This window comes from Lithobates pipiens, unplaced genomic scaffold, assembly GCF_037356315.1.
Source record: "Lithobates pipiens isolate NorthernLeopardFrog02 unplaced genomic scaffold, aLitPip1_a1.2 Scaffold_8, whole genome shotgun sequence".
NCBI classification, from domain to species: Eukaryota; Metazoa; Chordata; class Amphibia; order Anura; family Ranidae; genus Lithobates; species Lithobates pipiens.
In genome coordinates, this window is record NW_027507903.1 from 475,070,778 (window position 1) to 475,142,866 (window position 72,089).

Here is a 72,089-nt window from a genome sequence, read left to right on the forward strand (position 1 = left end):
AGGCCTGGATTATATATTATGGTATATGTGGTACCCCAGTGACAGGCCTGGGTGATATATTATGGTATATATGGTACCTCAGTGACAGGCCTGGATTATATATTATGGTATATGTGGTACCCCGTGACAGGCCTGGGTGATATATTATGGTATAAATGGTACCTCAGTGACAGGCCTGGATTATATATTATGGTATATATGGTACCCCAGTGACAGGCCTGGGTGATATATTATGGTATATATGGTACCTCAGTGACAGGCCTGGATTATATATTATGGTATATGTGGTACCCCAGTGACAGGCCTGGGTGATATATTATGATATATATGGTACCCCAGTGACAGACTTGGGTGATATATTACGGTATATGTGGTACCCCAGTGACAGGCCTGGGTGATACCTTTATGTATTGTGGTATCTACGGTAACCAAGACACAGGTCTCTTAGATATTCCATTGTATTACGGTATATATGGTAGCCAAGTGACAAGTCTGGGTGTTATTCCAGTGTATTATGGTATGTAGGGTTTCCCAGTGACAAGCCTGAGTGATACTGTAGTCGTGTACTATGGTGTTGACGGTACTCAGTGACAAGCCTAATCTCTAGTTCAATATATTTTATTGTATACGGTACACCGGTGACAAGCTGCACAGGGTGACGGCATAGTCACGTGTTCCGGCGTTCCTATTACACTTAACGCTTCCTCTTGGGGCGCGCCTTCGGTAGGCGGGGCGCTGACGTCAGGGATCAGGCGACAGTAGAGTGTCAGTGGGGGAGTGGCGGTGGAATTTTCCATCCTGACAGGAGAGGCGCCGACTCAGACCGGCGAAAGAACGTTAGATAGACAGTCACGGAGCTGTACAGAGCTGCGAGAGAAGTACCGAGCGAGGAGAGAATCGGAACCCCAACACACTCCACCAGCCCGCTCTGCCCTCACCTAGGCCTCCCCGGTTTCCCTCAGACAGTCCCCCCAGGACGGGCGGTGCGGTGTGCGGGCGGTTCGGACGGGCTCTCCTGGCCGGCTGTTTCCCTCGTCCTCCGCTCATGGCCAATTACATCCATCTTCCCCCGGGCTCCCCCGAGGTGCCCCGCCTGGATGTCACCGTGCTGGAGGTGACCGGCTACCGAGAGGGGGCCATGGTACTGCTCAAGGATCTGCGACCGCACTGGAGGCCCGAGGACGTCACCACACAGGTAAGCATCTACCCACCTACATACTGGGGTACTTGTCTGGAAGAGACTCCACACAGGAAACCACTCGACTGCATAGTGGAGTACCTACCTATAGGGGCACAACCCACCTACATATTGAGATGCCTACCTACAGGGGGGTGTTACATAGGCGATAACTCACCTACATAGTGGGATACCTACCTACAGGGGCACCACACAGGGCAGAACCCAACTACATACTGGGGTACTTGTGGGGGCTTCACACAGAGGCGAATGTATTTACATAGTGGGCTACCTACATTGGGTACTACACAGGAGCAAACCCGCCTAAATAGTTCACCTCCCTATAGGTGGGCACCTTACAGGAGAGCCCACCAACTTTAACTGAGTACATTCCTGCAGGGGTACTACACATGAGAACACCTGCATAGCGGGATACCTACCTATAGGGGGCACTACACAGGACACAAACCACCTACATACTGGGGTACCTACTGATAGGGGGTGCCACACAGGAGAGAACCCACCTACATATTGATGTATCTATCTATAGGGGGCACTGCACAGTGCAGAACCCATCTACATACCGGGGGTGCTTACCTACAGAAGCACCACACAACCCTACCTACATAGTGGGGTACCTGCCTACTGGGGGCACTACAAAGAGGGGAACCCACCAACTGGGACACCACACATGAGAGAAGATACCTACCTACTGTGGAGACCACACAGGAGAGAACACACCTACATACTGGGTGCCTCCCTGCAGGGGGCACCACACAGGAGAGAACCCGGCTGCATTGCATGGTACCTACCTATAGGGGACACTACACAGGGCACAACCCATCTACTTACTGGGGTACCTACTGATAGGGGGGCAACACACAGGAGAGAGCCACCTACAAAGTGGTGTACCTACCTGTAGGTGGCACTGCAGAGGGCAGAACCCACCTACATAGCGGGGTACCTACCTACAGAAGAGACCCCACCTATGTACTTGACTACTTACCTAAACGGGGCTCCACACTGGAGAGAACCCACCTACATAGCAGGGTACCTGTCTACAGGGGCCATCAGACAGGGCACAGCCTAACTACATACTGGGATACCTACCTACAGGGGGCAATACATAGAGGACAACTCAACAACTTAGTGGCGTACCTACCTACAGGGGGACACCACACATCGGAGAACCCACCAACTTCGTAGATTTCCTACCTACAGGGGGCACTACAGAGCCATAGTGGGATACTTACCTACAGGGGCGCTACACAGGAGGGATCCCACCGAAAAAAAAAAGGGGGGGGGGCACCACACAGGAGACAATCCACTTACCTAGCCGGCTAACTACCTCTGGGGCCCCCCCCCACACAGGGCCCCCCCCCCACACATAGATATAGATATATAGAGATACTTACCCACAGGAGAGAACCAACCTACATAGCGATGTACTTGTCTACAGGGGGCACTATGCAGATGAATACCTACTGGGCTACCTATCCACAGAAGGCACTACACAGATGAGAACCTACTGGGGTACCCACCTACAGTAGCACTACCACAGGTGAGCCCCTCCTAGAGTTTGGTGGGCATTTAACATTATTTCCTGAGACAACTAAGGTGGTTGCCAACTACATTGAGTACTTACCTGCTGGGGGATGGGAAGCACCGCACAGGTGAGTATCTACTGTAGGAAATTCATAGGTGTGCCCCCACCTTTTCCAAATACCTCATTACCTACTGAATGGCTGCTACACAACAATAAGGCTCCTATCTGGTCAAGGTGGAAGCAATCCACAGGTCACTACTGTACTGATATGATGCCTACTGGGGGAAGGGGCAGTGTACCTCACAGGTACCTACCCACACCTCGCCATTAATTAGTAATGGCACCACAAATGCAGGAAGCAAACGTGCCAAAATGTTTGCAGGAAAATATGCAAACCAGAATGTGGCAAAACTCTCCATGAGTGACTTTGTGTGCAGGGTAACCCATTAAAATCAATGGTCTGCACTGTGTGTGTCCATGCAACCATGCAAAAGAAAAAAAACAAAACACGTTACAGATCGCTGAATGTAAATGCATCCCGATTTATATGGGGTGTTGCCACACAGGAGGCTCAGAAAATGTATGGCAGGGTCTTGGAAACACAAGTGTGATAAGGTAAAGTGCAGATGGGTGCAGTGCATGATGGGGTAGGGTTATATTGGGGACATGGGTATGTTGCATGACAGGAGATGGTAGGAGTACAGTACATTAAGGGGATCAGGGGGTGGTGGTCTGTCCCAAGGTGATTTTGGAGGTGCAAAAGGGGGGTGTTTTCTGGGGGTACAAGAAATGGGGGGGGGGGGGGTTCTAGGGGGTGCACTAGATGGGATTCTGGGTTGATGCTGCTATAACCCTGGGGCTTTTGGACCCGTTTTCACATATTTTGCAGCGATTGTGGGGATGCACCAAACTGCATAGCTGAGGTTCTCAGAATGGGAGGTGCTGCCACAGGCTAGTAGTGGGGATGGGCTGTGTATTACCTGCTGTACATGAGCTGTCCCTGGCAGTGATACAAGAGAGCTCCACACACTCACACACAATTGCAGCTCCGCACACACCTGCTGCCTGCTCTGTGCATGTATCCGGCTCATGACATTGTGTAGATGAGTCTTGCAGGCACGGTTTTCTCCCTGGGAGGCAATTGTCAGAACTGACACATGTTCAACCTACATAATGGCCTTGTAAGAGCAGCTCTGTGCTGTGGAATGCAGACAAGACTTTTTAGTCAGCAGGGGGGTCCCCAGGTCGGGAGTTGCAGTGCAGTCATGTATACGGTGCTGGAGATCCTGGGCCCTGTCCCCTCTCTGCTTATCTATTTCCTTTCCCTTTTCTTCTCTCCCAGGACTTACTCATCACTCTGCAAACACTGGTGTCTGCCCTCACACATAATCTTCTCTCTCTTTGATGATCATTTTCTCCATGCAGCCTTTCCATTCTATCTGTGTGTTTTTACTTTATTTATTTTTTATTTTTTATGCGGCATGAGAAAACGAACTGGCTGCAGCATTGTAAGGAGTTTAGTGTGTAATGAACACGCATTTAGGTAGCAGTGCCTCTATAGCAGTCTGTTAGTGGTTTTGTTTTATTTTCCTCCAGGCCTGGAAATAACAGTTTGAAACTAGTGATGTTCTCGTTGCTATGGTCAGCACCATGTACCTTTTTTAGGGCATATTCCAATACTAATGCATGGCAAAACGCCTATCATGTGGCTCGCTGCACTGTGTTGAAAAGAATTGATGCATGTGCATTTTTTTGGCTAGATCATTGTGGCACGTTTGCAGTGTATTCAAAATGAATAGACTGCTTTAACACAACACAGGTTAACGCATGACAAAATGTGCATTGATGGGTTTTTGCTAACACGCGTTAATGCTCAGCGCTAATCATTAGGGCATCCTGTTCGGTGAGCATAATGCACTTCCTTTTAGTCAATACAGTAACCCAGGAAGTGAGTTTGTGCACATCCTTTTTAGCATTTAGGAGGAATCCTAGCAGGCTGTAGCAGATAATGGTTCAATCCAGTGTGCACTGGACATAGTCCTTCATCGTGAATGAGGTGGCATTGCTAGGACTTTTTCCCAGTGAATTGGTAGTCTTGCACAAAATGTTTGCTAGACCCACAAAATTGATCAGAGTTTGAAGCTCAAAACCTCAGCCTCATCGTTCTAAACCTAATCCCTAAAATCTCATATAGGCTTTAACATGTTAATGGCTTTTTAAGTTATTTTTGATATTTAAAGCATATGTCAAGGCAAAGAAAAAAAAATTCGTACAACTCTAGAAAACACGCATAATTCCCTTTCAACACACAAGTACAGATTGTTGTGCCAGAAATACAGTATACCCCTAACTTCCTCTTTGTCATGCAACATAACTTTGATTTCTTTTAAAGCTATATTTTTATTTTATCTATCTTAAAAGAACAAACATTGGATGGTGTTCCACAGAGCAACCCTGATCCTAGTCTTCCAGCCCCCCAACGACCGCCCCCCCCCCCAGCACTCTAGGTTCTCTTCAGCAAGTGCCCCATGGAAACCTGCTTTCAATGGGGGCACCTTTGCATGCTCGCTCCTGAGCCACCCTTTCTGTGACTATTGACACAGAGCAGGTGTCTTGGCCCTGCTCAGCACAGCATTTGATTGACATTTCAATCATTGCTCTCATGGATATTTCTGGATAAGGAGGGGGGCTGAGGGGATTTTGTAGCACAGGTTTTTCACCTGAAGTTGCACAATTTCAAAGCCGCAGGTCAGTGTGGTTTCAGGTGGAACTTGGCTGACATCTGTGCCTGAAATTGCATAGATGTCTATGAAAGTCACACCTGAAATTGCAAAAAATAGTGCAGATACCATTTCCTCAAACTGGTGCGGCACTGCAAATTCGGAGTCTCACCAATTTGAACAGTTCCATTGCTGACAAAAGGGTGCAACTTGTCGTCCGATTTGGAACTGTCAAATCACATGACAATTAGCATCAGTGTAAACAGGTTTAAGGTGAAAAACTGCATGGCTTTAGAACCACTTTAACCACTTGCCAGGCGCCTACCACAGATGTCCTGTGGCAGGTTGGCTCTATTGCGCTAAACGTAGCTGTACCTCATTTCGTACAATAGACACTGGGGGCGTGTGCTGATTGAACAGAGGGGGAGCCAGTCAGTGGGTCTGGTGGACCTGATGTCCGCTTGCCACCTGCGATCGCTCCAGAGCGAGGCAGAATGTTGATCTGCCTATGTAAACAAGGCAGATCGCTGTTCTGACAGTGGAGAAGATAGAGATCTTGTGTTCCTGCTAAGCAACCTTATTCATCCAGTCAGAGAATTCCCCACAGTTGGCAAGCACCCACTAGGGGTACACTTAACCCTTTGATCACCCCAATGGTAATCCTTTCCCTGCCAGTGTCAGTACAGTAACAGTGCATAGTTTTGGCACTGATCACTATAATAATGTCACTGGTTCCCAAAAAAGTCTCAGGTGTCCGATTTTGTCCACCACAATGTTGCATTCCCGCTAAAAATCTCTGATCGCCCCCATCGGTAGTACAAAAATAAATAAATAGGCAAAAAATGCCAAAAATATATCCCATAGTTTGTAGATGCGATAACTTTTGCACAAACCAATCTATACGCTTTATTGGGATATTTTTTTTTAACAAAAATGTGTAGCAGAATGCATATTAGCCTAAATTGAAGAAGAAATTAGATTTTTTTTTTTTTGTTTGTTTTGTTTTTTATTGGGTTTGTATTTTAGCAAAAAGTAAAACCTTTATTTTTATTTTTTCAAAATAGACGCTTTTTTATTTGTAGCTCAAAACACAAAAACCGTAGAGGTGATCAAATGCCACCAAAATGAAGCTCTATTTGTAGGGGAAAAAAAGACATACATTTTATTTGGGTACAGTGTGACTGCAAAATTGTCAGTTAAAGTAATGCAGTGCCATATTGCAAAAAATGGACTGGTCATTAAATGGGTTTTTTAAAGGCAGTAGGCCTTTTTTTTTTTTTTTTTTTTTAATATCTTGATGCATTAAGATAAAAAGCCTTCTATGTGTCGTTGCCACCCCAGCACCCCCTAATACTTACCTGAGGTTCCTCTGTCCAGTGATATCCAGGAGTGTCTTGGCCATCCCAGATTCTCCTTCCCGATTGGCTGAGACACGTAAGCAGTGACATTGGATTCCACTGCTGTCGGTCAGCTAGCCAATAAGGGGAGAGAGAGAGGAGGCAAAACCGGGTCAAGGCTCAGTGTCTGAATGAACACATGGAGCTGTGACTGAGCTCGGGTGCCCCCAAAGCAAGTTGCTTGCTATGGAGGTACTGAACAGGAGGGAGGGACCCGATAAGTGGCAGATCCAGGCTGCGCTGGGCAAAATCACTGCAGCAGAGCAGTTGGGTATAACATGTTTGTTATTTTTATAGTGGAAAAACAAGGGCCTTTACAATTCCTTAAGGTGGTAAAACCTTTCTGGGCTGAAGTGGTTAAGGTGATTAACCACATGCCGACCGGGCCATAGATTGCTACAGTGCGGTCGTGTTTTGGCCTGGGCAGAAAGGGGGTCAAAGTGCCCTGTAGGAAAGTGGTTAAAGGTGTTTTTGATTTTAAAAATAAATATGACATACTTACCTTTTCTGTGTAATGGTGTTTCAGAGTGGCCTTGAACCTCCTCTTCGCTTGTCCCCTGTGGTACTCATCTCCTTTTTTTTGGATACACTACCATAGAAAGCCAATAAACTAAAACTACTGAAAATAACTTTAAATGTAGCACAGCTGCTGCAAACACCCAGTGTGAGTTTACCACCAAATATACTAAAAAAAAAAATAAAAAAAAAATATCAAACCTAATTGTGTATTGCGCTGCTGTGTCCAATCATTCTGTCCTAATGTCCTCTTTGCTTTATAACATAGAAAAAAAAGAACTCTGCATTTGTTGATCTTGGGCTGATACTGCAAAATTACATACAAAATGTCCCAAACACAGCCAACAGTCCTAAATAAATGTATGCCACTGCAAATTCCAACTACCCGGAGTGCAGAGACCAAAATCCCAGTGCTGCTGCAACTCTTCACACCACTGTGCTCCACCTCAGATGTGGGATCTGGATGTGCCCTCACCTTGGTATAATGACCAATAATTAAAATAGGTCCAACATTGTTTCCTCCACCTTTTAGGGATAATTTGTTCAGAAGCTTCTGTGATCCAGGCCCCTCAGCTCGTCCACCTTTCCATCACCGCCTCTAACTTAAAACTCCGCTGCACCACTGCCAGTAATCTGTGGGACAAGCTCCCTAATCAGAACCAGGCCCCACTGCCTCTCAGTCCCGCTGTAGCGGAAGGGATAGCGGAAAGGTGGCTGTTCACGTGAGCATCAATCGGCGCTCTGAAATGGGGTGTAAACTGCATTTCCTTTTGTTTTATATAAAAAAAAAATACCAGAGAACCTAGCATAACAAGACACAGGGTTATATAAAGTTAGCAGAGTGGGTTAACAACCACTTTAATGTAGTGCTCTGCATTAATGTAAAGAAAAAAAATGTCCCAGTGTTTTTATCATCCCCTCATCTCCCTTTATACCTGCCTATCCTATCTTGTCCTATCTTGATCCAGCGCTGTACCCGTCTGCTGCAGCTCTCTCCTCTCTGCTCACAGAGGCAGGAGTGGGAGCCATTGGCTCCTGCTGCTGTCAATCCAAATCCTGTGGGGGGCTGACCCGTGCTGTGTATGTCATTAGATGCATGCAGCCTGGCTCGAGATTGAGCCTGCATATCTGCCCCCCTAGCAAGCTCTTTGCTTTGGGGCAGATGGAGAAGAGTGGACTGCACCAGTGGGGCACCCTGAAAGAGGGGGTTTGGGACCACTCTGAGCACAGGGCAGGTAAGTAGAACAAGTTTGTTTAAACAACAAAAAAAACACACCTATATAAACTTTCACACTGAGGTGATGCGCTGGTAGGATGCTAAAAAAACTCCTGCAAGCAGCATCTTTGGAGCAGTGCATACACCGCTCCTAAATCGACCCTGCCCATTAAAATGAATAGGTAGTGCCGCTGCTGCGCAATTGTCAGTTAAAGCGACGCAGTGCCATATCGCAAAAAATGGCCTGGTCAGGAAGGGGGTAAATTCCTCTGGGGCTGAAGTGGTTAAGGTTGTGTAGCCTACCAATTATTGAACTGTATAAAAATACTGAGTTTTCTTGGCAGGGTTTCTCTTCTCGTATCTACCACTGTCTGACCACTTTATTTGATTGTGTTTATTTTTATTTTTTTCTCTGATTTGCATGTCCCAAAAGTCTTCCTGAAAAATGAAAGGAAATTTGTGCACTGAGGAGAATGTAGGCTGCCGGTGCTGACTTCTCTTTAAAGTAGTCTTCCACACAAAAAAAAAAGATTAAAATTCCTAAAATTAAAAAAACTTGGAATTTTTTTTTTGCCTGTTGCTAGGGGGTCCCTAGTAGTCGGCCTCCTTCAGTGCCTGGGCTCACTTTCCCTCAGCACAGGAAGGGCTCCGCTCTGCCCTCTCCCTCCTGTCAGTCATCTGGGAAATGTGGCAGGTTCCAGATGGCTGCGCGGCAAATGGCGGACACAGCCAGTCACAGATCGCTGTAAACGGCCAATCACAGCAGCTGTTTACAGTGCGATCGGCGTGTCCAATGAGAGATGATCTCCTATGTAAACGTATGAGATCATCTCTCAGTGCCGCTCTCCCTCCTCACACAGACAGCGGGTGAGAAGGGAGAGATGAACGGCTGCAGCAGACGTAAGTTTAAAAAAAGTGCCATCTGTCCCCAGTGCCACCTAGTGCCATCTGTCCCCAGTGCCACCTATCAGTGTCACGCGTCATCGGTGCCATCTGTCATTGTCCTGGTGCTCCAGGGCCTTCAAAAGTGTAATAGGTAGTTAACAAGTTAGATGTGTAATTTATGCTCCTTTTTTGGGGGTGTCATTTGTGGTATACACATGCCATGTGAGAGAAATAACCTATTACAATGACAATTGTGTGGGGAAAATTTTTTTTTTTTAATTTTGCAAAGAATTGTGGGAAAAAATGACAACATCAAAAAGCTCACCATTCCTCTTACTAAATACCTTGGAATGTGTACTTTCCAAAAAGGGGTAATTTGGGGGGTATTTGTACTTTCCTGGCTTGTTCGGGTCGCAAGAAATGAGATCGGCCACCAGTACATCAGATGTGATCAATTTTGTATGATTCGCACCACAGCTTGTAGACTCTCTAACTTTCACAAAGACCAAATTATATCCACTAATTTGGGTTATTTTTACCAAAGATATGTAGCAGTATAAATTGTGGCCAAAATTTATGAAAAAAATTAATAATTAGCATAATTTTGTCACAGAAACAAATATGCGTTTTTTTTTTTTTTTTTTTTCAAAATTTTCGGTCTTTTTTCATTTATATCGCAAAAAATAAAAACCCCAGAGGTGATCAAATACCACCAAAAGAAAGCTTTATTTGTGGGGAAAAAAAAAGGACAAAAAATTCATTTGGGTATAGTGTTGCATGACTGAGTAATTGTCATTCAAAGTATGAGAGCACTGAAAGCTGAAAATTGATCTGGGCAGAAGGGTGTTTAACTGCCCAGTAGGCAAGTGGTTAAAGACAGACTTGCTATTTAACTTTTGCTGCCACTGCAAACATAGCAATAAGAATAAAATGGTAGTTGCATTTTTTTTTTTTCCTGTCACCTGATATTGGTGTAACAGATTATCAAGTACAAATATACAATAACAAACATTAAAGAGGAAGTAAACCCTGATGAGTTTACTTCCTCTTTCATTCCCTGCAAAGGCAAAGCATAATGGACTACTATGCACGGGAGCCGACACGCGCGGCATCTTCGGCGTTGACGATGTAGCGCTCAGTGTAGGAGATATTTCTTGGACCTACAGGTAATCTAATTGCCTTAATCTAGGCTTACCTGTAGGTCAAAGTGTGTTGTAAGGGTTTACAACCATTTTAAGGCTCCATTCATACCTCGGCGTTCTGGCTTCACAGGCGATTCTACCCATGATTCCAGAATCGCTGCAAAACATGGATTTGCTGTTGTTGCATGATAAATCGCAAGGTGTAAACCTTGTCGCTCATAAAGGAGCAGGAGCTGCTTCTGGGCAACAGCAGCGCGCGCTGCGACTTGCCACAATTGTAGCACGATTTATTGTGTCATGATTGGGGTGCCTTTAGGAGTAACGGTTTCACAAATGCATCCCACGTTTTTCCACGATTCTGGGATCACAGGCAGAATCTACCACCATTCTGGAATGCCCAGGTGCGACTGGAGCCTAAGACACCTTTCACACTGAGGTGTTTTTCAGGCGCTAAAGGGCTAAAAATAGCACCTGTAAAGCGCATGAAACACGCCTCCCCAATGTGAAAGCCTGAGTGCTTTCACACTGGGGCACATTAGTCCTGCAAGCAGCATCTTTGGGGCAGTGGAGTAGCGGTGTATACACCCCTCCTAAATCATCCCTGCCAATTGAAATAAATCTGTGGCAAAGCGATTCAGCAGTGGCGCGACACAGGCGCCTTTTTCGGCCGCCAACAGGGGTGAAAAGTGCCTCGCTAGTGGCTGAATAGCACCTCTAAAACGGTGGTAAACACTTTCCATGGCTCATTGTAAAGGGCTCTAAAGCAAAGCTCCAGCTTTTCGTATACTTTACACTTTACCAAGCTGGCCCAAACTAACTATAGCCCTTACGAACATGTGAAGCTGCTGGATGTGCTGTATAAACTGTATGTAGCTGAGGCCACATATAACATAACATACCGCAGTGTTCTGGGTTTGAGCTGAGACTTCCTATCTCATACCCAGAACACAGTGTTCTATCACAGTGGCGCTCAGCCATTCAGAGAAAGCAATGAATTCTAGCGATGTCACAACCTCTGCCAATCAGAGGAAGCTTTGTATACATCATCAGCCCGCCTTTGACTCATTCATTGCTGAAATACATTGCTTTCTCTGGCTGAGTGCCAATGTGGTAGATTCTGTGTTCCAGGTATGAGACTGGAAGTCTCAAATTGAACCTGGAACAAAGTGCAGTATGCAGCTACATACAGATTATACTGCACATCCAGAGGCCTTACATGTTGGTGAGGGACATAGTTTGTTTGGGCCAGCTTGGCCCAAGCAAACTATGTAAAGTGTAAGAAAAGATAGAGTTCAACTTTTGACCCCTTTCACATGGAGCGGATCAGTAATGATCCGCCCCGTGATGATCCGCTCGCTCAGCGGGGATCGCTCCATTGTCCCCGCTGAGCCGGCGGATAACAGGGTGGTCCCAGCACACTGTGCAGGGACTGCCCTGTCAGCTCTCCGCTCTCCTCTATGGGGATCGGATGAGCACGGCCCGTCTGTCCGTGTTCATCCGATCCGCTCTGCAGACGGATAGAAAAATAGGATTTTCCTCTGTCTGCAGAATCGGACAGTAGCGGAGGCGGACAATAGCGGGTGTCTGCGGATGTTCATCCGCAGACACCCGCTATCCCATAGGGATGCATGTATGTCCGTATTTCATCCGCAAACGGATGGCTGAAATACGCACATACTGTCCGCATGTGTGAAAGGGGCCTTTAACATTCATTTAATGCACACAAAACACAACATACTACCCAGTTTGGTAACATAAAAGGAGAGCTTGTGCCGAGTAAATAGAAACCCAACATGTTGGGCTTTAAAGCGGGAGTCCACCGGGACTCCGTTTTTTTTTTTTTTAAAAGCCAGCAGCTACAAATACTGTAGCTGCTGACTTTTAAAATAGTGACACTTACCTGTCCAGCGCGCCCGCGATGTCGGCACCCAAAGCCAATCTCTAGATTGTCTCTCGAGTGCTGCCGCCGCCATCTTGGGTATGGGAATCAGGAAATGGAGCCTTTCGGCTTCATTTCCCGGTTCCCTACTGCGCATGCGCGAGTCGCGCTGTGCAATAAGGACGGTCCCCGCTGCCTCTGGGATCTGTGTGTTTCCCAGCAGGCAGCGGGGCACTTGCGGAAAGGGGCGTTATCTACACCCCTTTCCGCAGAGAGCTATCCCGGAAGTGGGTGCAGATACCTGTACTGTACAGGTATCTGCACCCCCCTCCCCCCTGAAAGGTGCCAATTGTGGCGCCGGAGGGGGGGAGGGTTCCGATGAGCGGAAGGTCCACTTTAGGGTGGACCTCCACTTTAAAATTGTGTCTGCCCTTGAAACAAAGACAAATTTTGGTGTCCAAAATTTTCCTTAAAGGTCATTAGTTTACAGTTAATTAAAAGTTTTGTATGTAGGTGCCCCTTGCTGTTGCCAGCTTCTGACATACGTCAGTGATAGTAAAAAGGTTAAAGCAGAATTGCGTTTAGTTTTTCTTTTCCTGCCATAATGTGCAAGTATGCTTTATGGAAGACTCCTATAAAAACATGCGTGTTTGCTCTTAATGGGTAAATGGTAACTTTGAATTCTGGGGCTGATATTCCTGAAAAATCCTTGTCCATCTCCATGAATCTGTTCTGCAGGACTGGATTGTAAATTTGCTAAAGTGAATGTTCGTGTCTAATCTGGCATTTCTGCATCTGGTGTTTTCAATTAGTAGAGTGGTCATTCACACCCCAAAGCTCTCCATTTACATTCATGCTGCCAGCATGTGTGAAAGCTCGAGTAATACTTGGCTAAACATTAAGCAGATCAGAGCGGAGGAGAAAACGAGTTCCCTGCTGCTAAACTAACACAAACTAACTTTCATTCTTGGAGGGTTTCTTCTTTGGTAGCTTTATTGGTTTCAGTTTCTCAGATAAAGTGAACCTGTCACTTCTACAAAAAGGGACAGCCATTGTGGGGGTTGAGCAAACCTAAAAGTAATCTGCTCCCTGGAAACTAGTAACTTCATGGTAACATATCCAAATAGTCCTTGTTTTTTAATAACTGCACAAAAGGTACATTTTATATTTCATTTTTGCACACATGGAAAAATCTTCATTTAAAATTACCCCCTCCCACCCCCGATCATGCAATAAACAAATCTCCACAGGTGATACTTTTAACGTCTTTACGGCTCATGAGTTTAGCATTAACAAGGTGCACTTGTGTTGGAATTATTACTTTCACTCTGACGTTTACAGCAACAGATCACACGTGTGGTGCAACCACAGTTTACATACATGCGACAACCCTGGGCATGCATTTGCGCTGTCTGAATATCCCAATAGTGACTATATCTGAGGCACTGTTTGTTTGACAATTTTTCACCGGGCTCAAATTTTTCATTTTTTTTTTGTCAGGTTTTGTTGTGTAGGGCCACCCACAGCTCCATTTTCAACAGATTCAGCAGTAATTTGCTCAAATTTGAGCTGCGTACGGCTTTCTTTCGTTTAGCGTAGTTCTGACCGTTTCCACTCCCATCGCTGCTCGGCACTAAAATCTTTGTCATTTTTGACCAGTTGCTTGCTGAAAGCTAACTCCACCTTTCTGAGCATGTTTCATGTTCTATCCATATTTAGAAGGTGACATGAAACATGGTCAATGTGCACAGACATTCAAATTGCCCCCTCTTACAGAATCGGGAGATTCTTCTCCCTGCTACTCTGTCTGATTTGAAATCGGAATAGCTGTATCACCTGCCATTGCACAGCCGTGTAATACAATCACAGTTTTGATAAAAATGAAAAAACTACAAGAATCATACCACAGCGGCAAAGGGACTGTAGTTCCCAATAGTGCACACATGGAGTGATATCGCCACACTTGTAGTCCATTGATATTCCCTCCCAGCTCCATCCATATCTGAAAGTCTGTACCTGGATATAGAAGCCCAGTCTGTAGGACCAAGAGCATTGCACCAATGCTTTGCCAACTCCAATGCAAATTTTAGCTTTTTGCAAAATTATTATTTTTTCAAAAGTTGGAATTCTTGTTTAATGACCGTAGTGGTATATAAAAACCTTTTGGCCATGTTGGAGGCTCACGTGTGTGTGTGTTTTAGGACTGGAATGTTGGCTGTGTACTTTTCTGCTATAGAACATAGAGTGTAAACATTCCACATACTGTCATTCTTCAAATTATGTATTTATAATCTTAATCTGTGTGAGGAATGCTCTTCACTATATTGGGTGTGTCTGTTCATGAAAGAAACTGAGGCCCCCTGTTTCTAATAGTTATAGCAGTTGGAAAACAATATATGTAGTGCTATAGTGGCTTTCCTTTTTATTTCCATCTTTTAATAGTACATATCTTCAATTGCACAGTGGAACATTAGTCAAACGAAAATACCGAGCCATCTGGCTCCCTTGTTGGCAGCACCACTGCTCTTCTTACCAGTCCCTCTGACTGTGTTGTCCAGCTTAAAGCGGTAGTAAACCCGCACATTTTTTTTTATTTTTTTTTTTTAAACCTGCAAAGCAAAAGGCATAATGAGCTAGTATGCACCGCATACTAGCTCATTATGAAATACTTACCTTAGAACGAGGCCCCGACATCTGGCCCGATCCACGCCGAGGGAGCTGACATGCTCCCTCGGCGTCACTTCCGGGTATCGTGGCTCCGGCGCTGTGAGTGGCCGGAGCCGCGATATCGTCACTCCCGCGCATGCGCGCGGGATATTTCAGTCCGGCCGGACGAGCGCTGCCGGATTTTCACGGTGAGAACCCCCTTGTGCACATGCGCCGCTGCAGTCAGCGGCGCATACCGAGGGGGATATCTCCTAAACCGTACAGGTTTAGGAGATATTTTTTTTTTACCTACAGGTAAGCCTTATTATAGGCTTTCCTGTAGGTAAAAGTTAAAAAATTGACCATACAACCACTTTAATTGGTTCCTATGGCTCTCTTGGCCTTTAGTCGCATGCCGGCAGTTCGGCGATTGATTTGCATTTTAATTAGTGAGTCTATCGGCAAGCTTTCTGATTGCCAGGTGCCTTCTATACAGTTAATGAGCTGAGATTTGGAGGACTCTCTTAAGGGCCGGTTCACACAGCGAGGCGAGGCGACACGGCTCGCCTCGCTCCCGCAAGTCGCCCCCATTCAGTACTATGGAACCGTTCTGAGAGGAGCGACTCGAGTCGCTCCGACTCAGAAAAAAGGTTCCTGTACTACTTCGGGGCGACTTCGGGGGCGACTTGCATTGACTTCTATACAGAAGTCCTCTGCAAGTCGCCGCTGAGCTCCCCGCAGGTCGCGGCGAGGTAAGTCGGAGACGCCTCGCCGCGCCTCGCTGTGTGAACCGGCCCTAAAGGGAGTCCGCATGTGCTCGGCGGTTATTGAGCACGCACATCGGCTCCAGGGACACTTCAGGTGGGTCCTGCTGTAGCATCTTAAAGAGCTGACGTACAGCTACGACAGCTCGCAGTGCCATCCTGCCACAGTATAACTGGCGGCTGATGGGGAAGCGGTTAAAGTTAAACTTTTTACCAGTATTGTGCATTATTTTTAAAATGATTAAATCCATGGAAAAAAAAAGTCTCAGCTTTTAGTACTACTTTATTATAAAAGATTTAAATCTCCCGTTGATTTGACCCCACTAATGATTAGGAAATCGAACGTTCTTAAAGCGGAGGTCCACCCTAAAATGGACCTCCGCTCATCGGAATCCCCCCCCCCCCCTCCGGCGCCACAATCGGCACCTTTCAGGGGGGAGGGGGGTGCAGTTACCTGGATAATCCAGGTAACTGCACCCATTTCCGGGCTAGCTCTCTGCGGAAAGGGGCGTACGTTACGCCCCTTTCCGCAAGCGCCCTCCCCCTTTAGCAAGTGCCCCGCTGCCTGCTGGGAAACACACAGCTCCCAGAGGCAGCGGGGACCGTCCGGATTGCGCCGCGCGGCTCGCGCATGCGCAGTAGGGAACCGGGAAATGAAGCCGAAAGGCTCCATTTCCTGATTCCCATACCCAAGATGGCGGCGGCACGAGGGAGCGATCGGCTTCGGGTGCCGACATCGCGGGCGCGCTGGACAGGTAAGTGTCACTATTTAAAAGTCAGCAGCTGCAGTATTTGTAGCTGCTGGCTTTAAAAAAAAAAAAAAAACGCGGAGTCCCGGTGGACTCCCGCTTTAAAATCAATTTTCCTCCTTAACCATATAGTTGGTTATTTATATTTACCACTGCATGGAAATATTTAAAGATAAAAATAACTTTTTTATTAACTAAATTATACACCACACTTTTTTAAAGGTTGTTATCCGATTAATTGAAACAATCGGCCAACTAATCGACTATGAAAATAATCATTGCAGCCCTGGATCTTTGACTCATCCAGTTTTGGTCTTGTGCTTCTTTCTGTATTTCTTTTTGGCTTGTGGACAGACTATTGATTTCATCAAGTTTAAAGTGGGCGTAAACTCCCTTGTTTGATTTTTACCTGTAGATATTTACTTTAAATGCAACCAGTGATGTCACCAGGCGCATGTGCTTTGAAGGACCACATACATATGATCCTTCAGAGCCATAAACAGTGACTCTCGCTCGCATGCGTGGGAGTGATGCAATCGCCGGCTCTGCCATTCATTTTGCCAAAGACTGGGTGGAGATGGAAGAACCTTCAGTGGTTCAAATCTCGACAGGTTCAACAGGAATCGAACTGTGTATGGCCTGCCTTAAATCCTGAATGCAACTTTTTTTTTTTTTTTTCGGGCCTGACCAAAGTTGTTCTTTAGGGTATATGCACACATTATACTTTCTAAAATCCTTCAGTACAGTAATATGGAAACTAGAACTTCCACATAAACAACCATGGTTTGAACTCTTGAACTTTCTTTGTATACGTGCATACTTTACTTGAGCTGGATATTTTGTTCGCAGTGCAAACAAAACGGCGAGAGCAGCTTGGAGTTAACACAACCTAGCATGCGCTAGTGCATTTATATGCTTGCCCACAAACGGTCCATTCTGCATCTTGCACAATGTGTTCTTTATCACCAATTCCCTCTGGTTTGCCAGCCAACTCATCGGGGAAGTGTCATACATTCTTCGTTGTCATTTAATGAGGGTGTAGGTCTCCTCAGATTACCTCTGTACAGGCTGACCATAGATCAGCTTTTATCTTCTAAAAGATCTACTCAACCCAGATTTTGTTGAATGGATCCTATTATACGAACGATGGCAGCTCATTGTGCCAAGCTAGTTGTCTTGTTAAAGTTTCTCTAAGTTGGTTGTATGGAGAACAGGTTGGGAAATCATTTTGACTGGTCCAATGTTATCAGTCATTCTGTTCTAGAATCTGGCAATCATTCTTTAATTAGTTTGACCTTTCATTTAAATGTCGCTGAATCTTCTAAAATTTGGCAATGCATGTCTGAACCCCGACAGGGCATACTTGGCCAAGTGTCCCAGTTTGCATATAGGAATAGATTTAGTTGTAAAATGGGTGATCATTTGATGGTAGTCAAATCAGAGCTACTTACCTCACGTATTTTGCATACCACTCTGAAACCGGCTTTAACCTATTCAAAAGATTACTGTAATTTTACTTTTGGACCTTGATTGTATAATTGGACCCGTCAGTAACATAAGTCTGCATGACTACCTTCCTGATACAAAATCTTGCAACAGTACTGATTTACCATTTCAAACCAGGTACGAGCTCCTTTAAGTTGAACTAAGTTGACTTGTCATTAATCAGCTGTAGGTTCGAGGAAGTGTACTCTCACTAGTATGTTTCCAGGCCTTCAGGTCAGTTTGTATAGTATGAGTGCTTCAAAATGTGCCCGGTCCACTTGTGAAAGTGCAAGCCAGAATCTAACTCTGGCACAGCTCAGTTAAACTGGTGAGTACTCCCTCAGTTTCCTCTCCTCCAGTGATCAGACTGCAAAATGTATACTTTATAGCAAGTCAAAGGTAAGAGGCTGCAGCATCTGTGTCAGACATGAGCCAAAAACTGCACAGGCACCAGGGTTGACATGATTGTGTCATCTCTGAGCCGGCATCTAGGTCCAGGAATTAGATGGTGACCCTTTTCCTTAAATCGGCATTTTATAGAGATTTACTGGCTGTGCATTAGTTATACTAGTTAAAGTGATATTAAAGGCTTTCTTTTGTTTAAAAAAAAAATAAAAAATTGTACTTGCCTGCCCTGTGCAGTAGTTTTGCACAGAGCGGCCCACATCCTGCTAACTCTTGGGTCCTTGGCTGGTGCTCTTGGCCCTTCCCTCCTGCCCCCAGAGCAAGCTTGCAATGAGCTGTGGCTCTGCATGTCCATTCACACACAGTCATGGTTCAGCCCCTGCACTTTCTCTCTCCTCATTGGCTCACTGGCTGTGATTGATGGCTCCCGCTGCTGTCTCAGCCAATGAGGAGGGAGAATTCCCAGAGAGCCGGGGCTCTCGTGTACATTGCTGGACCGAGATTGGGCTCAGGTAAGTATTTGAGGTGGGAGGATTGCTGCACAGAGAAGGGTTTTTTACCTCCATACATAGACTGCATTAAAATAAAAAAGACCTTGACCCTTTTGCAGCACTTTAAGGACACGATGGTGATAAAGGAAGTCTGCATTTTACTATTCTAACTTTGCAATTAAAAGCGGTGGGCACATTTAAAAACAAACTCATTGCAGTCCATTCTACATGGTTTTACAGTAAAAAGCTCCATACACATGATCCGTTTTTTCTCCTGAGTTTTTTCTTCAGATTTACCAAAACCATATAATATGAGGTTAAACCTTAGGAGTTTCAATTTGTATGCAGTCAGGCAGGCCCTTGCACTGCATGGTTTTGGTAAACCTGAAGGAAAAATCAGAAAATCGTGTGTGTGTGTGTGTGTGTGTGTGTGTGTGTGTGTGTGTGTGTGTGTGTGTGTGTGTCTGGCATAAGTCTATCCTCTATCGATGTCCTGGCTTTGCTAACATAGAATGACTATTCGTCCTCCTTCCCCCTTTTTTTTTTTTTTTTTTTTTTTTCCTCCTCTTTAGCCGGTACTGGTTCTGCATTCCAGATATATTTTCCACATACGCAGAAAATACAGAGAAATAGAGTTCATGTTTTCTGCAGAATGTATACATTGTGCAATATACACAAAAAGCACTTGTACTTCATTCCGTTATGCCTCTTGGTAAAGTTATATAACAGTCTCATTGTTTGCTGGTGCCTGGCTTGGTAAGCTGGCATTGTGTCTGCATACACTTTGCGCATTCCCCTGGGGTCCCATGTGTTGTGTACTCAGAGGACTCTGCATCTATGTGTTTTATCACATGTGAGACGCTTGTATTTTTAGTCCTGTGGATCTGTGTAGAATCCCAGTAGTATAGATAGAGGACGTTTGTTTTTTTTTTTGTTTTTTTTTTTTATGGGACGTTCAGATCAAATCGCTGGAAGCGGCTTTGTGCTGTGGAATGGTCCTAGTGGGTGTTAACACATTCCAGGTCCTTGGGGGTGAACAGAGTTCCACTCTTGTCATAAACCTGCATGCCAACATTTATACACAACCTGGTAACTGCAGGTCACCTGAGAACAAATAATTTTAATGTTGCCATAAGTAACAAAAGAGCTTATGAAGTGTATGTATTTAAGGAACAGGAAACTCTAGCTTTTTTTTTTCCTCTCTATAGAATGAGAACTCTGTATTGGCATGCAATCATGTGATTGTGATTTTTAACAATGTCGTAATGTGAGCAAAAATAAGTCTGTAGATTTTAAAGAAATGTTCCTATAATGAGGCTTACCTGTAGGTAAAATGAGTATCTCCTAAACGCTCACAGCTTAGGAGCTTCACCCTGGGTGCAGCCGGTGATGTCAACGGTACATGCGCTCTGGAGGTTCGGCATACCCTGCTGGACCTTCAGAGCTTTGTTCCAAGTAGATGGAAGCCCCGTTAGCGCGCTGCTAGAAGGCTTTGTTCTAAGGTAAGTGTGTCATACTAGTACATTATGCAATTTCCTTACAGGTTTTTTTTATTTTTATTTTTTTGCCGCTTGCTGACCAATCGCCGCAGTTATACTGCGGCAGGTTGGTTCGGCTGCGTGAATGGCCTTAGTTGTGCGTCTGCCCCTTTAACAGCTAAAGCAGGCTCCAGCCACTGGAGCGGATGTATGTGGCCGGTGGCTGCAATAACCACTGCCCCCCTCCCTGGTTTTCGCTCCACAAAAATCCAGAACGGGGATCTGTCAATGTAAACAGATCCCCGTTCTGACAGGGCAGTAGAGAGAGAGAGATCGTCTGTTCCTAGTGATTAGGAACAACACTCTCTCTGTACTCCTTGTCAGTACACTCCCTGCACAGTTAGAAATACTTCTCTGGGGAACACTTAAAGTGATTGTAAAGGCTTGTTGTGTGTTTTTTTTTTTATTTTTTTTTTTGTTTTAATGGCAAACATGTCATACTTTCTCTGTGCAGTTGGTTTTGCACAGAGCAGCATGGTTTCTCCTCTTCTTTGGTCCCTCTTTGCTGCTCCTAGCCCATCCCTCCTTTGAGTGCCCCTCAGTCAGCAGCTTGCTACAGGGGGCACCCAAGCCGTGTCAGAGCTCCGTGTATCCATTCGCCCCCTCGCTCTCCTAATTGACTGAGTTTACCAGCCACAGGTGCCAATGGCGCCACTGCTCTCTGCCAATCAGGAGTGTCCTAGATGGCTGAGGAGATTGTGGGCATCAAAGGAGAGAGAAGGGGCTCAGGTAGGTAATTAGGGGGGTGCTGGGGGGCTGCTACACACAGGTTTTTTTATCTTGATGCATTAAGATAAAAAACACCTGCCTTTACAACTGCTTTAACCCCTTCCCTGCCAGTGCCATTTTTACAGTGATCAGTGGCTATTTTTGGCTCTGATCACTGTAATGTCACTGGTCCCAAAAAAGTGTCCGCTATGTCTGCCACAATGTCACAGTCCCGCTAAACATCACTGATCATATCCATTACTAGTTAATAAAAATGCCATAAACGCAGTTGTGCTCATAAGTTTACATACCCATAGAATTTGATTTCTTGGTCATTTTTCAGCGAATATGAATGATAAAACTTTTCTTTCACTTGTGGTTAGTGTTTGGCTGAAGCCATTTATAATCAGTCATCTGTGTTTACTCTTTAAATCCTCTTGGCAACAAAACCTATTCAAATGACCCCGATCAAAAGTTTAAATAACCTAGTGATTTTGGCCTGATAACATACATACAAGTTGACACAAAGGGGTTTTAATGGCTATTAAAGATAACCACCCTCACCTGTGATCTGTTTGCTTGTAATTAGTGTGTGTGTATATAAAAGGCCAATGAGTTTCTGGACTCCTGACTGACCCTTGCATCTTTCATCCAGTGCTGCACTGATGTTTCTGGATTCTGAGTCATGGGGAAAGCAAAATAATTGTCAAAGAATCTGCGGGAAAAGATAGTTGAACTGTATAAAACAGGAAAGGGATGTAAAAAGATATCTAAGGAATTGAGTGCCAGTCAGCAGTATTCTAACTCTATGACACGCCATATTTCAGATTGTGGTAAAAAGCCTAGGACATAGGCTCTTTACCACGTGATCAGCTGTGACCAATCACAGCGGTAATCAGGAAGTGCAGGTAATCTGCTTTCCTCGGTTCGTGCTGACAGGGAGAGCCGATCAGCGCATTGATTATCAGCACAGCCCACAATAGAGGTGCCCACTGCAATGACCATCGGTAACACCTGTCAGTGCCCTTCACAGGTGCCCATCAGTAATGACTGTCAGTACCTCCTCATCAGTGCCATCTATTAGTGCCCATCAATTCTACATATAAGTGCCACCTCATCAACATCCGTTAGTGCAGCTTCATCAGTGCTTGTTGGTAGAGAAAACAAAATTTTATAACAACCTTTTTTTTTTTTTTTTTTTTTTTTCTTCAAAAAATGTTGTTTTTTTTAGTTAAAGGGGTTGTAAAGGTAAATGTTTTTTCACCTTAATGCATTCTATGCATTAAGGTGAAAAAACATCTGACACTGCCGGCGCCCCCAGTCCCCCCGTTTTTACTTACCTGACCCCTCGAAAATCCCGCGCTCGCCCCCGCCGTCCTCTCCGCCGCTCAGCCTAGCCGCTGATTGTCTGGAGTGGATGGATTGAAAGCAGCGCAGCCATTGGCTCGCGCTGCTGTCAATCACATCCAATGACGCAGCGCGCTGGGGGGCGGGGCCTTGTTATACAGCGAGCGGCTATAGCTCTTAGTGGGAAAAAATGATAAAAGAAATTTGGGTACAGTGTTGCATGGCATTGCAATTCAAACAAGTGTGACAGCACTGAAAGCTGAAAATTTGTCCTGGGCAGGAAAAGGGGGGGTAGTGCCCAGTATTGAAGTGGTTAATATACTTTTGATTATTGGTAACTTGATCCAACTCCAAAAAGGAAATCCCAGCACTGTGTCAGAAAAGGATCCACACCGCACCACAATGATACAGCCAAACAGCAATGACACTCAAATTACAGAGCAGGACCTGTGACGTTGTGCCGGATGCTGTGGCAGTTTTTTATCCAATGTGCACTTCCATGTAGGGCTGAAGCAACAAATCTATTACTATTTTCATAATCGATTAATCGGCCAGTAACCTAATGGGGTTAAAAAAAAACAAAAATGAGCCCTTTATAGTAAAAATAGCAAATGGCTACTGTAAATACCACTTTCACAGTTCTACAGTTAAAAAGAAAAACCTCCTTACAGTAGTGATTATCTGCTTTTTGTTGTAGTATAAAGGGCTACTTTTAGGTTTTTTTTTTTTTTTTTTTTTTAACTCCCCTAAACGTCTTAGAACTGGTTCACATCTGTGCTTTTTGGTGCTTTTTGCAGAAACGCACTACAGTTCATTTACATGGTTTCCTATGGGACACGTTCACATCTATGCTTTTTTTCAGCCTCTGCTGTGTATTTGGAAACGGTCAGGGACTATTTTTTAACGCAAAACAATTCTTTTTTGGTTCAATGTACTTCAGTTGAGAAGCTGCATAAATGCATATAATGGGTTTTGCAGCTATTTGTGTTATATAATCTGTCCAACAACAAATTGGCCAAAAAAATGCAAAAAAACTCAAATGACCGCAAAATCACATGCGCAAAAATCAAAACTAACAGCAAAAAGCACCACAGAAACAGAACAAAAGCAAACTGCATACCAAGCCGTATGCTGGCCACACAGATCAATTTTCAGAGGAAAAATTCTTTGTACATTCGCTGAAAGAATGTTTTGAAATTTTCACTTGTTTTTAACATTCTGTTTTTAAAATGAATATAATTTCGTTTAATAACGAAAACCAAATACTGTCTGAAAATTCCTTTCACCAAGCAGTTTTCTATTTCCAATTTTTCCCATCACTGTGGTTGAAAATGAACATCAATTTGACCCCACTAACAATTAGAAAATTGAAAAAACGTTCTTAAAATTTTTTAAAAAATGTTTGTGGGAAGATCTCTAATAGTATATACAGTATATCTCTTCTGACTGTTGTTCTCAGAGTGGATTAGAGATTTTGCTCTCTAACCATATAGTTGGTTATTTATATTTACCACTGCATAGAGATATTTAAGAATACTTTGCTTTTTTTTTTTTTTTTTTTAACGTTGCATATTAAAGGGGTTGTAAAGGTAAATGTTTTTTCACCTTAATGCATTTTATGCATTAAGGTGAAAAAACATCTGGCAGAACCGCCCCCCCCCCCCATATTTACTTGCCTCACCCCTTGAAAATCCCACGCTCGCCCCCGCCGGTCCTCTTCACCACTGAGCCTGCCCGCTGATTGGCTGGAGTGGATGGGGGAAAGCTGTCAATCACATCCACTGACGCGGAGGGGCGGGGCCGTGTGATACAGCCGGCGGCTATAGCCGCTCGTGTGTATCATGGGAGGGCGCCCGCAGGTGCTTCTCACCATGCAAGGGAGCTCGAATGAACGTGATAAGTACCTGCGGGAGGAAGCAGAGACAGCTGCCGAGGGACCCCAGAAGACCAGATTCGGGGCCACTCTGTGCAAAACGAGCTGCACAGTGGAGGTAAGTATAAAAAAAATTTTTTTATTTTTTTTAAACAAACCTATCTTTACAATCCCTTTAACTAAATTATACACCAAGCTTTTTTTTTTTTTTTTTTTTTTAAAGGTTATTAACCGATTAATTGATTAATCTAAACAATAATCGAGCAACTAATTATGAAAATAATCGTTAGTTGCAGCCCTACTTCCATGTGTCTGTATAAGTGTGATAAACTTTATCATAAACCGTTTTAAATTGTGTTACACTATGGAGGCTTCTTTTATACTCCTACGAGGTATACATCCATGGTGAGACAAGTGATCCGGAGACTTGGTGTTTTATATATTTGGTCCACGTGCCAGTGTTGTATTTGAATTTTAGTTATTGCAATAAGGTATTACTGGAACTGGGGATGTGGTACTGTGGCTGTCGGGCTAGTCTGTATGTGTCTTCCTGTGGTATCGCCCACTCAAGAGCATTTTAATGAACATACTTTAAGAAGCATTTCCTGAATCCATCATAATTCCTCCTGATGCACATGTATTACTAATAATCGTGCCCACTTTCATGTAATCGCTCATGCAGTGAACACATGCGAGTGATGGGCTCGGGTCACAGGCAGTCTGAGTGGGCAGCCTCACATTGCTTTCAGTTGGGCTACCTCTTCCAGATTATCGCAAGACCTCCTCTGATACCCTCGCATCTAATTGCGGGCAGGGTCCTTTTGCAGGTGTGAATGCACCCTAAAGTGGCCATAATAATTTAAAAATATGTAATAAAGACCCCCCTATGAAGCTACCTGTCCTGCTGCCTGCACCACCAAACTCTTCTTGAATGAAAAGAAAATCTTCCTAAAAAAGCTTCAGCACCTAGCAAACATTTACCTGTGTCAGATGCTTGACTGTTGGTCTGCATTGTGGTACCTACCACTTTTCTTTGTATACTGTAGTTTCAAAAGGCTATGTGGTTCAGGCTAGCAAGCAGTAGATGCTGTTAATCAGGGGAAGTGTGACTACTACAGACACTTTTAAGCACAGGCACCAGACCTGAAGGTTACAGGGACCTGTAGTGAAAGTTTGTGCAAGTCTGCGGCCCCTCAGATGTGCAGTTTTGTTACTTTAGAAGTGCACATAGAGTGGAGTTTGAACCGCTTTATAGGAAGCAGAGGCTAGATGTGGTCAGATTTATTACAAGCTGTTGCATAACATCCTGACTGCTTTATCATCTGATGTAGATTTTCCTCTGAATTTTTTTTGCTCCTGATCTTTCTGTGCTCAGAACACTGTCAGGACATTCTGAAAATAAGATTTCAGATACATTGATTATGTTGGAGATTGCTGGTGGCAATTGCTCCATATATACAAACCTGTAGAGTAGCGTGATTGCACCCTTTCTGCAAATTGATACCTTTTGCTTAGCATTTACAGTGCTTACATTCCTCTAAGTTTCCCATACATGTGCAGATTATCTGCAGAGATTCTTATTAGTTGATGATCGGCGTGTTAACTGATATTCCTTTCGCCATCATTCCAGCAGTTGTTCTAGTGTCACTCTGGTTTTCCCCGCTCCATATGGTATGTGAGGCTGCCTCATGGCTGTGCCTCTCATCTCCATGGCCATTGAGAAGTCTTCTTCAGTATCCTGATCTGCACATGCGTGGACATATTTGCACTCTTCAGACGCATGACTTTGGGGCTTTTGTGCATAGACACTATTATGAGCCAGATGATTTAGAAGTTAGAAAGAAAAGACTAAAGCTGGCCTCGTACGTAGATTTTTATTTTTTTTCATACTCCGCCTTCTGGCCTAATAATAATAATAATTATTTATTATTATTATTAATAATAATAATAATAATAATAAATAAATAAATTAATAATAATAATAATAATAATAAATTAATAATAATAATAAAAAATCTGATTCCTCCATCCAAGCTAAGCAGCACAGATAGACGAATCTCCTGCAGCTATTGTATTTTGTGACCCACTATAGGTTAGTGTGCTGCTCGGGCTCAATCAATATGGGGAGTAGCATGGATGGTTCTGCATTGGCTGCGGGAGTGCCAGCTCCTGTGATCACTAAGGGAAACGGAGAGTGACAACATTATGCGAGCCCACGCTCACCTTGTCGCTCTCCGTTTGCCTTTAAATTATCACAGACTGCACTCCTGTAGCCTATGTGGAATCATCCATTGATTAGCTGCGAGATTGTTTGGGGCGAATTCCTCCAACAGCTCTCACTGCTGATTGGACAGTCTACCTCGCCCGGAATGCAAAGTTGGGGGGGATTGTCAAGAGTATTGCCTGTGTACTTGTGTTTTTAATAAACAGTGGTCCTGCAACCAAACGACTATTGTCTTGTTTGTTGTTGGGAGTGGTTGGAATACCTAATATCTATATTCAGACTGGGAGGAAGCGGTATATGATGAAAACACTCAAGTGGAAGTGTGGGACGTTTTGTTGCACCTTTTTTATTCTTTCTCCCTGATCAGCGGTCACCTGACCGCCCGTCGCTCAGCCCCTCCCTCCCTAGTACATTGAAGGGAGAGAGTGACGGCACGGTCACGTGACCGCTGATCGGGGAGAATAGTAAGTTATTTAAAAGATTAATAAAAAAAAAAGGCATACAGTATATACAACAGGTTATACTAGCAGTGGAGCTGGCAGCGATTGTGTGCGCTACCTTACAACCCCTTTAATGACAGCAGAGCAAAGTCTGATTTTCTGTCCTGTCAGACAGGGCTGGCTGCTCTGCGTGACATAACTGTACATCTCGAGATGGACAAAAATACAAATCCTTTGGCAGGAAAAAACACTATTATATACAGTACGTATTTCATCTGCATATTTAGCGGTTTGCCTGGAGTTCAGATAGTCATCTGATAAAATATTCTATTCTTTCTAAGTATATATTATGGATTTATGTGTAATGGAGAACATTTTTTGATATTGGTCTTGTATTGAACCTGCATTTAATTTTACAGGTGTTTACTGATGGCATAACCAACAAACTAATCGGTTGCTATGTTGGCGATACAATGGACGATGTAGTACTTGTGAGGATCTATGGGAATAAAACAGAGCTGCTTGTGGATCGTGATGAGGAGCTGAAGAGCTTTCGGGTCCTGCATTCTCACGGTTGTGCTCCCCGACTGTACTGCACCTTTAATAACGGACTCTGCTATGAGTTCATGGAGGGAGCTGCTTTGGACCCAGAACATGTCTGTAATCCTAGCATTTTCAGGTACACATTTTTTTTTAATTTTGAGTTGAACACAGGAATAAAAATTTTATATTGCAGCTTCCCAGTACTTAGATGTGATGGCTGCATTAGTATTCTTTTTTTTTTTCTCTTTTGACCTGGTGATTCTGCCAGTAATACACTTCCTGTCCCAAAGTTGCAACTCATTCACTGTACTGTATCTATGGAGGCGCATCATTGTCATCCTAGGACACAGCTGCAAAATACCTCCCTCTTCTCCGTCACAGAGGGCAGTGTTTTGTAGTCCATATAGATAGTTGGAAGCCATGTAACCGATATGCAGCACAGGCATAGAGCACTGGACGTTACAACATTTCTGGCAGGATCAACATGCATTTTTTGTTTGCACTTGTCAAATAGATATAGCAAAACTTTTTCAATACTATGTTTAACCCCTTTGTGCCAGCTGTATGCATATATGTGGCAGCATGAGGGAGTGCGTTATGTGCTGCCACATACAATTTGCTCCATATATATTTGGACACAGGCACAATTTATTTATTCTGTATTTACCAAAACATTTTCAAACTATAGTTATAAAATAGATATAGGCTGAAAGTGCACACTCTCAGGTTTACTTCGAGGGTATGTATATACAAATTGAAAGAAGGGTTTAGGAATTACAGCTCTTAAGAATAGCCATTACCTTTTTTTTTTTTTTTTCCCTTTTATTAAGGGACCAAAAGTAATTGGGCAGTTGAATCAAAAGCTGTTTCATGGCCAGTTGTGGGCTACTCCTTCTTCATTATTTCTTCATCCATTAAGCAGGTAAAAGGTCTGGAGTTGATTCTAAGTGTGATATTTGCATTTGGGATCTATCGCTGTGAACCTACATCATGTGTTCAAAGGAGTTGTCCATGCAAGTGAAACAGGCCATTGTAAGGCTCCAAAAATGAAAAATCCATCACTGAGATGGCAGCAATATTAGGAGTGGCCAAATCAACAGTTTGGTACATTCTGAGGAAAGAATGCACTGGTTAGCTCAGCAAAATAAAAAGGCCTGGACATCCACGCAAAAATAACCGTGGTAAAAGGCCCATTCACAGCGTCCAGATAAATGAAGGACACTCTCCAGGAGGTGGGGGTATCATTTGTCAAGTCTACAATCAAGAGAAGACTTCACAAGAGCAAATGCCACGTTCACCACAAGGTGCAAACCATTCATAAGCATAAGAATAGAGCCTGATTAGACCTTGCCAAAAAACATTTAAAAAAAATGCCAGACCAGTTCTGGAAAAGCATTCTTTGGATGGATGAAACTAAAATTAATCTGTACCAGAATGACGGGAAGAAAAAAGTGTAGAAGAGGCTTGGAACCGCTCATGATCCAAAAGCACACAACGTCATCTGTAAAACATGGTGGAGGCAGTGTGGTGGGAATGCGTGGCTTCCAGTGGCACTGGGGCATTTGGTGTGTGTTGATGTGACAGAAGCAGCCAGCTGAATTCTGCAGTATTTAGAGCTATACTGTCAGCCCAGATTCAGTCAAATGCAGCAAATTTGATTGGATGGCGCTTCACAGTACAGATGGACAATGGTCCAAAACACACCGCAAAAGCAACCCAGATGCTTTAGAAGGAAAAGTGGAATATTCTGCAATGGCAAAGTCAATCACCTGATCTTGACCCAATTGAGCATGCATTTCACTTAGTAAAGGCAAAATTAAAGCCAGAAATACCCACAAAGAACTGAAGACAGCTGCAGTTAGAGCCTGACATGAGAAGCATCAGAAAGGAGGAAACCCAGTCTTTGGTAATGTCCATGGGTTCCAAACTTCAGGCAGTCATTGCCAGTAAAGGATTCTCAACAAAATAATGAAAATTAACATTTTATTTATGATTGTATAATTCATTTGTCCAATTACATTTGAGCCCGTGAAAAGGGGGGGGGGGTGGGAGGGAAGAAGAGACACTGTATGTATAAACATGGTTGCAGTGCCTAAAATTTGTACTTTATATTTATGTTCAATCCCTTGAATTGGCTGAAAGCCTGCACCTAAAATTCATTTGGATTGTTTCATTTTAATTTTATTCTGGTTTCATAAGGAGCCAAAAGTATGAACATTTTGTGTCCGTGTCCAAATATATATGGACCCAACTGTATATGCAAACCTGTCTTGGGCTGGGAATACATTCAATTGCGTGTCCCCAGCACTGTGACTGCGCTGTCACCAACAGTTCAGTTGCATAGCAAAAATGCGATAGCCAATAGGATGGGCTCCTGATCTTGCGATGACTGCAACAGCCAGTCGCATTGATCACCTGATCGGGTAGCCCATACGCATCCTGACAGTGCTAGAACGTATTTATCGGTTCAACATCTTCCTGCCCTGCTGAGTCATGTTCATTTCTGATTGGTTGTCTTTTCTGCCCAGTGTACAATGATTTGTATATGGGCTAAAGCTTGGACTGTTTTGAATCTAGGCTGGTTCAGCAGGAACCTGCCGGGTTTCGAACCATCTATGGGTAGGCTGACTGTACATAAGTCATTCCATCCATCGATCGACTTGTGTACAACCAGCATGTCAAATTTTTGCATGTGATTGTCAGCGGCTGTAATGACTATATGGTTCCCCATGCCCTCCCCACCGGGAGAACACAATAGCTCCACAGATGGGATTTCCCCATCAATACTGATTGTGTTGATGGGGGAATCGTATCATCTATAGCCGGCATAAGCCTACTTTATGTGCCATGTTCAGTCCCCCTGCCAGCAGTGTGTGATAAGCATATCTCTGGCCTTGCACTTTATTTAAAGGGCAAGTTATAGGTTAACAGACCAAAAGCTACCAAATAAGAGGAGTTCTTTCTTGGGGTTTACTTTTAATTCCGATCACTCATTGCTGACAAACTTGATACAGTTTTATTTAAAAAAAAAAATTTTTTTTGTGTTTATAATCTGTTAGTAAATATCTATGGATACAGGGTGTGTACTTTCTGCCTAAGGGTTATTTGTCAATGTAAACATTGCGTGCAGATACAGTCGCATACTGGATTGGACCACTTGTCAACTGTGTGCACAGAAAAAAAAGCAAGCATGTGTGCAAATTCAGCTGAATGATTCTCATATCCTGCCCCATCTGCTCTGTTCAGCGGCTTGTTTACTCGCACAACTCTGTAGAACATAGTGAGGCCTGCATACCTAGGCCTCTGACATTAGAACGTTCAGCTATTCCTTCCTGTACATTTCCCTGCCTGCTGTGTGCATGGCTTCTTCCTGAAGGTGACAGAGTTAAACCTTTACACGTAATACATCCAATGCTTACGCGGGAAAATTAGCTCCTAAGAAGATTCTGGTGACTTGTAATGCCGCGGTTTAGAGCATTGGTGATCACTGCACAGCTATAAATTGCAGTAATTGGAATCGGACAGTGATCTGCGATTATCTCCCCGGTTTGTGGGGTGTCCTAATTTTTTTTATTTGTTTTTTTTTCTTTTAATGTGAAGATGCTTTGAATATGAACCAATGATGGCGGTTAGCCTTAAGTAAAATAAAGTGACTTGTTGGAGACCTAGCTGTTTAATTTTTTCTTTCAATTTTTTCAGACTTATAGCCCGGCAGCTCGCTAAGATACATGCCATTCATGCACACAATGGCTGGATTCCAAAATCCAACTTGTGGTTTAAAATGAGGAAGTACTTTGCTCTTATCCCAACTGAATTTGAAGACTCTATCATTAACGAAAGGTAATCTGATTAATAAAGCATATACCTTCCACTACTGATCTACACATTAGAACTAAAAGTACTTGCTGCTGAGTATTTTTGACATGGATTCCTTTGTAGTCAATGTACATATGTGTGTGTGTTTTGATTATTTATTTATTTTCTCTTGTCATTGCTAAACCTAATCTACATTATGGCGGATAACAGGTGTTTTGTTTTTACCTTGGTGAATTGAGGGCAAAGTGCTAATACCTGTATTATGTTCACCTCTTCCACCACTAGAACTATGTTCTCTAGTAATCCTTGCCACCATTTTCTCTTTTAACCATTTGCCGCCCGCCCTATAACAAAAACACGGCGGCATAGTGGTTTCAAAATCCTGACCGGACGTCATATGACGTGATCAGGATTTTGAGCCGCTGCGCGCCCCCACGACAGACTCTACCACGTGATCAGCCGTGTCCAATCAGGCTGATCACAGTGTAAATAGGAAGAGCCGTGATCGGCTTTTCCTCACTCGCATCTGTCAGACGCAAGTAGAGGAGAGCTGATCGGCTGCTCCTCTGATGGGGGGGGGGGGGGGGGGTCTGTGCTGATCTATTATCAGTGCAGCCCCCCGAGGATGCCCACACTGGGACGCCACCAGACCACCAGGAATTCCAGTCAGTGCCCACAATGGATCCCAATCAGTGCCCACAATGGGCATCACTGATTGGCATGCATTATTGTTTGGCACTGATTGGCATCCATTAGTACAGTACAATACAATGCTGCCCCATCGGTGAAGGAGAAAACGTACTTATTTACAAAGTTTTGAAACTGAAACAAAAAAAGAAAATTTTCTCAAATCGCCTTTCAGGACAACCCCGGAGAGAGTAGCTCCACCTTGCAATCAGGAAACACATGCCCACTTTAAAAACACCTCCTCCTCCTCCATGGCTTCAGTTATTGTGTTTCCTCCTTGGAGGAAGCATGTGCCTGAACCAGGGAGAGCTACACTCTCTGCAGGGGAGTAAGGCTTACCTTTTGTTGCAGGTTGTTTCTCTTTGACCCCCAGCAGCATCTCCACGGGGAGAGGACTCCTGGAGCTCCTGGTCCCGCCATCTCACGGGAGTAAGGACCCTCGGAGTGCCGGCGTCGGGTGCCCGGTGTCCGCTTGTTAGCGCAGGGAGGGCTCTGTTGCTGGCGGAGGCCGCTGCAGGTCAGCGGCATGGCTCCGTTTTCGGCGCCGGGTCCCGGGCGGCGACGGCGTCGTTCACGGTGACGCGCGGGCGCTCTGAGGGGGCGTGGCGCCGTGGTTCAGCGCCTGGAACGCAGGGGTCATGGGGCGGGTCAGGTGACCGTGTGCTTCCGCTTCCGGCCGGCCTTGATGACGCGGCGGCCGGGAAAATTTAAAATGAGAGCTGTTTGTAAAATAGCTGCCTCACTCAAACGATGGAAGAGTGCAAGCCAGCTATGGCGGAGACAGGCGCCCCCAGCACCGGTCCAGCCCAGGTACGTAAGGTGCACTGGCACCCTCTGCTTTACTGTGGGTATGTCTTTGTTTGTTCCCCCCTCTTGGGGGCCTGTCGCTGCAGGTCAGAGGTGGACTTCGCTCTGACCTTTTGCAGCCTAGTTCTGGGGTCTCACTAGTAGGTCTGTTTGGTGGTGGGTCTCTGCACTGGCTTGGTGTTAAGCAACTGGTTGTTGAGAGCTTTTAGTGAATTAAACCTGTATGTCGTTTCAGGAAAAATCACTAGGAAAAGCTAGACCAGGTCAGAGAAAATGTCCTTCCTGCAAAACCCCCCTCAGAGATTCATGGCAGAAGGCAATGTGCAGAAATTGTATCAGAGAATTGGTGGAAGAGGAAACATCTCAACAATATAAGGATTTGTTTTCTTCGGTTAAAGAGCTGACAAACTCTTTGAGTTCAGTCAAGTCCATCCTGATACAAAACCCTCCCGCACAGACCGAGCCTCAGAACTTACCGCCCAGCCCCAGGGCGTCGTCATCCAGACAGGTGGAAACTGAAGAGTCTGGAGACGAAGGGGGTAGTACTCTCATCTCCTTCAGGGATTCTGAGGAGGAGGAAGAGGAAGAAGATAGCAGGGGCTCCAAATTCAAGCTATCACTAGAGGAAGTAGATGATATTTTAAAAGCAATCTACACTACTCTAGAAATTCAGGAAGAAAGAGTACAACTGTCAGTTCATGACAAAATGTACCAGGGGTTGGACGAAACAAAACGGCGAGTTTTTCCTGTCCACAGGGTCCTCTCAGACTCAGTGAGAAAGGAGTGGAAGGACCCAGAAAAAGCCCCTTTCTTCTCTAAAGCTCTCAAAAGAAGGTTTCCCTTCGAAGATAAGGACTCAGAGGTTTGGAATAAGAAACCCAGAGTCGATGCAGCTTTCTCGCAGGTATCCAGACGAACGGATCTAGCCTTTGAAGATATGGGGATCCTTAAAGACCCAATGGACAAAAAAGCTGACTCCATCCTTAAAAAAGCTTGGGATGCCGCGTCAGTCAGTCTAAAACCAGCAATGGCAGCTACGGTGGTGGCCAGGAATCTGGAATGTTGGGTAGAGAAGCTGAAGAGCCATATTGAGGCGGGGACACCCCGCAAGGATCTCTTAGAGTCCTTTCCACTGATCCTGAATGCAGTCAAATACATGGCGGATGCATCAGCAGAATCAGTTAAACTGGCCGCTAGGTCTTCGGCTCTTGTAAATTCAGCCAGGAGAGCAGTTTGGCTGAAAACATGGTCTGGGGACACTGCCTCTAAGGTCAAGCTGTGTGGTCTTCCCTTCTCGGGTGACTTGCTCTTTGGTCCTGATTTAGAGTCTGTGCTGGATAGAACAGCCGATAAAAAGAAGGCTTTTCCAGTTAAGAAAAAGCAGATGGCTAAAAAGAATTTTCGTGCTTTTCAGCAGTCCCATAAAAAAGACCAGGAGCACAAGAGCAGATGGGGTTCACAGAAGGGCAAAGGCAGGGGTGGAGTCCTCTTTAGATCTCCCCCAGAGCAGTCCCCTAAGAACAAGTGACAATATCTCCCCAGTGGGGGGGAGACTGTCAGCTTTTCGCGAACAATGGGACAGGCTGTCTCCAAATCTGTTCGTGAAGAGCGTTGTCGATCAGGGGTACAGGTTGGAGTTTTCAGAACCACCCCCGAGCAGGTTTTATGTGACAACATTGCCAAGGGATCAGGAGAAGGCCTCTGCAATGAAGCTGTTGTTACAGGAGCTGATACAGCAAGAGGTTCTGATTCAAGTCCCAGTAAGCCAGCAGGGCGGGGGTTTTTATTCACATATTTTTCTGGTGAAAAAACCCTCAGGGAAGTACCGTCTAATCCTGAATCTGAAATTCCTGAACAGGTTCATTCGGTACAAACATTTCAGGATGGATACAATTTTCTCCATCACAAAGCTGTTGACCCCAGAATGCTTCATGGCATCCCTGGACCTAAGGGATGCCTACCTTCATATACCAATTCATCAGGCATCGCAGCAGTTCCTGCGCCTGGCATTGAAGGTAGGGAGTTCGGTATGGCACCTCCAATTCAGGGCTCTGCCGTTCGGACTCTCGTCCTCTCCCAGGGTCTTTACGAAGATTATGGCAGAGGCTTTGGAACCCCTGAAATTGAAGGGGATTCCAGTTGTTCCTTATCTGGACGACCTTTTGTTTTTTGCAGACTCCAGGGAGCAGGTCCTAGTCAATCTCCAGAGGGCCCAGTCTCACCTCGAGGGCCTGGGATGGCTTCTAAACCTAGAGAAGTCAATCCTGACCCCCTCACAGGAAATGAAATTTCTGGGGTATACATTAAATTCGATTCTCCAGAAAGTTTTCCTGCCGTTGGAAAAACAGGAAAAGTTACAGCTAGCTGTACAGCGGATACAGAGCAACCAGGCAGTCTCAGTCAGGATGGCTATGGCAGTTCTGGGCCTGCTTACGGCAGCAATCCCGGCTGTTCAGTGGGCCAGGTTCCATTCCAGACCCCTTCAGAGGGAGGTTCTGTCAAGCTGGTCCCATCAGGATCCTTTGGAAAAACAGCTAAAAATTTCGTCAAAGACGAAAAGGGCTCTTTGGTGGTGGAGAGACCAGGCAAACCTCTCAAGGGGCCTGGTGTGGACCTTTCCTGTGGACAAGCGCCTTACTACAGACGCAAGTGCCTGGGGCTGGGGAGCCCATCTGGATGGTCAGACATCTCAGGGGGTCTGGTCCAAACAGGAAGCTCAAAGATCATCCAACTGGAGGGAGTTGAAGGCGATCTTTCTGGGTTTAGTGGCATTTCAGCAGAGTTTGAGAGGCCACCATGTTCAGGTGTTGTCAGACAACACAACAGCGGTTACCTACATTATGAAGCAAGGGGGAACCAGAAGCAGGAGCTTGATGGAGCTGGCCAATCTGTTGTTAGCCTGGGCAGAACAGAACACAGCCTCACTATCGGCAGTGCATCTGAAGGGCTCTCAGAATTTGTTTGCGGACCTCCTAAGCAGGCGCAAATTGCTAGAGGCAGAATGGAGTCTGAATCAGGAAGTGTTCCTGATGATCTCCGAGGCCTGGGGGGTTCCTCAGGTAGACCTTTTTGCCAGCCAGCAGAACTCAAAGGTGGACAGATTCTTTTCTCTTCACCGAGGAGATGCAGCAATAGGGTTGGATGCATTCGCTCACCCCTGGCATTACCAGCTGTGCTATGCCTTTCCCCCCTTTCCTCTAATTCCACTAGTACTGAGGAAATTCAGGGAAGAAAGGACAGACTTAATACTAGTCACTCCTTTTTGGCCAAAAAGATCCTGGTTCGCGGGTCTTCGAAACCTAGCCTCGAAGCCCCCATGGAGGTTACCACTCAGAAAAGATCTGTTATCCCAGGGGACAGTAAGTCATCCAGAAGTGGAACTCCTGCAGCTAACCGCCTGGTTTCTGAGGAGGACCTGTTAAAGGCTAAAGGTCTCTCAGATAAAGTAGTAAAGACCCTGCTGTCCAGTAGGAAGGCAGTTACACAGGCAATTTACATGAAGGTCTGGAAAAAGTTCAACTCCTGGTGCAGTTCTAGAGAACTCAAGGTCAAGAGCACGGTGTCCGTCTTGGAGTTTCTCCATGAAGGAATGGAGAAGGGTCTCGCAGCCAGTACCCTGAAGACTCAGGTGGCTGCCTTATCAGTTTTCTTTGAAAAGACTTTATCTAAAGAAACTTTAATTTCTAGATTTTTTAGGGCTCTTGCTCGAAATAGACCAGTAGCCCTTAAAGACTTTCCCAGTTGGGATTTGTCTACAGTTTTACAGGGTCTCTCGGGAGCACCGTTTGAACCCTTACAAGAAGCTTCTTTACAGAAGGTGGTTTTAAAAACAATCTTTTTGGTGGCCATCACCTCGGCCAGGAGAGTCAGCGAGCTCCAAGCTCTAGCTATTACAGAACCCTTCCTTAGAATTTATCAGGACAGGGTGGTACTGAGGACGGATCCAGCATTCCTACCGAAAGTATCCTCAACTTTCCATCGATCACAGGAAATAGTGTTACCTACATTCTCTGCAAGCCCAGCAAATGCAGGAGAGGAAGTTTTTCACACATTGGATGTGAGAAGATGTCTTTTACAGTTTCTGAAAGTTACTAAAGAATTTAGAAAATCAAACGCCCTCTTTGTGATATTTTCTGGATCACGCAAGGGGGAGAAAGCTTCTAAAAGTACGCTGGGTAGGTGGCTTAAGTTGGCTATAACAGAAGCCTATAAAGCAAAAGGAGAAATACCTCCCTCAGGTATTGCTGCCCACTCTACTAGATCCACGGCAGTTTCCTGGGCTGAAAGGGCCGGTGCCACGCCTGAACAAATCTGCAAGGCTGCCACTTGGTCCAGTTATTCGACATTTCTCCGGCATTACCGGTTAGATCTACTGTCTGCAGCAGATCAGGCCTTCGGCAGGAAGGTACTGCAGGCAGTAGTCCCGCCCTAGGGTAAGTTTCTCGGTTATCCTCTCCGGGGTTGTCCTGAAAGGCGATTTGAGAAAGACTCAGTTAGACTTACCGGTGACGGTATTTCTAAGAGCCTTTCAGGACAACCGTTACTTCCCTCCCTAGGTTATGCTTAGTAAATGTATTAAGTTCTACCATGGTGTTGTGCTTTCTGTGCTTTGTTTTCCAGCGTCGGAAGGCCACAATAACTGAAGCCATGGAGGAGGAGGAGGTGTTTTTAAAGTGGGCATGTGTTTCCTGATTGCAAGGTGGAGCTACTCTCTCCGGGGTTGTCCTGAAAGGCTCTTAGAAATACCGTCACCGGTAAGTCTAACTGAGTCTTTTTTTTTTTTTTTTTTTTTTTTTTTGTTTAGCAAAAAATAAAAACCGTAGAGGCGATCAAATACCACCAAAAGAAAGCTCTATTTCTGGAAAAAAAATGGGTACAATGTAGCATGACCGCGCAATTGTCATTCAAAGTGCGACAGTGCTGAAAGCTCAAAATTGGTCTGGGCAGGAAGGTGTTGCATTGCATCCTGTAAAAAGTTGGCTTAGCTTTTTAAACATTAACCACTTCAATACAGGGCACTTTATTTGAAGATGTCATGCATAGCTAGTAGCTATTCTAAGCAGATTCTGGACAAAAGTCACTAACGGTCCTTTCACACCTAGGTGTTATTCTTGGTGGCGTTTTACCGTTGTTTTAGCGGCGCTCTTCAGCCACTAGCGGGGCACTTTTCTTTTAAGCCCTGCTAGCGGCCGAAAAAGGGTTAAAACCACCACTGCAGCAGCGATTTGCCTGCAGTACGGCAGCACTGCCCATTAATTTCAATGGGCAGGGGTGCTTTAGGAGCGGTGTAAACACAGCTCCTACAGCGCTGCAAAGATGCTGCTTGCAGGACTTGTTTTTTTTTTTTTTTTTTTTTTTAACCGTCCTGCAAGCACACTGCTCCAGTGTGAAAGCACTTGAGAGGAATGGCTCTTTGCAGGTGCTATTTTTATCGCTATAGCGCCTGGCTCTCCTTAAAGAGGAAGTAAACCCTGATGGGTTTACTTCCTCTTTGATTCCCTGCAAAGGTAAAGCATAATGGACTACTATGCATCGCATAGTAACCCATTATGTGTCACTTACCTGACACAGGAGCCAGTGAAGTCACCGCTGTCCCCAGTAGTCTGGCGCATCCATCTTCTTGGTGGGTCTCGCTGCTCCGCCGCTGTCAATCGGCGAAGCCGTGATGACGTTACTCCCGCGCATGGGAACTGCCACTCGCAGCATATCGCCGTTGACCGTTGCGCGCTCAGTGCGTCTGCGCACCGCTGTCTGATATTTCTTTGACCTACAGGTAAGCCTTAATCTAGGTTTACCTGTAGGACGAAGTTGGTTGTAAGGGTCCTTTCACACGGGGCGGATCAGTTCTGATCCGCCCCGTGGATGTCCGTTTGCTCAGCGGGGATCACTCCGCCGATCCCCGCTGAGCAGGGAGATGACAGGTCTGTCTCTGCATACTGCGCAGGGACGGACCTGTCACAGCGCCGCTCTCCCCTATGGGAGATCGGATGACGACGGACCGCAGTGCCCGTCGTCATCCGATCCGCAGACGGATGGAAAAATAGCTTTTTCCTCCGTTACACTTTTTCGGATCGGAGCGGGTCGGATGTCAGCGGACATGTCACCGCTGACATCCGACGCTCCATAGACCTCTATGGAGCACCCGTTCAGGTCCGCCTGAAAAACTGACAGGCGGGCCTGAACGGGACGTCAGTGGGAAAGGGGCCTAAGGGTTTACAACCACTTTAAATCCCCCCCATCCAGATCTCAGTACAAACTTATTTACAAACTTACCACTGTACTCGTGGCAGCCAAATAAACAATTGCTAGAGCATAGAACAAGCAGTACACTGTTTGCCGAAGCTAAACTGCACATAGACACTTTCCCAGGTTAATAGAATGCATACTCCTGTATACTCATGACAAATTTCCTGCCATGTGGCCCCAATGAATCCAATATGCCTACTTCTCATTCCAAATGGTCTACCCATTCGATAAAGCTCTTACCTATGGGAAGGCATCCTGGCACCCCTCCCCATCACTATATCCAATGTAAAGTACACCTTTTCTCATAGGAACGTGCCTTGAAATCATCCCTGCTCGCTTCATATTCTCTCCTCGTTATCATACAGAACTGGATATCTTTTGCTTGACATACACACATACTGCAGAATAAAAATTGAAGCCAAAAGCAGCATGGATTCTCATGAAACAAAGTGTATTCATCCATATTCCTTTTTTCAACATGGCAGGTTTGTTCGTGATGTTCCAAGCCGGCAGGTCCTGCAGCAGGAAATGGCATGGATGAAAGATGTGCTGTCTAGTTTGGGTTCTCCGGTGGTTCTGTGTCACAATGACCTGCTGTGCAAGAACATAATCTACAATGAAAAGAGAGGTAGGTACTGAGAAACAGTAAGTACATCTCATCAGCTGTCAGATTCTTTAGCTACACTTACACATACCTTTCCTTGTTGCTCCTACTTTTGTTTCCTTTGGTAAGTAGGGAAAATTACCTGCTGTGACTAGTGCGGTTATTTTAGTAAAGGTTTTCTTACCTGAAAGGTCTTTTGTGGAGAAGGTTATTCTTCCTTTAATCCATATGTCACTCCTCTGTACTAATGGACCCTCCTAAGCCTTTATTAACCACTCTGACTGCTTTCTTTTACTTTTTGTGGGCTTTATACATAATGTGCAGCTTATATTTTGTGACCTCAGCCAAATGTACAGCTACGGTTTGTGCTTCATTTATATCACCGCTAGTAGAGTGATTGGTTCAAGCCACAAAATGCCACCAATGTACAATCCTATGTAAGGTGATGAGCCATAGTGGTATCTGTGTGGGTTTTTTTTTTTCTTTTATATATTTTTTAGGCATTCTAACCAAACAAGGCTCTGTCTGATGAATTCCTTTGTTTTTATACTGTACTCCATTCATAGAATGTATCTTTTTGATGCTGCTATGTACTGCAGGACTTTGGTTGCCCTTTGGCTTCTGAAATATAGCAGCCAAAACTTAGAATGGTAGAGAAGGTCTTTACTTCCAGAATGGATGTAATTTCATAAATTTCAAATTGTTAAGGAATCCCCTTTGGTCCTGTTTGACCTGTGCTGTGGTTGATGAGCTAGTGTGGTCAACAAGCCCCCATCTTCCCTCCAGTACTGTTGGACCATGCTGCTCAGCTGGAGTTAAATGTTTGTGTTTTTTTTTTTTTTTTTTTATAAGGAGTGACAGTCTCTGGCAGCTAGCACTCTGGAGATGAGACCCATTTTTCACCGGGGGGTGGGGGGGGCCGTGTTCATAGAGGAACTTGCCTACCCAATCTGGTCGGTGCACAAACATCAAAATGTGAGGGGGGGTAGAGATATGCTGTAGCTCCCTATAGGTACACCCCAAAAAATGGGCTTCAACCTGGGGTAGAGCGGAAAGCAAGCAGATACAAAAAAGGCGTAATTCTGGGCTATTCTGACCAGACAGTGTCTGTTATAACAAATAAACCCTGCCTCTCACATTCTTATTTGCCCTTTTACCATAATGACTTAAGGGTCAGCCTTAACAGGAAAAGCTTGGGAGGCTGCTGTAGGTATGAGATAATCAAAGTTCCTGCACTTGATACTTGTAGCAGTTTGTCCTTCATCCTCTTGATGATGGTCTTTAAATTATCTGATTTTATTCTGAAACCCAGAACACGTGGTGCAAATGACAGCCATAGGCTCCAGGGTGCATTACTGTTTTGCCTCCTCCCACCCTCTATGCCTTCTTATTGGCTGCCAAATACAACAGTCAGCCTCGCTGAGCAATAAGGAAGGTGTAGAATGTGGTAATAGGTGTGCTAGGTGCAAATCCAGGAAGTTGTGGTCGTTACTCACTATTCATTTGGGGGTGAGGTCACTAAAGATCATCATCTGAAGAAGAATGATAAATAGAAGCCCTTGTGGAAGGTAAAATCTACCTCCCTGGGTTCTCTTTTTAAGAAGGATGTTTTTCTGAGCCTTGCTGGTTAGTATGTATCTAGGGGGTTCTGTATGCATGTTACTTTATCTTGCGGCTGCCATGTAGCTAGGCTGTTTACCCTGTGTAGGAAAGAATACTGACATTTCTGAGGGTTTATAAGTAATGTAACTCTGCTGTTAATAAGGACATTAGAATTCACCTTTTTAGATGTTCAGTGCTCAGTGGCATATCTATTCAAGTGAGCCTGTCCCAGACCTAATGCATCAGCTTTTAGTCACTAAGTCACACTACTATTTTTCTTGTTTCCTTTTTGATTTATTTTAAAAAGCTGAATTTGCCACTTCTTCCTGTTTAGAATGTTGCCTTTCAACCAGTTTTATCCAGTTTCCAGATCCTTGGCTGAGCTTTCTGGTTTCAGAGTGGCTCCCTGGCTTGCAAGTTCCTGTGGAGCCCTGTCATGCCACCCTTTCATTCGCACGTCTGGGAGAGGACTACATGATGTGATGTTGCCTGCCCCCAAGAATACTAGATATAGTATGAAGCTACCACTGTTCATACAGTATGAAGCTACACACAGTTCATACAGCACTTGGAGCCTTCTATATATCTGATTACTTCAAAGCTAAATATCTGTCTGCTGAGACTTGCAAATGCTGACGGGGCAGTCATCGGAACCAAGCAGAAAAGCTGTGCTCCTGTGCATCTCAACTGATGATTTATTTTCCCTTTCTAAATTAATCACAACCCTTTTCTCAGCCAGTGTTTACAGATGCCACTGCCTGTTATTAGCAATCTAGTTTAAAAATAATTTACTAGTGCATAATCTGAGAGCTCCGTCCCAATGTTCATGTGTCCCCAAAGTTCTGCCCTCAGGTTGTTGATTGCAGCCTACAAATCCATTATCTTGTCTTTCCAATGATTGATGCATATCTCTGCAATCATCAATGGCCAGGGAGAGGGGGAAGAAATGGCAATCATTACATTTTTAATGACTATAAACTTAGACAAAATTTTCATATTGGTTACATTATGATTTAGTCTAGTCTGCGCTCTGGGGAAGATGTGTGCTTTAAAACAACTGTTGGAACGGATTATAAAGGGACCATTGTGTTCACTAGCTTGGGGAATAGAAAAGTTTACTTTAAGAGAACTGAAATCTGTGGTGAATTCTGATCTCCTTAGACATCTCTAGCAGGAGGTATGTTATTTGTCACAATAAAAGTGTGGGGTCACTATGATGAGGAGCATGGCTTGTTTTGTGGGTGGGACCTAATGTTACTTTAAGAGCTTCCAGACTTTAATCAGCCATGATAGAAAGCACTGTTTATGTAAAAGTAGTTTAACGGAAGTGTTGTAGGCACTGCACAGTGGGTTTATTAGAAGGCGATATCCGTTATTACATGTATGTTACAGAAGAATTTATATGGCCGCTCCCTGGGTCAGGGCAAAAACTCCCTTGGTTTTAAAGTGGAATTTTTTTTTCTCTATTCGGTGTCATAAGTGTGTGCAGAAATCTTCACATGGGAATAACTGTCTATGCTAGTTATAAAATAATGAATGGATATTAAAGTAAATAGAGCATATTTGAGATCCATGACAATGTTAAAAAAATAAAACCTTTTAAAATATGTAAAAGTAATGATCTATTTTTACAATAAAATGGTTTCTGGTGTTTAGTTACATTGTTAACTTTAGAAAGTGCAGCTTTAATACATAAAATCATGTGAAGATTTTCCAAAATTAATCCTTTAATGAGCAAGTAGTACAGTGCAGCTATGACAGCAGACCCCTACTTACGTGTTCCCTGGGTATAGTTCAGCCCGAGATCAGTCACTTCATACAGCACTGACTTTATGACTTGTTGTTGGTCTCCTACCTGCTGTCAAAAGAAAGAAATGTTGTGAGCTTATTTACACAAATGAGTATGAAAAGGACACCTCTTCTCAGCTGCTGCTTAAATCTTATGTATGACTTCAATTTCTTGCTGAGAAACCATTCTGCCCCAATGTCAACTATCAATAGTATACAAACATTGAAATATTATTTATTTCAATCAGTCTCTTGCAGATGTTGCCACAGCGTTGGGCGTACAGGCCTATATTATGAGTTTAGCGTTGAAGCTTATACACGTTGGTTAGAATTTAAGGCTATAATGTCCTATTTAGTGGTCTAGTATTCACTGCAAAATGTCAGTTAATAAAAAAAAATAATAAAATTGTGTAAAAGCAAAACTCTGGACACGCAAGAATGTGGGCAGGTATAGATACAGTATACATCATAAGATAATGTCCTATTTAGTGGTCAGATTTCTCTGGCTATTGCGTTGGCAGAGACTTGAGAGTAGCCTGCATATAACTTATTTTTTTTTTTTTTTTTTTTTTTCCACCCCTGTAACTTCTCAGAAAATGTAAGTGAATCACCAAACCAGTATAAAAATCAACTTTTATAGAAGCACAATGTATGTTCAATTAAACTATAAACTTTAATTCTTTATCCATACCTGTTTATCCTACCCAGTTCCTTGGTGTTTCCTGGATTTACATTATAGGGCTAGCAACTTTTGCTGGCCGCTGCTGAAATGATTGTATGCGAAATCCTGACAACTAGTGCTTGCCAGCACAAATCGCTTCTTCCTCTTAGCCTCCATATAGATATTCACAAGAGAGGGTTCCTATTTTGATGTCGGTTTGTATTTCCTCTCTGCCCACTGACCACATAGGAGGTTTCAAGGCTAGGCTTTGTGGTTACTGCATCAAAAAGCATGAAATCCAGTATTTTGCTGCAACATTTTTTTGTATTTTGAAACTATCACGTTACATACTTAATCTCAGATGGTTGTGTACTTTGCAGTAAAAAAAAAGCATTGCCATCTACTTTAATGTGACCCAGTCTCTTCCTTAATTAAACTGGCCTGCAAGAGAAGAGGAATACTCTGGTAGCAATGTTTTGCATCTTCACTTTATTTTTTATTTTTACAGAGATCTTTGTGCCACTGCTATCCTATTACTTCTAGCTGTGTCAGATAGCGTGCGCCCCCCCCCCCCCCACCCAAAAAAAGAAGAATGGACAAGGGTCACTTCTAGTAGTGCAGTATAAAGAGTGGCGCTTTTTTTTTTTGTGTTTTTTGTTTTTTGGTTTTGGTTTTTTATTTATAATTCTGCTACTCACTTACTGTACCAATAATATAGAACATTGCATATTTTTAAAGTCCTAAACCATACTTAATGACTTGCTTTGTGAATTCCACTTTAAAACTATTGGGAAGAAGGGGTAAAGATCGAACTTTTAACCGTGAAAGTTTTGTGTTGTGAAATGTGAGTGCCAAATTCTCTTCATCTGCCGCAGATTAGGTTTGCCATTGCCCGCTGCCCTGTGGCGGCGTTCTCCATGCTTCTTAAACGCAGTGACTGGAGGTTTGTCGATCACATGTTCACTCGTGCCTGCCACATGGGAGTGAACGCATCCTGGTAACGGCCTCATCAGTATCTTTTTAGATCTTTTTATTTTATTTATGTGTTTTTCTTTTATTTTTTATTTTTTTTTATTTTTATTTTTGTTTGTAACCTTCATCTTTAACTTGGCACACAATTTTTAGTTTTCTTCAAAAATGTTTTGTTAAGCTGTGCAGCAATATATTTTGGTCAAATGACAATTCCCCCATGTTGTGTAAGATAAGATGACTAGGGAACTAAATGCATCATCTGTTATGGGTTGAGCTGTGAATTTTACTCATAATATTAATACATGCCATTTAGAAGAGGTCCAGCAGCCAGACAGAAGTACCAGGATGCACTTGTCATGAGTCTGGCAAAGGGCATCCTATCTCCCAAGTGTGCCCTATCCTCTAATTCTGCATACACATTCTTGGTGAGTGGCAATTTGAACACCAACGGAGTCTTTAATGACTTTACTGGTTAAAGTAGATACAGTGCCTTGAAAAAGTATTCATACCTCTTGACATTTTCCACATTTTGTCATGTTACAACCAAAATGGTAAATGTATTTTACTGGGATTTTATGTGATAGACCAACACAAAGTGGCGCATAATTGTGAATTGGAAGGAAAATTATAGTTTTTTGAAAATGTTTTACAAATATCCGAAAAATGTGGCATGCATTTGTATTCAGCCCCCTTTACTCTGATACCCCTAACTAAAATCTAGTGGAACCAATTGCCTTCAGAAGTCACCTAATTCGTAAAATAGAGTCCATCTGTGTATAATTTCAGTATAAATACAGCTGTTCTGTGAAGCCCTCAGGTTTGTTAGAGAACCTTGGTGACCAGACGGCATCATGAGGGCCAAGGAACACACCAGAGAGGTTAGGGCTAAAGTTATGGAGACTTTTAAAGCAGGTTTAGGTTATAAAGAAATATCCCAAGCTTTGAACATCTCACAGGGGGCACTGTCCAATCCATCATCCAAAATGGAAAGAGTATGGCACATCTGCAAACCTACCCAGTCATGGCTGTTCACCTAAATTGGACAAGAAGAAAGCCATTGTTGAAAGAGCCATTTGCAGTTTGTGAGAAGCCATGTAGGGGACACAGCAAACATGTGGAAGAAGGTGCTCCGATGACATTTTGTTCTCAGATGAGACCAAAATGTAGCTTTTTGACCTAAAGGCAAAACTCTGTGTAGCAGAAAACTAACACTACACTTCACCATGAACACACCATCCCCACCATGAAACCTGGTGGTGGTAGCAGCATGTTGTGGGGATGCTTTTCTTCAGCAGGGACAGGGAAGCTGGTCAGCGTTGATGGGAAGATGGATAGAGCCAAATGGAGGGCAATCTTAGATGAAAACCTGTTAGTCTGCAAAAGACTTGATACTGGGGAGGAGGTTCACCTTCCAGCAAGACAACGACCCTAAACATACAGCCAGAGCTACAATGGAATGATTTATATAAAAGCATATTCATGTGTTAGAGTGGACCAGTCTAAGTCCAGACCTAAATCCAATTTCGAATCTGTGGAAAGACTTGAAAATTGCTGTTCAGACGCTCTCCATCCAATTTGACAGAGCTTGAACTATTTTCCAAAGAAGAATGAGCAAAGAATGTCATTCTCTAGATGTGCAAAGCTGGTAGAGACATCCCAAAAAGACTTGCAGCTGTAATTGCAGTGAAAGGTGGTTCTACAAAGTATTGACTCAGGGGGGCTGAATACAAATGCACACCACACTTTTCACATGTTTGTTTGTAAAAAAATAAAATAAAAACCATTTATCATTTTCCTTCCACTTCACAATTGTGTGCCACTTTGTGTTGGTCTATCACATAAAATCCCAGTAAAATACATTTACGTTTTTGGTTGTAACGTGACAAAATGGTGGAAAATTTCAATGGGTATAAATATTTTTTTCAAGGCACTGTAACAAAATCTCTTCGCCACCACAAGTATGCCAGCAAAGATCTTGCCTCCGATCAAGAAATCCTTTAATACTGCAAGTTATGTGTGCACAAGGAACTTCTTCTGGTGTGCTAAGAATTACATACTAGTATATTATGAATATATTGAGCATATTAAATTTATCTAGGGAATACTGCTTGGGTTCTAATGCCCAACATACACCCCCCTTTTATCTTGCACTGCACAGGCAGTTGTCTAAGTTTTGATGGGCATACTCATCCGGCCTGCACACTACTCAATCCTATGGAAAGTTCATACTCCAGGAAAGTGTAAATCGGCAAGAATTTGACAAGCGGCTGTGTAGCACTGTCAAGCTACACAGACGATATCTTGCTGGATTTGGACTGGTGAGTACAAGCCTGGCGGGGGGGGCGATGGGCACTACAACGCTTAAAATCCTTTGTACACAAGTCAATTATATACACAAGTTTATTAACTACTGGCCAGTACACTCTACACACTGAGACGTCAATATATGGCAGTTCTCAAATGATCATTTCTTTATTTGAAATGTCATGACAGTATTTTATATTGAATATAACAAGCGAACATTCAAAGATGAAATGGATTGTGTTCTGATTATGTCATTCATGGGTGTTGCTGAACCATTTATTGGTTTCCATGACCTGGCAGCATCAGAGGTAAGGGGTTCCTTGTGTTCAAATTGTTTAACTTCTCCTAGTGGACGGCAGTTGTTTCACAGGCATTTCCTAACCTGATATCGAACACTTATAATTAATGGAGCCTGTTGGAATATTTTTGGCTATCTGTGCCCCCCACCCCCAGATGTGTAAAATTCACAGTTGCTATGTGTTGGGTACTTTGGGTCTGGGCTTTGTGAAAGGGAAGTTTTTGCCCCCCCCGGTGTAATATTCCCCATCTCTATTCTAGGTGATGTACAGTTCATTGACTATGAGTATGCTGGATACAATTACCAGGCCTACGATATTGGCAATCACTTCAATGAGTTTGCAGGTAGGAGGAGCTATTTTTTGCATGCATCCCTCATGTTTTCTGTATGCTTTATCATTTTATTTAGTATTGACACCCCAATCTTATCCGCAGGTGTAAATGAAGTTGATTACAACCTGTACCCAAATCGAGCCTTGCAGCTCCAGTGGTTACGGTCTTATCTAGAGGCCTACAAAGAATTCAAAGGCTTTTCAGGAGAGGTCTCTGAGAAAGAAGTGGAGGTTCTCTATGTACAAGTCAATCAGTTTTCTCTGGTAAGTCTCAAGTTTTAGAAAATATTTGAAGATCTTCAAGTGGCTGCAGCCTTTTAAGTCTAATGTAAACTTGCCACTGGATTCCAGCAGCTGGTCAGGTGCCTGTAATTGAACCACAGTGCAGAACAGTCATTGGACTTGACAAGCCAGTTCCTTTTCCTTCCTTCCTTCCCCGGCCCCATTATTATGCTAATTACATTTTCTTTAAAGAAAAACCTTTCTGCCTTCATGACCTACCTTATATTTTAGATCCAGTGACATCATCATGGGTTCTCTGTGCTTCCCTATGCAATGCAAGCAGATCAGACTAGTGGGAGGGGTCACCAGATGCTGTATAAAGCTCCCTGCCTCAGTACTCCTCTTAGGAGCCTTCAGCTTTGATACGATCAGTGGGGCTGGCTCTTGGTAGGAGTTATGCAAATATCAAAATGCCTCGATGGGTGGATGTCAGTCTGAAAGAGTGGGATGTTCTTATGCAGGATTAGTTTGCATGCAGACCACCCACATGTAATGCTGAGTCTTCATGACTGAAAAAAAATTTTTTTTAATGAAAATGGGGGGCCTGGAACATTCAGACTGTATACCTGTACAAGACTGAAGAAAAGCCTGGAGTTAAGCTTTGAAGTGGTTGTAAACCAATACATTCAGTTTAAAAATAGAAATGCAAATATTTTTGTATAGATTTTTTTTTTAAAAAAAGTGTTTTTTTTTTTTATTTCTTTTTTTTATTTAAGTGAACACATGACCCCTGTTCTCAGCTGCATAAGAGCTGAAGGGAGGAGAAGCAGCAGCACACAGAGCTTCCCAGTGAATGGCTGTGCAGGCGGGGGGGGGGGGGGGGTGTCAGGGCAAGTCTGATTGTTGGAGGAGACAAGACTGAGTTCCCATCATGGCTAGAGAACTGACCAGACTGTGTTCTCTTGCTTAGTGCGGTCAGTTTTTGATAGTAAAGCAGAGGGACTGGCAGAAACACCAGAGATTTCACACACAGGAAGCACTATAAAGAGAACAAGACACTTTCTCATACAAGTACATGGTACAGCAGGCACATATCAGGAATGTCAAATGTTGGGGTAAAATGCTTTAACAGCCAGTTTAAAATTTCTGAGACCTCTCCTAACTGGGTCACATAACAGAATAAAAGCCTGACCGTTTCTAATTTGTTCCCTACTTTATCCAAAACAAAGACAAAATAATATTGATGTTTAGATAACCTCTTTCAAATTTACAGATGATGGCAGCGTAATGTGGACTCCTTTTTCACATACGTTCAGTTCTTCTACTATACAGTATAACCCTATAACATGTAATGCTGTTTAATTGTAATATGTCAAGTTTGTGAGTTCATCTTGATATCCTTCTTTCTTTTCTAAAGGCCTCACACTTTTTCTGGGGTCTCTGGGCTTTGATTCAAGCAAAATATTCCAGAATTGACTTTGACTTCTTAGGGTAAGTGATTTCCAATTTCACCTTTCCTGTTCTTTTTTTGTTTTATTTTATTAAATGACTATTCTTTAAATGTTTTTTTCTGTAAATGATCCAATATGTGTTTGTGCAAGCTTAGGAGGTAGCGGCTGATCTTCTCAACCAGTTTAGTGTGTGTAAACCTTTTCTTCTGTTAGAAATTCTGCAAGTTTTGGTAATAAGTACCCACTACCCCTACATACATAGTAACTTCCCTGCTCCCCACCCTCCAACAGCATCCCTTACCTTTTTGAGGTGGGAATCTTCACTGTTATGGAATGCTGAACCGGTTGTCATTAACCTCTAACCCTCCCAGCTGAGTCATTTCATGGGAACCCCCCCCCCCCCCCACACTCCTGAATTGATGTGGTACACATGATGTGCTTTATATTTATCAGTCAAACTGCTCTGCATATATTATTAATTTGGTTAGAAACTAAGGGTTTCGGCTGTCTTGGGGCTGGTTGTCAACCGTTAACCACTTGCCGACCGCCCGCCATCATACGGTGGCTGTTTGAAGAGGGTTACCGTTATGGCAACAGCTAGCTGCCATAACCCCAGTATCCTCTTCAGCAGACAGGCAGCGGATTCGCCAAGAGATCACTTTTATCGGGGCGGGAGAGAGCCTCCCCTCTGCCGCTTTGGTCTTCAGGCTGGATGCCGAGTGAGGGAAAGATGGCTCCCGCTCGGCTCCACACCATTGGATGGCGGAAGCAATGTTAAAATTCACTTCCGCCCAATGGTTTTAAAGGGGAATTTCACTATACAAGTTTACATGTATATCTGTCTGCAGCTTACTATATTCTTTAGAAAGTGAACATTGTGTTGGAATTTCTTCTTCCTGTTCCAGCAGTGTGATCGGAGTCTTGGCATACACTGTGTGAGATGGCTGAGAGGAGGAAAGGCACCCCCCCACCCCCCTCCACATAGTTGGAGGGAGGCAGATACTAGCATAGCTGTACTGTGAATAGGCCAGCTCTCCTGCTAATTTATTTAGAACACCCACCCTGACACATATTTTCAGCTGCTTTTATCTCCTGTCTCAGAACTTGTTGGAAGGTATCATGCTGTTTACATAGCAGCAGAAAGACATGGGACTTAGGGCTTTGGAGAGAGATAAGTAAACACTACAGATAATATGTGCTTAGGTCAAAGTTCATGAATCTGGTTTACATCCACTTTAAGTGCAGTCTTAAACTACTGTAAACACACCCTGCATGGCTGGGTACACAAGAAATGTCAGAATGACAAAACCACTAGTGCTTGACCGTGGAGGAAGCCAGGGACAGTGCTGATGCATGGAATGGGTGCATGAAGGTTGGCACTATTCAGGGAACTTAATAATAGTAATAATTAAGTCCTGTAGTTACACACATTCTTTATGACCAGCCCCATGTTCCACTATGCAAAAGATTAGAACAGATGGCACAGCCCCCAGCATTGTAGTAAGTGTTGCTGTACTGGGAATGGTTCTATTTATGCGGTGGGAGTGGGTGACTGATGCTTGCAGAAACATGTTTATAGAGAACCTTTTCAATAAACACCCACTATACGCTGGAATATTAAGGGGGAGGGATGTTTTTGATGTAATGACAATATTCTACATCTTTGTAAAATGTGTCCAGAGCTGTGTAATTATCATTAGACCTATTTATAGGTTAATGTAATTATTGTAAACCCACACTACTGCAGTGTGCCAAAGGAGGTAATAACTTTTCTCTGCTTTGTAAGACTTGTGATCTGTGTTAAATAATTACCGCTGTCTGCTGTTCCTTCTCCAGATATGCCATAGTGCGGCTCAGCCAATACTTTAAAATGAAATCGGAAGTGATGACGTTGACCCTTCCCGAATAACGAAAGAAGAGAAAGCAGAGAGCGTTCATTAAGCTACACACGACATGGCACTTGGAGGACTCTCCTGGGACCAGTCTGTTGTCCCGGGCCTTGCTCCACATTCTTCTTCTATTGCCTTTTTAGACAAAGCCTTTAATATCAGATTTAACTTGTAAGCAGACAACCCAGAGGCTTTTTATTTAATATTTTTATGTAAGTTATTTATAGTGTTGATTCCAATTGGTCTTCAGATAGTTGTATATCGTTTACGTCTAACCAAATTCAATTTTTTATTTTTTTTTGTTTTGTCCTCACACTGCTGATGTCAGAATCATACTTTCTGATAACATTGTGGTGCATCACATGTGCTCTCTCCCCCTCACTGGATACTATTTTTGGGGTGGCCTGGCCTCCCTGTGTACTCACTACATGAAACTTCAATGTGAATCTGCGCTAATGATGCTCGATGGTACATTTTTATCCTGGTAACTGGAAGTATTCAGTACCTCGTAGCTTCTGAGCCAGCAGAAGATGATAGTGTTCTATACATGGCACCAGCGGGCATGGCTGATATTATATGATTCGGCCACTGTATCACTGTTCAATTTTAGACGCACTTTAGAGATGGAAGTGCCCACAAGGACGTGGTCTGTCTGTGAAAAGCACCTTTTTACAGTGTACCTTATACATTCAAAAGTCTCTATTTTGTGTCTGACCTGCATCTGCTCTGCCCCCCTCCTTCCACCTTGTAGCATATAGATGGTAATTGAGGGGGGCCCCGAGCTTCTAAATTGCCTTGAAATGTATATATGTAATATAGTTGCAGGGAACCTAGTGAGATGCTATTATAATTGATTTGTTCTTGGATGTAATTGCTATGAATTGTATGAGCTCTGTTGTATCATGTCCTTTTTATCTGCAGTCATGTTTGCATTTTATGGTGATTGTTTTCTCACTTGTCTTTCTACATCTTGGGAGCAAATGTTTTAATGCTGATCGAGTGCACAGACTAGACCAAAAATGTCCATGCTGAATCGCACATAAGTTCTACTGTATGGCCGAAAGTCTGTGTACCCCTTACCATCACATCTATGTGCTGGACATTCCACTCCAAGGTCATTGATATGGAGTTGCCCTCTTTTGCGGATGTAAAAGCCTGACCCTTCTGGGAAAGCTTTCCATCAGGTTTTGGAGTGCCTGTTGACATTTGTGCCGATCTGTGAGGTCAGGTACTGATGTTGGAGAAAATCTGGGTCACAATTGGTATTCATTAGGATTGAGGTCAGGGTTCTGTGCAGGCCACTTGAGTTCTTCCACACCAAACTGGTCAAACCATGTTTTATGGAGCTGGCTTTGTTCACAGGATCGTTATAATGTTGGAACAGAATAAGGCCCTCCCCAAACTGTTATTATTGCAGGTATTTTATATTGTGCTCTCAAGGAGCTTAATATAGCAGGTCCCTATCTCGTTTACAAAAGAAGGGCCAATTTAGACAGGAGGCAAATTACCTACCAGCATGTCTTTTGGAGAGTGTGAGGAAACTCAGTCAAGCACAGAGAGAACATGAAAACTACATGCAGGTGTTGTCCTACCTAGGGTTTGAACTAAGGACCTCAGTGCTGCAAGGTGGAAGTGCTCACCACTATGCTACAGTGCTGCCCACCTGATACCATGAAGGTTGTAAACACAATTGTCTTTTATGCTGTAGTATTAGCGGCACTCTTAACTGGAAACACCAGCACTTATTCATTAAGGTAGGTTCACATACTTTTGGCTATATAGTGTATTTCAGTGCCCTTATTTCAGGGTGTGTGTGGCTACTGTGTGAGTCTTGTATTGTCTGGTACTTGTTGCCACCGGGAAGCTAGAACCTCTGTCCTCCCCACATCACTTGGTGTGCAGCACGTGTATGTATGTTTTATTGTACCGTAGGCAGAATCCAAACACTGCTAAACAAGCGGCATTTATTGCACTGGGCCAAATTTTTATTTTTTTGCATTAATATGGCTGACAGGCTTGTAGGTCTTTGACTTACAGGATTGGGAAACTTGTGCAAAGAATACTCCCAGCATTCCCAGCCAGCATCTAGGATCTATTGGTCCTCAGCAGGCTCCCAGTCCTCGCTTCATTGAAGCAAATTTATGTTTTCCAGTGTCACCGCTGATGAAATTTTCTTTTTGGTGAGAAATGTTTTGCTTTGTTGTAATGGGCTGATAGGAGCTACCTCCCTAACTTCTCAAAATCGGTTTACTTGTTGGGGTGTCATTGCCTTTTTGTTTTCCTTTCACTAACGTTATTTTGAAAAATGTAAATAAGAATTCTTTTTTTTTTTTTTTTTTTTCTGAAGGTGTGTGCTTTGTACAATAATGGGCCATCGGGCTGACTCTGTAAAGAGGACCTGTGTAAAGCATATTGTTCTGGCACATGTAGCATATTGTACATACACAGCCAGTGTAAATGACCTTTGTAAATTTTAGAATGGATTGTACACCATCTGGTCTGCTTTGTAAAAGCCGCTGTGGTGATGCCAGATTATACCTGGCCCCTCCATAGCCCGTTTCCTGCAAACTTGTTGTTGAATTGTCAGATTATCTGTTTTGTTGTCAGTACTTACCAAGGAGCCTCGTCTTAACCAAAAGATTTCAAGAAATCGGATCATTTTTACTGATGAAAGCACTTTACTTATTGTTCTACGCTCGGCAATAAGTGACAGAAATTCTCCTAACGTTGCTGTGTGACGGTGACGTTTGGGAGGGTGAAAAACAGAACTGTGAAATCTATCTACACCTGTACATTTCTCTGACTGATCCGAAATAAAGAGAGAACTCTATTCCTTAGTGTCTGTGTGCTGAATACTCATAACATTTCCAGCAAAACCTCTGCTATTTTATGGAATGTAAAGCTGAACTCCAGGCAAACCTCTACATAGAAAGATGAAATTGGTATATGGGGGCTGTTTTACCTACCAAAAGATTTGTATTTCTGTCCATCCAGTCTTGGGATTTACACAGCTCTGTCTGGCAGGGCAAGGATCAGATTTTTTTTTTTTTTTGCTGCAGACTAACTGTAAGTCTATATTTTTCCTTCACTGGTTCCTTCTGCCTTCACTCATCAACATGCTAATGAAATGTTTAAATAAAACCTGTTTTCACTACATACCTAAATTTGGACCCAATGATGTCATCTTTAAGGTGCTGTACATAACTTTCACAAGCACCCTGCCTCGTTATTACATTCAGGAATCCTCAGCCCTCATGCAAGCAGAGGGCTGTCTTTTAGGAGGATTTATGCAAATATCAAAATGCCCTGATGGGTTGTTGTCAATCTGGAGGCATAGGCTAGACAGGCAGGCTATATTTGCAAGAAAACCACCCTAGATAAATGCCTATGCTATACTGAGCCTAAATAAGAGAACTGAAATCCAGAGATTAAAGGGCAGGTTTGGGACAGTCAGGCTGATGAGATGATCAAAGAGATGATTCTTCAGCCAGGATATGAGGCAGTCTGTATCTGACTTTGTGCAGGTTCTAATGCACAGTGTAAGAAGCTCTGGTACTAGAGAAGAGCCTGTACAACTGCATGAGAGAAGACTGTAATTTAACTTTAAAATGGTTGTAAAGGCTAAAGGTTTTTTTTTTTTTTTTTTTTTCATCTTAATGCATTCTGTGGGGTGCCTCTCCCCCTCCCTGGATTCCGTGAGAGCAGCGGGAGCCATTGGCTCTTGTTGCTGTCAATCACATCCAGTGATGAGGCAGCAGGGAGGATGGGGCCAAGCCGTACACTGTATGTCAAATGCACACAATGCAGCTTGGGATAGAGCCTGACAGTGTCCCCATAGAAAGTTGCTATAGGGGCACTCAGAAGGCAGGAGGAGCCAGGAGCACCAACGAAGGACTCCAGAAGAGGAGTGCACAGAGCAGGTAAGTATAACATGTTTGTAAAGGTTTTTGTTATTTTTAAAAGGAAGAATCACTTTAACACTTACATGTCTTGTCTCTCCCCCAGCCTGTGACTGAACAGTGAAAGGAGGAGCAGACTGATGAGCTTATTTCATTGCTCTTGCTTTCTATCAGCATGTTAGTTGTTGGCCCATAAGCAATGCATCAAAACTGCAGCATTTTTAAAATTATACATTTATTGAAGTGATAATGAATACGGTGCTACATTAATTTATGTATTTTTTATATCTACCCGGAGATCAATTTTAAACTATGATCTGCTGCTGAAATGGTAAAGGACGCACCATTCTAAAGACATTTCAGGAGATCATTAGAAGGGGGCATAAAGCTGGTACATTTTATATTCTTGCACAGCAGTGAATTCTGTGAAAAAATGGAATAAAGGAAACTTATTGCTCTTTCTCTTATATTCACCGACCGACACAGCTCCTCTCTGTAACTAAATGGGTTGTATAGCCTGCCATTAGGAGAAACTAGGCAAAATTGTTACACAATACACAGAACTTTAATCCCGCCCCAGGGGGGCGGGCCCCATGCCATCAACCCTTCCCACTGCTCCTAGCCGCTTCAATTTTTATTTTGCCTAGCAAGGAGAATGACCTAGGAAACCCTGCGGGCCTCTCGGTCCATATTTTTGCTACAGGTTTGCTGCTTTTTGCGCAAGATGAAAGATCCTGAGATCTTCTATCAACTGCCAGCTGAGTGACAGGCTGGTTAATGATATCCTTGTAGTCTCCCCAGTCCGGCCATCGAGCGTGAGCAGGCTGCAGCTAAGGCTCGGCAGGCCACGACATGCCAGGTGGTTGGTGAGCTTCAGTGCTCAGGGGTATACATTTGACCGGGCTACTGATGTCTGGATCACAGTATACTGAGGCCAGCAGCCACCCTGTAACTGCGCAGGAGTGGGTCTGTGATGGAATGTCTCCCAGCTCTTCAGGACTGGTAAGTACGGCTCTCCCTGCTTCGGTGGGGTGAGCAGCTGGGCATTCCCTGGGGGGTCGATTTGGGGGCCACCTCACCTCCCTATCTTCTCTCCCAAGTCCCTATAACCCCTCCTCCCCCCCCCCCCCTCTCTGAGGGGGGTGGCCGCATGTGCTGCGGGCTGTGTGTGTGGGGGTTGCTGTTTCTCACCTGTGAGGGTCTGTGCGGCTGGTGTTGGTCCTGGTCCAGGTCTGGGGGGTCCCAAAACATGTTTATGGAGGTTGTTCTGACTGTTGGCAGGCAGCACGTTTTTTTATTTTTTGCTCTGTCACCGCATGGTGCCATTCCGGCAGCCATCTTGGGTTTGGGAAAGCTATAAATTACCCTGGTGAGCTTCAGAAGCCATTTTCTTTAGGATTCCTATTGATTATGTTGGCGGCCATTTTCTTAAAGCCTGAGCGCTTTTTTCACCACTGGCCTCTTATGACAGCATTACATGTGCTTTCTCTTGCTGTTTCCTGTATCCACTGTGTGTGGGCAGGATGCTAGATGGCTCTTTGCTGAACGCTGAAGCTGCTCTGCAGATCATTGCACCGCTGGTGGGAGCTGCTGACAGTTTTCTCCTCTCTGCAACTGGGAACCTCCTAGGGACTACAGGCACTGCTGTGGCTATCACAGAACGCCCCAGGGTGGTGAGTCTAGCTCTAAGTCACCCCCCACGCGGTGGCAGCAAGTCTCCTTGCAGGTGGCAGACAGGCTTGGGTTAGCATGGCTTCAGAAACTGGTGTTTCTTCCCCCGAAATCAAGGCTATAGCAACCGGGTCACCTGCAGTTAGCGTGGTGCGCATGGACACCCTGACGGTGGTCCTTGACTCCTATGTTGCTAAGATAGAGGCGGCACGTGGCAGGAAAGGTGCACGTAAGAGACCCCTGCCCCCCCCCCCCCCATCCTCTGGGGAGAGCTCTGATGCCGACTCGGGCCCTGCTGCGGCTGGAGACCCCAGCTCTGACCTATCAGATATGGCTGACCAGGACCGTTCGGACAGTGAGGAGGATTCCCCGTCCGGGCGAGACAAGGCACTTGGAGCACTTATCACAGCTGTGTGTGATACCCTGAAGTTTCAGGAGCCAGCAGATTCCTCTGCTGATGTACCGGTCCCTTTTGGGTCCCGCAAGCCAGCACGTTCACCTAATGTGTTCCTGTATTTGACTTATTTTGACAAATTAATCTACAGGGAATGGGGTCGCCCGCAACGGACCTTTTTTGGTCCCAAAAACGTGGCGGTGCGTTACCCCTTTGAGGAAAGCCTTCTCAAAAAGTGGTCGGCTCCTCCGGTCGTGGACCCCCCAGTATCTAGGTTAAATAGAGTAACCGTGATCCCGGTTGAGGGGACTCCTGCATTCAAGGATCCCACGGACAGGAAGGCCGAAGCAGTGGCTCGTTCCTTGTTTACGGTTGTGGGGGTCAGACGTGCGACCTGTACTGGCATCCGCGCTGGTGTCGCAGACACTGACTGAGTGGGCAAAACTTTTGCACCGTTAATTGGGAGAGCAGAATGCCTCTCCTGTCTGCGTGGAACTAGCAGACCAACTAGTGCATGGCCTTAAGTATGTTTGTGACGCGGCCCTGGATACTCTCCCTCTGCTATCCAGGGCCTCAGTGTCAGCCGTGGTGCTGAGGCGCCTCATTTGGCTGAAATGCTGGTCTGCTGACCAGGCATCCAGCAAAGCTCTGACGGATCTTCCCTTCCTTGGTAAATGGCTCTTTGGAGCCTCGTTGGATGACATTATTAAAAATGCCACAGGTGGTAAGAGTACACTACTCCCACAGGCCAGGAAGGTTAAGGAGCCATGCCGCAGGCAAGGGCCCTCCTTTTCCACTCACAAGCGTCTTTTTCGTCCGCCTGGTGCTTCAGCAAAACGAGCCCAGCCCGAAAGGATGCCCGCGGACGGTCAGAAGCGTCCCTGGAACCGCAAGCCTAACAAGTCTTCGAACAAAAGTGCTACCGCATGAAGGTTTGTCCCCACCCATGTCTCGGGTGGCGGGGTTGTCTTCGGGAGTTTGCAGCCCATTGGACCTCGCGGTTATCAGACCAATGGGTCTGCGATCTGATTTCCACAGGTTACAAGATAGTTTCTCTTGGCCGCAAAACGGATTCTGTCCCTCCAGCATACCCGGTTTGCCGGGAAGCCCTGTTAGGGGCAGTGAGGGACTTGCTGAATCAGGGGGTGATTGTACTGGTTCCAGAATCGGAAAGCTTCCAGGAGTTCTACTCAAATCTGTGGTTCCCAAGAAGGAAGGGGTACGTCCAATTCACTTTGTAAAAGTGTAGAGGTTCAGAATGTAATCAGTTTGCTCAGTAGTCACTGCACTCCATCAAGGGGACTTCCTGGCATCCTTGGACATTCAGGATGCTTACCTGCACATTCCCATTTGCCTTCGGCAGCAAAAGTTTCTGCGTTTGGCAGTCGGGAAAGCCCACTACCAGTTTGTGGCTCTTCCTTTTAACCTGGCATCGGTCCCCGAGTCTTTACCAAGGTACTGGCTCCAGTATTGGCGTTGTTGAGACAATGTGGGATTGCGATCGTGGGTTACCTAGACAATCTCCTCCTGAGAGCTTCTTCCTCCTCAGAATTAGAGGAGGATGTGGCGATCACCTTGCAGTCCCTGCAAGCATTTGGGTGGCTGTTGAACCTAAAGAAGTCGTTGGTGGTACCGACTTGACGTCCTAGAGTACCTGGGGTTACTATTGGACTCCAGGGAAGTGAGGGTTTTTCTCCCCTCAGACAAATTGCTGACTCTCAGATATGCGGTCAAACTACTGATGAACCGCAAGTGGTCATCACTCCGCTTTTGCACGTGGGTGCTGGGGCCCATAGTAGCCTCCTTCGAGGCAGTACCTTATGCCAAGTTCCACACCAGATTCCTGCAGAAGGAGATCTTGACAAAATGGAACAAATCGCCGTTGTCCCTGGATCGGCAGATCCAGGTGAGCCAGCCAGTCAGGGACTCCCTGATCTGGTGGTTGAGGTCCCCAGTGATTCAGTCGGGAAAATCGTTCCTTCCTCTGAAATGGATGGTAGTCGCTACTGTTCAGCTGGGCTGGATTGATAGGGATTTAGTTGGCTCAGGGCCTCTGGTCGACGGAAGAATCTAAGTTGCCGATCAATCTGCTCGAATTGAGAGCGATCAGGCTGTGCCTCCACACGTGGTCGACGTGTCTTCAAGGGTGTCCGACCAGGATACAGTCAGACAACACCATGGCTGTGGTGTACATAAATCACCAAGAGGGAACAAGAAGCTCAGCCGCTGCTCGAAGTATGTGAAAGACCTCCTGGTGGGCAGAGCGACACGTTCTGGCCCTGTCGGCCATTTACATCCTGGGGGTGTAAAATTGGCAGGCGAACTATCGGCGGAGTCGACAGATGCTGGACCCAGGAGAAATGGGCATTGCATCCGGAGATATTCAGGCTGCTGTGCCTGAAATGGGGCACACCAGACGTGGATCTATTGGCCTCCCGGTTCAATCGGAAGGTGCAGAGGTTCGTGGGCAGACGCACTGGTGGCTCCGTGGGATCAGTACCAGCTGATCTATGCCTTTCCTCTGCTGAAACTGTTGCCACGTCTGGTTCTCAGAGTGGAAGCCGAGGGAATTCCAGTAATCCTGATTGCCCCAGATTGGCCTCAGCGGGCCTGGTATGCAGACCTGGTGCGCCTGGTGGCAGATGCTCCCTGGCAACTGCCGTTGAGAGAGGACCTCCTATCTCAAGGTCCAAACCTTCACCCTGCTTTACCATCGCTGGCTTTAACGGCTTGGCTATTGAAAGCCAGGTATTGAGGAACGGGGTCTGTCAGACTCGGTGATTCCAACTATGCTGAGGATGCGGAAATCTTCTTCCAGGAAGATATACCATCGTACTTGGAAGGCCTGCATCTCCATGTGTGAGGAGAAAGGGTAGCATCCGTGCTCTTTTTCTATATCCAGGATCCTGCTGTTTCTTCAGCAAGGTGTTGAGCACCATCAAGGGGCAGATTTCAGCTCTGGCTGTCTTTTTTTTCAAAGACCCCTGGCGTCTCACTCATTAGTGAGTACCTTTGTGCAGGGGGTGCGACATGTAGTCCCTCCGGTGCGTCCTCCGTTACCTCCGTGGGATTTGAACCTGGTGTTGTCGACGCTTCAGAAGCTGCCGTTTGAGAATATCAGGGAGATTCCTCTGCTGACCCTTTCACAGAAAGTGGTCTTTCTAGTGGCCATCACATCGGCCAGGAGGATTTCGGAACTGGCGGCCTTGTCCTGCAAGTCACCTTATCTGGTCATCCACAGGGATAAGGTGGTGTTGCGTCTGCAACCGTCCTTTCTACCGAAGGTGGTTTCGGCCTTTCATATCAATGAGGACATTGTATTGCCATCATTTGTGTCCTAAGCCGAAGCACCCCAAGGAGGTGGCCCTTCACGCTCTAGATGTGGTTAGGGCTCTGAAGGTGTACTTGTCTGCCACAGCTTCCTTTCAGAAGTCAGACTCGCTGTTTGTTTCGGTAGCTGGTCCTAAGAAGGGCATGGCGGTCTTGTCGGCCACCATTTCCAGGTGGATCAGACAGATTGTAGTCCAAGCCTATGCCTTGAAGGCGCAGGTGCCTCCCTTTCCAGTCACGGCCCACCCTACAAGAGCAATCGGAACGTCTTGCGCCTTCCGACACCAAGCTTCTGTCGTTCAGGTGTGTAAGGCGGCGACCTGGTCGTCTGTCCATAGGTTTACCAAATTCTACAAGGTAGATGTCGGTGCATCGGCTGATGTCTGTTTTGGCCGCAAAGTTTTGCAGGCGGCCGTATAGTGGCAATTGAATTTTTTTTTTTTCCTGTTTTTTTGATAAAAACGCAGTCATGTTCTGGTTAATGCACTGTTGCATTACTTCCGCAATGTTGCGGTCTTGGGGATCACTCCTGTTGAGGATACCCAGTTATATAGTGGTGTTTTTCCACACACTGCGTTTTTTTTTTTATTTTTTTTTATTTTTTTTTTTATTATTATTTTTTTTTTTATTATTATTTTTTTTTTTTTTTGGGGGGTTTAGTTTCACTAGTTCCCACTTGCCATGGTGGATGAAGTTTTTATGCTGTTTTTCCCACCCCTTGTTTGTAACTAAATGGGACGTCCCCAAGAAGTGCCAGAGAGGAGCTGTGTCGGTCGGTGAACATAAGAGAAAATAGGATTTTTTTTTTGTACTCCCCGTAAACGCCTTTTCTCTGTAATTCACCAACCGCCACAGCACCCACCCCTCCTTTTTTTTTTCTACGTTATACTGCTTGTTGATGTACTGAAGCTGCTAGGAGCAGTGGGAAGGGTTGATAGCACGGGGCCCACCCCGGGGGCGGGATTAAAGTTCTGTGTATTGTGTAACAATTTTGCCTAGTTTCTCCTAATGGCAAGCTATACAACCCATTTGGTTACAGAGAGGAGCTGTGTTGGTCGGAGAATTACAGAGAAAAGGATTTTACAGTACAAAAAAATCCTATTATTTTTGCCATGGAGAGGTTGTGCAGCAAAATTAGCTATAACAAAATATCAGTTTTCTGAACACTGTCTAGTTGTTTGGTCTTTAAAAAAAAAAAAAAAAATTCCAAAAACCTCAATGGGCTGTGGCACTATATAAACTTTAGCAAATGTATGAAAAAATATTTCTGGTGTTGTATTAAAACACCATGGGCCAACAATATTTCATTAAACATTGGTCTGCCCTGTATCCTACATCTAGGTAGGTCTATATAGAATCCATAAACCTTTCTTAATGTTGAAAGACACACAAAATAGCTCTTTGAAGAAATCATGACACACAGGGCTTGATTTACTAAAACTAGACAGTGCAAAATCTGGTGCAACTGTGGATTCTAGCCAATCAGTTTCTAACTTCAGTGTGTCCAAATAAAGTGATACCAAAGTCTGTGTTTTTTTTTTTTTTTTTTTTTTTTTAAATAACAAACCTGTCATACCTGCTCTGTGCAGTGGTTTTTTCTTATTTGGTGCTCCTGGCCCCATCCCTCCTGCTAAGTGCCCCCACAGGAAGCAGTTTGCTAAGGGGGCACCTGAGCTGAGCTGCTGCTCTGTGTGTCCATTCAGACAGCCAAGGCCCGGCCCAGCCCCCTCTCTCTCCTCATTGGCTCACTGACTTTGACAGCAGCCGGAGCCAATGGTGCCTCTGCTGTGTCTCAGCCAATAAGGAGGGAAAGTCCCGGGCAGCCAAGCCTCTTGTGCAACATCGCTCGATCAAGTTGGGCTCAGGTAAGTATTAGGGGGGCTGCTGCACACAGGTTTTTTTTTAATCTTAAAGCGGAGGTCCACCCTAAAGTGGACCTTCCGCTCATTGGAATCCTCCCCCCCTCCGGCACCACAATTGGTTCCTTTCAGGGGGGAGGGGGATGCAGGTACCTGTACAGTACAGGTATCTGCACCCACTTCCGGGATAGCTCTCTGCGGAAAGGGGCGTGAATCTACGCCCCTTTCCGAAAGTCCCCCGCTGCCTGCTAGGAAACACACAGATCCCAGAGGCAGCGGGTCCATCCTTATTGCGCAGCGCGACTCGAGCATGCGCAGTAGGGAACCGGGAAATGAAGCCGAAAGGCTCCACTTCCTGATTCCCATACCCAAGATGGCGGCGGCAGAACCCGAGAGACGATCGAGAGCCGACATCGCGGGCGCGCTGGGCGGGTAAGTGTCCTTATTTTAAAAGTCAGCAGCTGCAGTATTTGTAGCTGCTGGCTTTAAAAAAAAAAAAACGGCGGAACTCCCGGCGGACTCCCGCTTTAACTCCTAGAATACATAAAGATAAAAAAATAACTTTTACCTAAAAATAAACTGGAAGCTGATTGTTTTCTATGCAGAGCTGCGCCAGATTTTGCTTTCTCCAGTTTCAGTAAATCAACCCCATACTGTCCAAAATGGAGAGAGCAATTTGAGCCCATATGAGAATTGTTAGGATAAATTTTTAGCTTTAAAGTTGAATGCCAGGGAATATAAACATTTCTCCCTGGCAGTGGCGCTGCCCCTGCACTGCATAGGTTAAGTGCTCATTTAGATCTATGGAAAAATAAATGTACCTTTACTTACCTAATGCTCTGCTCTTCCACACTGCTCTCTGATGTCAATACGTATAATGCTGGCTTTACAGCCCTGCATTGGATTTGAGGATGCCTAGCCAAAGTCCACTGCTAGAGTTTAGGGGAACGCTGACTGTTGTGGGAGTAGAGGATTGATTAAGTAAAACTGCTTTTCACGTCTTGGACCTAAATGAGCATTTAACTCCTGCAGTCCAGGGGCAGCCCTACTGCAAAGGGGGATGTTTACGCTCCCTGGAGTTGGGCTTTAAAGTATAACTCCACTTTTGTTGAGGGAGAGAAAAAACAAAAAAAAACATTCCCCTCTAAGTAATCTATGTACAGTGCAAGGAGTATAACAAACTTTGTTGTAGATTCCTACCTTTTGTTATCCTGAAGTAATCCATGTGTGTCTGCCTCTGTTCTGAGTGGGTCTAATGGGAGTGGTTCATAATTAACTGTCAGGTGTGGCAGCAGCCGGGCACTAATGAGGAAATCTGCTGGCCCTGCATCCCTTTAGGCAGGTTTCTATAGAAAGTATCTTTCCAAGAAAATACATCTTTGTTGCAGGGGATGCCCTAAATCTGACTTGTATCTCAATGCAGATTTCTGGGAAAATTGGAGAGCCAATCCCACAAGCAGGAAGTTATGTTTCTGGGGAGTGGTCTGTACACACTCTGTGTATAGCACAACCCCAGGTAGCAATATTACAATGTAGGGCTGCAACTAATGATTATTTTCATAATCGATTATTTTTTCGATTAATTGGTTAATAACCTTAAAAAAAAGTGTGGTATATAATTTAGTTAATATGTAAAGTTTTGAAAAAAAGGCAATTTATTCTTAAATATCTCTCTATGCAGTGGTAAATATAAATACCTATATGGTTAGGGAGCAAAATATCTAATCCACTCTGAGAATAACAGACAGAAGAGATATACTGTATATATTAGAGGGGATATATACTGTATATACTATTAGAGGAGAGAGATACTGTATATACTATTAGAAGAGATATATCATATATACTATTAAAGGAGAGATATACTGTATATACCATAGGAGAGATATACTGTATATACCATTAGGAGAGATATAATTTTAAAGGGTCAATCTGATAAATATCATCAGACTCATTTAACTTTAACCCCATTTTGTTATTGGCCGATTAATCGATTATGAAAATAGTAATCAATTAATTTCATAATCGATTAGTTGTCGATTAATCGATTAATTGGTTGTTTCAGCCCTATTGCAATGCATTCTCAGAAAATTTAAGAGCTGTAGATTGAAAAGGAAAAGTCATTTTAATAACATTCAATTACAATATAATTGGTGTCGCAGTTATATGCGCTATATTTTTTCTTCCCCGCAGAACGGGCGTTACCCTTTAAAGTGGAACTACAGTGCATCTAAGCAACACAAACCAAAACTCTGTTTAATTAATTTTTAAGCGAACTCATCTATACATGTCTTCATGCTTTATTTTGATGAGATCACTTTGAAAAACACCCCCTAGCATTTCTAGTCATGGCCACCTTGCAACATGTGAATAAGCGGCGATATAAAAAATGTACCAATTATCGGTAGCCAATATCAAAAATTAAAGTGCTCTTGTGTATATACAAGTTTAACCACTTCAGCTCTGGAAGTTTTTACCCCCTTCATGATCAGGCCATTTTTTGCCATTCCGCATTGCGCTACGCTTACTGGTAAATGCTCACTCATTCAAGGCCGTACGCAAACACAAATTTTATATAATTTTTCTCACACAAATAGAGCTTTCTTTAGGTGATACTTGATCACCACTGAGTTTTATTTTTTTGCACTATAAATAAAAAAAGACTGACAATTTGAAAAAAAAAAAAATATATATATATATATATATATATAAGTAGGTCTCAATGTGCTCTGATGGGCACTGATTGTTGTCATTGATGGGGCATTGCTGAGGCTGTACTGTATTTAAGGCACTGATGGATCATCCTAATTACCTGTACAAGTCTCCTCTGCGTGGCGATGCCGCTGATTGGCTCTTCTCACCACACACTCTGCCAGTGTAGGCCGATAAACAGCAATTTTGTTTACATGTGACCAGCTGTGATTGGACACAGCTGATCACATGGTTAAAGAGCTGTGTCATCGGCTTTTTACCGAGATCGGGGCCGCGCCGTGTCCTAGGAACACAGCGTGACTGTAATCCCATTCTGGGGTGACATCATATGACATCCCAGATTGAGAGTGCATCCTGCCTGCAGTCATTTTACTTTACCATGGGCAGGAAGTGATTAAACCATGACAATCCTCAACGCCTCATGTTAATCAGTGCCTTCCTGGGCACCTGATATTACTAGCCACCTAGTTTTGTAAGATACACAGCCACACTGTAATCATCTACAGTTGGTGTTCTGCCAAGAAAATTCCCCCCGGCGGATAAGGACCCCCCTGTACTGCGCAGGCGCATCGCTTGCACAGTACGAACCACAAAGGAGCTGCTGAAAATAGCTGAAGCTGAACAAAGTGAATCAGCTGTACACGGCACCTGTAACAGGGCCCCATGCAGCCTCGCTTCGCTCGCCACTCTTTGGGCATGGCCACGCTGCGCTCAGCATATTATTCTAACTCTGTCCAGTAGGATGGTGGGGTTTGAACCCGGACTCAGGGCAGAATGTAGTGCGCAAGCGCTGTGTACAGCTGATGATCAGCTGTTCATCTTCGGAGACGTTCGGCTGCTCCATAGTCGTTCGTGCAGCGCAGGTGCAGTACAGGGGGGTCCTTATCTGCCAGGGGAACTTTCTCGACAAGACACCGGCATGTGTTCCACACAGTGGATTTGATGTCATAAACCAAAAATAAACAACTGGAAGTCCGGCCTCTGTGTTTCATCATCTGACATGTTCAGGAATCGGTCTTGCATAGTTGGTAAGATTGAATAAACACAACAGTCCATCCTGGTCAACCTGTGTAGGTGTGTGTGTAAAAATAATTTCCCATATCCCCGTATATTGTTTTCACTCAGATGCTCATCCAAGAGTCTTTTAAAACAAAACAATCCATACTTCCAGCCGACACCACCGATTGTGGAAGAGAATTCCACCTCCTTACCCCCCTTCCAATCTCGTTGTGTGGCCCTGTGTCCTCTTACACTCCCTGGGACTGAAAAGTTTCATACTTACGCTGGGATCACCTTTGAGATATTTGTATAATGCTAACATCTCCTTTCAAGTGTCTTTTCTCCAGGGATTATAAATTTAGCGCTTGTAGTTGTTCCTCATAGTTGAGGTCCTCCAGTCCCCATATTAATTTAGTTTCCCTTCTCTGGAATCTCTCCAACTCCAGCACATCCCTTAAAGAGGAAGTAAACCCTGATGAGTTTACTTCCTCTTTCATTCCCTCCAAAGGCAAAGCATAATGGACTACTATGCATCGCATAGTAGCCCATTATGTGTCACTTACCTGACACAGGAGCCAGCGATGTCACCGCTGTCCCCTGTAGTCCGGCGCATCCATCTTTTCGGTGGGGTCTCGCAGCTCCGCCGCTGTCATTCGGCAGAGCCGCGATGACGTCACTCCCGCGCATGCGCACGGGAGCCGACACGCGCAGCATTTCCAACAATGGAGCTGCCGCGCGTGTCGGCTCAGTGCGCCTGCGCCGTAGACAGCGGTGCCTGTCTTCAGGCAAATATCTCCTAAACTGTATAGGTTTAGGAGATATTTCTTGGACCTACAGGTAAGCCTTAATCTAGGCTTACCTGTAGGTCAAAGTGGTTTGTAAGGGTTTACAACCACTTTAAACATCTTAATGTGTTTATAGAAGCTGCTCCTTCATTTTAGGATTTTGCTTACAGAAATTTTGGAACACTTTTACAATCTCTCCTTAAAGCGGAATCTTTAGCAAGGAACATACATTCCACATTATTAATGATGCTATCAAAATTACTGTATGCTGAAACTTGCCTTCAGCATCACTCCTGTTTCTGTGGAGGCTGCCAATTTGCTAAAACCCAGGGCCCTTGAGCAGCAGTAAATCTTTAGGCTATCAACAGATTGGCTTTGATTTTCGGCACAGTGTAAAAAAGTAGAGAGCAACTGAGCATGTGCAGTGTGGGGTGAGACAGTGTATTACTGAATTTTAACCACTTGCTTACTGGGCACTTAAACCCCCCTCCAGACCAATTTTGTAGCTTTCAGCGCTGTCACACTTTGAATGACAATTGCGCAGTCATGCTACACTGTACTTAAATTACAATTTTTGCTGAGGCGGCAGGATGGCCATTGTCTAGTAGCCTCAGTTTGTGTTGCTCTAGCGCTGGGTGGCTGATTTAGTCTGGAACAGCGCGGAACTACTCAGAACACCTCATGGCTGGCACAGGGGAGAGTGGATGGCGGCAGCACAGCGCAGTACCTGGGTCAGGGTAGTGAGTCCTGCGGGGGAGCCCCTCAGTCTTTGGCAGCTAGGAGGGTGGGTATGTGACTTGCCTTAGGTCACTAAGTGGTGACAGCTGAGTGTGGGTCAGCATGGCGTCAGAAGCTGGTGCTTTTTCCCCAGACATCCCTGTTATTGCAACCGGTTCCCCTGCACCTGCGGTGCCTATGGACGTTCTGTTGGTGGTCCTGGAGTCCTTTGTGGCCAGGGTGGAAGCGGCGTACAGGTGCAAGGGGGGTAAAAAAGCCCCCAACCCCCACCATCTTCTGGCATGTGATACCATCCAGTTAGGATGCAGTCGGGCAACGCCACGGTTTCGGAGCAGCGCAAGACCCCTTCATCAGGCATGTGATACCATCTGGTTAGGATCCAGTCGGGCAACACCACAGCGGTGGAGTATGTCAACCATCAAGGAGGAGCAAGAAGCTCGGCTGCAGCACTGGAAGTTGCTCACATATTGCAGTGGGCAGAGCAGCCTGTGCCGGCTCTGTCGGCTGTATACATTCCGGGCGTAGAAAACTGGCAGGCGGACTACCTAAGTTGTCAGATGCTGTACCAGGGGGAATGGTCGCTAGTCCAGATTAGGGATGTCTGAACGGTTCGCCCGGCGGACTTCCGTGTTTACTGTGTAAAAGAACTTTGACCTATGATGACACATCCATTATGGGGTACAGGACAGCCAATTGAGACATTACAGCACATGGATACTTGGACATTCCCCCTAACTTATAAATAGACCCGATCCGGCGACCATTTTACATTCTTTCGTATGTCACTATAGGGAGAGGTTGCTGTGTGGAGCAGGGAGAGACTGCAGTGACCCAAATCGCTAGCTATTAGGTCCACAAAAGTACTTTTAAGGACTGGTATCATGGTATAGGTGTTAGGTGTAGGTTTGAGGCACTGCTGTGCTAGTGATTGTTGCAGCAGCCTGTCTTTTGTCAGTGTAGAGAGAGGGACAGGACGCTGTGTGCAGCAGGGACAGTCAGTTTAATCATTAGCTCTTACTATTAGGTCCACAAAAGTCCTTTTCAGGACTGGTATGGTAAAGTAGTACAGGATATAGTTTTGAGTGCTATTCAAGTTCTTGTTGCAGGAGCCTGTGTTTTGTCAGTTTTAAATAGGGACAGGCAGGAAGCTGTGTGTGACAGTGAGGGACAGTCAGTTTAATCAGTCGCTGTTACTATTAGGTCCACAAAGGTTCTTTTCAGGACTGGTATGGTAATAGGCTTGTACACGTATAATATTCTTTCTTCCAAATATAGAAAGAATATTATACTTGACTGCTGCCCTTCTGCTGCAGTAGTCCTTTATGAGTATAGGGACTGAGGTACAGTCTGCTAATCATTCACAACCTACTAGTTCCACAAAGGTCCTTATAAGGACTGGTAAGGTATAGGGTACTACAGTACATAGGGTTGAGTGAGGTACAGTCTGCTATTCCTTAAGGACTGGTATAGGTCCACAGTATATAGGGTTGAGGTTATCCTGGATGACATTATCCTGGATGATGAGCAGGAGCCAGGCCACCACACTGCTTCCAGTTTAGTGCAAATGGGGGCCTTTATGCTCCAGTGTTTTAATAGGGACCCCCGTATAAAAAGCATAAGGGTGAAGGACCAGTACTGGGTGGCAACGTACTTAGACCCCCGGTATAAACACAAAATGGCGGAAATGTTACCGCCGTCACAGAGGGCTGTCAGAATGGAGCACTTCCAGGCCTTGCTTCGAGAAATGCTGCATTCTGCTTTTGCGTGCGCTGGCAGAGGAGCAATTCCCACTCCCAGAGAAGGAGTTGCGGGTACCAATCCAACAGCGCCTGCAAGAATAGGCCGGTTTGAAGATGTGTTGGTGACTTCGGATATGAGGTCATTCTTTCATCCGACCAATGGACAGGTGTCATCCGGATCCAGCATCAGGGAACGCCTAGTCCGACTACATCGGGTTAACGACGCTCTGAGGAGTGATGAACCCCTGGACTACTGGGTGGGCAGGCTTGACCTCTGACCAGAGCTTACCCAATTTGCAATCGAACTGTTGGCTTGCCCCTCGTCCAGTGTCCTGTCCGAAAGGACGTTCAGCGCAGCAGGAGGGGTCGTGACCGATAAGCGTACTCGCCTTGCTCACGACAGTGTTAACTACCTCACATTTCTAAAAATGAATGAGGCATGGATCTCGGAGGCATTCAACACATGTGACCAGTAGACCATGTATATGTCTATAAACTATTTTTTTCTTTTACAAATATTTTTATTGAAAATTAAGCATAACATAGCAATTCAGACATGTGACTGAGACATCAGACAGAAAAAGGAGGGAAAAAGAAACGAATGTCTCGATGAGGGGAGGATACATAAGTGTTATAATGTTCCACAAGACAATAAAGGTAGCAAAAGAAGAGGGAAAAAAAATAAAATAAAAACAAAGGCCCAGTATAAACAGATAATCATATTGTAAATTTAATTGCGTCTCAAAAAGGCCATATATAGTGCAGCCTAGCTCAGGTAACATCAAAAATATTGATATAAAGACACATAAGTGCCGGGCTGTGCTGCTAAACAGACATATAGAAGGAGCGATGGAAAAAAATAAAGATAAAAAGAAAATGGAATTTTCCTCTCTAAGGTGAGCCATCTCGTCTTCAAAATATCTCATATCAGTATAATCTTCAACCACATGTCGACTCCTCTAAATGGGAGTCACCGAAAAGGACAAATAGAAAAAAAAAAGGATGAATAGATAGAATACAGACCGTGGGTAAGAGTGCCCACAAAGAGGGAGTAAAGAAAAAGGTAAAAAGCAAAGAAAAGGGGGGAAAAGAAGAAGAAAAGAAAAGGGGAAGAGGTCCTCCGGGGCCGCGCCCACGCGCCCTTAGATTGAAAGAAATTGGTCATTAAATCTAGAGGGCCGGATATAAGTTATCCATGGTTGCCACAGTCTGAGGAATTTGGCATGAGTGTCAGAGGTAAATGATGTCAGTTTTTCGTTAATCATTATATCGTTCATGCGGTTTTTAACAGCTTCAAAGCTAAGTGTTGGAGTTTTCCACGCTCTTGCGATGGTAATCTTAGTGGCGCTAAAAAGATGCTGGGCTAGCTGCCTCTCCGGGCGAAAAAGTTCTGGGATAGGCTTACATAAAAGGGCTACGAAGGGGTCCCTTCTAAAATTAGAGTGGAGCATATTACGCAGTAGGGTATAGACCCTAATCCATAATCTACAGGCCTTAGGGCAGGACCACCAAATATGGGCCATGGTGCCTGCACTTGCACAGCCCTGAAAGCAATTGGGTGAGTAGGAGGGGATAAAGCGAGCTATCCTGGATGGCGCATAATACCACCTGTAAAAAACTTTATATGCATTCTCGAGGATGGACACATTCCTAGAACTTTTCATAAGGGACAATGTCATGGTCTGCCAGTCCTCTACATCCAACCTCCTGCCCAGGTCCGTTTCCCATTGAAGATGATACTTCCTAACGGGGGGTTTCTTAAAAGTAGTAATAAAGGAGTAAATCAAAGATATTAGTCCGGAGGAATGAGGTTGGGACCTACAGACACGTTCAAAAGGGGGTTAATACGTACGGGGTAGGAAGAGCTTTGAGAAGCTGTTGAATAAAATGCTTGAGTTGAAGGTAATTGTAATGCTCTCTAAGGGGGATATCATGGGAAGATCTCAGGGAGTCAAATGTTAGCACTCTCATTGGGGTGAGCAGAGAATGGACATCCGTAAAACCATTATCCACCCACCAGGAGAATTGCCTAGGATTTTCACAGCTAGGAGGGAACAAAGGGCAATGAACAAGACGTAATAATGGCAGATGGGGGGACAGTAATCCCGCAGAGTATTTGACAGAATCCCAGACCCGGAGGGAATGAGTCATACAGGGCCCAAACCCACTCGGGCGATCCTTTGGGGGCAACCATGGTATTGAGGAGATAGGAATAGGATGAGAATCAACAAGGTCCATGGTAGCCCATAAAGGCATTTGATAAGTGTCGTGAAGGTGGGCCAGGGGAGCCACGGTCACCGCAGCATAATAGGCTTGAAGGTTAGGGACCGAGAAGCCTCCATTAATTCGACAAGCGTACATTATTTGCTTATGAATTCGGGGCCTAGAGGAGCTCCAGATAAATTTTAGCAATCTCTTTTGATGAAGTCAGAGGATATGGGAAGCCACCGGTACCGGTAACACTCGAAAAAAGTACAATAATTTTGGGAGATAAGTCATGCGTACAGCGACTATTCTGCCAAACCAGGAGAGCAGAAGGTGAGTCCAAGAAGATAACGAGTCAGTAAGTTTCCTAAATAGAGGGGGAAAATTTG

At 44.5% G+C, this 72,089-nt stretch overlaps 1 protein-coding gene across 1 annotated transcript; it reads left to right on the forward strand.

Annotated features, from left to right (window-relative positions):
• Positions 1-784: 784 nt before the first annotated feature.
• On the forward strand, positions 785-54,199 carry ETNK1 (ethanolamine kinase 1). Its single transcript, XM_077468717.1, has 8 exons — positions 785-1,195; positions 27,568-27,827; positions 31,391-31,531; positions 39,733-39,875; positions 47,737-47,820; positions 47,911-48,071; positions 49,447-49,520; positions 51,317-54,199. Exons 1-8 carry the CDS (start codon positions 1,046-1,048, stop codon positions 51,387-51,389), a joined length of 1,086 nt encoding a protein of 361 aa, XP_077324843.1. The 5' UTR covers positions 785-1,045; the 3' UTR covers positions 51,390-54,199.
• The last annotated feature ends 17,890 nt before the right edge of the window (positions 54,200-72,089 follow it).

What these genes read in the sequence shown, in the direction of transcription:
- ETNK1 (XM_077468717.1), top strand. Translation starts at nt 1,046, where the DNA reads ATGGCCAATTACATCCATCTTCCCCCGGGCTCCCCCGAGGTGCCCCGC. An exon ending in CCGAGGACGTCACCACACAG is followed by an intron (nt 1,196 to 27,567) that starts GTAAGCATCTAC and finishes TTAATTTTACAG; the next exon opens with GTGTTTACTGATGGCATAAC. An exon ending in TCACTTCAATGAGTTTGCAG is followed by an intron (nt 47,821 to 47,910) that starts GTAGGAGGAGCT and finishes TCTTATCCGCAG; the next exon opens with GTGTAAATGAAGTTGATTAC.